Here is a 72089-nt window from a genome sequence, read left to right on the forward strand (position 1 = left end):
TTTTACTTTTACTTTACTTTTTTATTATTGAATCAAATAATAAACCATGTTAACCAGGATTACTGTCAAGGTATTATTTGCAAAAGTAAGGCAAGTCAAGCTTATTTGTACTGCACTTTTCAAATATTAGTCTACTCAAAGTGCTTAAGGCATGAACGACAAAGGATAATGCAGGAATAAATATTCCCAACTTTATTTAAAAAAGAACCAGTTGGAGCTGGCTACCTTTGTAGTGTATTGTAGTGCATTGCAGGAAATGAATGCTGTTTCATCATATTTTCTTCTACTAAATTGTTCAGATCAAGCTCTGACACACAAATATGCAGTGAAGTGATGTGAGTAGTGAAGTAATAAGTAGGGCTGGGTAAAAAAATCGATTTAATCGATTTTGGATCGATTTAATTTCAATTTTGCATTATCGATTCATAGGGCATAAGATCGATTTTTCCCCATGAAATTTTTTTAATAAAACTTTATTGGTTGGCATCATTTACAGAAACAATATGTTTTGAAACAGCAGTAATATGAAAATAGGGAAACAAACAAATATACAACGCCAGGGGTTACTTTAATAAACAATGCCTTAATGCAATTTGTAGTGATGGAATGTTGTAGTTCAAATACACTTTCACTTGCAATTACTTTCTAATTTCAAAATTGCACTTTTGAGACTTGAGACAGTTTTGTTTACAACTCAAGTTTAAACTGTCCAATTTACAAGTTTAAACAACAGGTTTTAAGTTCAATGTGAAGAGAAAAAAAAGTACATTTGTATTTTGTAACACAGTTGAGCCATTTTCATTATTTAAGAGCAGATTGAATTGAATTGAATCGAATCGCGATTAATCGATTCCGAACCTTATGAATCGAAATCGAATCGATTTAGGAAATTGGCCACGATACCATCCATCCATCCATCTTCTTTCCGCTTATCCGGGGTCGGGTCGCGGGGGCAGCAGCCTAAGCAGGGAAACCCAGACTTCCCTCTCCCCAGCCACTTCGTCCAGCTCTTCCCGGGGGATCCCGAGGCGTTCCCAGGCCAGCCGAGAGACATAGTCTCTCAAGCGTGTCCTGGGTCTTCCACGGGGTCTCCTACCGGTGGGACGTGCCCTGAACCTCACCAGGGAGGCGTCCGGGAGGCATCCTAACTAGATGCCCGAGCCACCTCATCTGGCTCCTCTCAACGCGGAGGAGCAGCGGGACTACTCTGAGCTCCTCCCGGATGACCGAGCTTCTCACCCTATCTCTAAGGGAGAGCCCAGCCACCCTACGGAGGAAGCTCATTTCGGCCGCTTGTACCCGCGATCTCGTTCTTTCGGTCACTACCCAAAGCTCATGACCATAGGTGAGGGTAGGAACGAAGATCGACTGGTAAATCGAGACTTTGCCTTTCGGCTCAGCTCCGTCTTCATTACGACAGATCTGTGCAGAGTACGCATTACTGCAGACGCCGCACCGATCCGCCTGTCGATCTTCCGCTCCATCCTTCCCTCACTGGTGAACAAGACTTACTTAACAAAACTTAAACTCCTCCACTTGGGGCAGGATTCCAACCCCCACTGGAAACGAGTCCGACTTACTGCCGGCAATGCGGACCAAGCTCTGACACCGGTCGTACAGGGAATGGACAGCCCATATCAGGGGGTCCGATACCCCATACTCCCCGAGAACCCCCCACGGGACTCCCCGAGGGACACGGTTGAATGCCTTCTCCAAGTCCACAAAACACATGAGGACTGGTTGGGCAAACTCCCATGCACCCTCAAGGATCCTGTAGAGGGTGTAGAGCTGGTCCACAGTTCTACGACCCGGACGAAAAAAACCACATTGCTCCTCCTGAATCCGAGGTTCGACTATCCGACGGACCCTCCTCTTCAGTACCCCCGAATTGACCTTACCAGGGAGGCTGAGGAGTGTGATCCCCCTATAGTTGGAACACACCCTCCGGTCCCCCTTCTTAAAGAGAGGTACCACCACCCCAGTTTGCCAATCCAGAGGCGCTGTCTCGATGTCCACGCGATGTTGCAGAGTCGTGTCAAACATGACAGCCCAACAACATCCAGGGCCTTGAGGAACTCCGGGTCGGATCTCATCCACCCCCGGGGCCCTGCCACCGAGGAGATTTTTGACCACCTCGGCGACCTCACTCGGGTTCAGATCGGGGGGGCCGTTCCTCCCAATCACACCCTTTCAGGTCTCACTGTTGCTGCCAACGTGAGCGATGAAGTCCCCCAAGACGAGGGAATCCCCAGAGGGCCACGATACCCAGCCCTAGTAATAAGGTTTAGTTGATCAGATGTGTTCTTCCACAGTTAAACTTTAGTTTTTATTTTAGATATTTCTAAAATCAAACAGGAAATGTTTTAAAGTGTGTAAGACACAAACACTCTGTCTTTGTGTAGTTTGTACCTGAACCCTCTCAGTGATGTGGGGAAGCAGTCCCTGTATGTCCGAGGCGTTCCTAAGAGCAGTGGCAGCGAGCGGCGGGTCAAGGTCCTGGCTTCAGTTACTGAAGGCTCTGACATCTCTGAGGGCTGGCACCCCATCCTGAGAGTGATACGAGACAATGCTTCATCCTGGGACCGGCAGCGTGTACAACAGCAACTTCAGGTATGCACACAGTGACTTTTAGTTGTGTGAATAAAATCTGATACTATTTTAAAAAGTTGATTTTCTTGCCAAAACATTTTGTAAGAAACTACAATTTAGTTAGATGATTTCACCATGCAGGGATGTAATAATGATGCAAGGACAGCAGCTAACGTCAGGGAATATTATCAGATATTTGGCCAATCTGGGTATAAATTCCTTACCAAGACATTTCTTCACCAATGTGTTTGTAAAGGTGTCTAGTAACACATATTAAAGATTTAAACTCAACTCCTGTGGCAAAATCCGTGACAGCTTCTGAAAATTGGGGTACCCAGAACCTTATTGGTGAAAATTGAAAAAAAATTGAAAATGTTTACCTCTGCCTTTAGTAGTTTTTTGAGGGTTTTTTTGTAAACATAAATATTGCCGGGTGCATGTAAATTAAAAAGTAGCTTTATGGTTTTATTTGTTAATTTATTTGCCATGGTAACTACTTATTGTTTACTGGCAACTGGTGTAGTTGGTTGGCATTTAATATGTATTACTAGACACCTTTACAAACACATTGGTGAAGAAATGTCCTGGTAAGGAATTTATTCCCAAACTATTAGCCTCTGCTGCTGTTAGCTGTCATCATGCTGCTCTCCTCTGAGAGTCTGTTCACGGCAGGAATACTACTACTTTATTCCGCCTCACTGTTCTGTATAAAAGGTCCGGACACTGAATGAAAGGACAGAGTTGCTCGGTCAGTAAGCAGCTACAGAGGTAGCGACTGTAGGACGCTGTTGTGTTAGCTGTTAGCTTCCCCACACACCTCCACTCAACCCTGCAGCTCCACCTCAAACACCTGCGTGCTGTTTAAAAGTACACGACAGCAACGTTATGCTTGTTTTGGTTGGTTCAATGTAAGAAAGCAAAGTCTTTTTTATGGTCCGTTTGAGTTTTTATAATGTTAACTATTTTCTGAAGCCCATAAGGTGTCAGAAGATTTTGTTTTGCTTTAATCCCTGATGATGATGAAATTGTACTATTGTGTCATGCATGGAAACATCCTGCCAGCATGGGCTTACAGTACAAGACATGATCAAAATGAAGAATACCAATCCACGTTTTCCACTTTTCAGAACTCCTTGTCTACAAAGTAAAACAATAAATAAATAATATATTACAAGTAAAACATATTGCCACCCTCTAGAGAAGTCACAGTAGAATTAACAGTCCATCTAGACCTTGTTTTCCACGTAATTGAGACAAACTAAACTTTATCCAGTGAGTATTACATTGAGGGAGTCACAAGAGACAGATTAGAAAAGAATGGTAAAAATGTGTGCAGCAGAAACACAAATGTCCTGACTTTTAGTCCTCAGTATGAATCAATCTCAAAAACACTGGATCCTACACTTTCAAAAATGAATCTTGAAAGTGTTTTCATTCAAACCTCCTATATGTCTTTCCAACTCCACAACCAACAACAGGCCTGTTATAAATGTGCACGTTAGAAGTATATAACTGATACACATATACATAGACACTCTCCATGAGTTGTAAAGTGATCCTTACATTTAAATATCTGTGGCGTGCTCCTTTAAAAACATCATATCAACAACCAGTCCAATTTTTTTCATCTACATTAGAATATTTATTTTTAATCTGCAAATGGTCTAAAAATTGTCACCCACCCCCCTCCCTCCCCTCTGTGCAGGTTTTCCTCAGGGATCTGGAGTGGGGGCGTCAGCAGCAGCAGAGCCTCTTGAAGCGGCTACACTTCCGCAGGGTGGAGAAGGATGTCCGAAAGACACTAAGGATGCTCGAGAAGGACACTCCACCTCCGTCCACAGGATAAAGCAAGTAGTCAGCAAAAGTCAAGAGGTGAAAAGGCAATAGATGTCATCAGCAGTACTACAAGTTTGTATTTGAATGTAACTACATTAGTCTAAGTTGGAGGTATAGCATCTTTTTTTCATCCAGTCAGTAATATTTATAAAGCAGCTTTTATTATATGTCATAACCCAAATGCAGGACTCAGGCAGTATGAGCTGATCAATAACTTCTTTATTTTAGCTCGAATGCAGGCGAAGAAACACACAACTAAACATCACAGAACAAACTGAACAGAACTAAACATCACAGAACAAACTGAACAGAACTAAACATCACAGAACAAACTGAACAGAACTAAACATCACAGAACAAACAGCTGAGCTAGCAGCAGAAAGCTCTCAGGCCTAGCGTCCATGTTTCTGGTAGAGGTGGTGACTTTGATTGACAGGTGACACTTGGTAGGGGGCGGGGCTTCAGCTAACTCGGCGGCCACTCCCACAGCGTTTGGGAGCAGAGACAGAGGCAGACTTTTACACAACTTTGAAGCCTAATTTCATATATTTGGCGATTTTTTTTAATCATTCAAATTTTGCAGGGTGGTTAACAACACACTTTTCTGTGGTATGTCAAACTCAGAACACATTTATTTTTACTTTACACAGAATTTAAATGGTGAGAGATTTAGTGGTTTTCTTCACCTCTGCAAACAGATCCTCTGATTGTTTGTGGTCCCCAAGTCAAGATTACTCAGTTTAGTCCTTTTCTCAGACTTAGTTACACTCCCTCAGATAACATTATAAGACACACACTTGCACAGATGCTTCCTTTAAAAGGTTATGTTAGATCTGGTTCATTATACTCTGACTCACATCTCTTATCACACTTTGCTCTCTCCTCTCTATTTATTGAATTAGTGCAGAGCAGAGGGAAACATTTACACACAGCTTTCAGTTTTAGCCATCTGTCACTTGTTAAAATCAAAAACATCACCTGCGAACTCATTACTTCAATAAATGAGTGAGAAATAGATTCAATGAGTTGATTGGTTACTGGATTTGAATTTGACAAAATGTTATGCTAACCCCCAATTGGTTGAAAAAGTCACTTAAGAAACAAAATGTATATGTGAGTGAGATTTTCATTCATTTTTTTAGATGATAGTGTTTCTGTCTTATTACTGCAGAAGCAGTGTGCACGGGTAAAGACTTGTTATGTGTGAGACGATGTCACTGAAGTGAAACTTCACAACTGATCTAAAAAAATGTAGCTGTAAGCTGTGATAAAGTATCTTACTGTTCAAAGCTGCTACACAGATAGCACACACAGCAGCCCCATCATTTCAGTCACATGTGTGGTCAGCTGCTCATGTGATCACAGCAACAGCTGCATTAAAGTGGAAGAGGGCTAGCGAAGAGGATGTGAAAAGTTGAACTGCTGATGGAAGCAAAAACAGTCTCTGCAGCATGTGTTCAGTTATTAAACATTTCAGTATTTAGACAGCACTTTATGAATAAAAGAGTTAGGGTAAGGTTTAAAAAGATAATACATATCAATTAACCTTTTCATACTATTGTACTTAAAATTTGAATGAATGGTTGTTTACATAAATTGGGAGTTTATATTTAAAGGTGCGCTACAAAGTGTATAAAGTATAAGAGATATGTGGAGACACAGTAAAGCAGGTTAACATTATGAATGTTATTGATATTAGAAATGCAGACATGGTACAATGTGTCAGCTGATTTTAAACATATCATACTGACCATAACTGGTGGATCAGAGCCACATTGTAGAAGTGATCACAGCGCCATTAAGGGGGAGCTAACGTTGCCAGAAACTGATTCCATTTAGTTTTTATAAAAATACATTTTGTCATTTTTTGTTTCATTCTTTTGTTGTTCTGAAACGTGACATGATGTATGAGATAGATTTCATTGGGATTGGTGCATACCTAATGTCTTCCAGTTTTTGGCTGCCATGCTATTTGGAGCCACATGCAGCCACAGCTATGCAAAGTTATATTAATTAATGACATTTAAAAAATATTTTTTATACCATCAAAATATTCCTGTACATCATGGCTCACTCATGCAGGACTAGTTTAACTATGCAGATGAAATATTCTTACTGTGTAATGTGTCTTTGTTGTGGATCCCCACTGTCAACACATGTGTCTTTCTCTGATTCTTCTCAGCTGCCTTATTTCCACAGGACCAGTGGTGCAGTAAATCTGTGTGACTTTGTTTATGTGTGTTAGTTGCAGGGCTGGGTATTAAACTTCAATATTATTTTGTGGTACTGAGGAATTAAATTAGCCAATTACCTAAGGTTTAAATGTTGATTCAGCTTCATAGTCTTGTTTAAGTATTCTTTGATCAATCAATTCCTGATTTTAATCATCATTTTGCTCATTAATGAGTGTTTTATTTAGGTGAAGCTCTGCCACAGCTTCAGTAAACAGCTCCAGCTGTTTGTTGTAGTTAAAGGTGAATATGTCTTGTTGTATTTGCACATGAGAGATCAGCAATGGTGCAGTTCTGCCTTATTCATGCTTCTATTTCCTATCATAAAGTGTCTTCCCAGAGCAGAGTGATGTGTTGCATGTTGTGAACTGTGTTAAAAAAAGAAGCTTTTATGACTTACCAGTGTTGTAATATTGGTGATAGACTGTAATATAAAGGTGTTGCATTAAATGTGTTATTGATGTCATGGTTCTTATATCTATATCATGTCTTACTCATGCCAAAGATGACAATTACCAGACTAATTACATGTTTTAATTCTGTACAGAAAAAGAGAGACTGACTTGCAGAGCTACAGAAGCCAAAACACATACCTGTGTGTCCTGTTATTTTCCATAACCCCAGCTTGCTGGTCACCTCATTCTCCCTTATCATACTCTACTCCCAAAACTTGTCCTTGATCTCCTGCATTCTCACACCAAATTCCTGCTCTTTAGCTGAGTCTCTGCACATACACGTTGCCTCTAACTCTAATCTCTGCAATACCATATAATCCCCTCTCTGGGGGTTATTACATCCACAATTAACCAACCATTGCACATGAGGGTCAAGTCATCATCAATCAGCATTCATCAATATTCCACTTGTTAACTTGTTGGGAAAGCCCCTCACAGACCCCTTTAATTATGACTTCCTCTCTCATTTGGCAAACATTGAGTTCTTGTTGGAAAACATATTTAGAAGATGGATGCTGTGCTACATTCATGCAGAGCAGTATCTGCCCTCAATGATATGAGTAAAAACTTGTCATTAGTTTTGTAGGTATTTAGTCATACACAATCCAATTTTCAAAATAACTGCTCTCAAGGTATTTGTCAGGTGACGCTCTGCAAGAGAAACTATCCAAAGTCAAAAAATGTTTCACACTATGAAAACAGACTCAGAAATCTTATTTGCAAACATGTTCCTGTATAGATGCTCCTTCAGTGTGGACAAACTATACAACATCAGGTATTTACACCTATTTAACATGATCAGTGCAGGTGGTAGGGGAGACTGAGGTAAGTTGAGCCACCCCTTGTTGCTAGGAAACGGTAAAAAACATTGATCATGTGACCAAATATTTAGGAGGAAGGTATCATTTCATGGAGTCTGTGAAGGTAAGAACCACATGGGTAAAGTGGTTAGATCTTTATTTCTATCTATGAGCTACAACAAGAGGTCATAAACCTAGCATAAAAGTGCACCATTTTAGCTGTGGGGACTAATAAAGTCAAAATGCTAGCTCTGGGGTAAGTTGAGCCATTTGGCCAGGGGTAAGTTGAGCCGGTGGGTTGGGGATAGATGGAACGAGAGGAAGATGGAGGGAGGAGTTTAACGAAGATGGATAGAAAAGAGGATAGATAGAGGAAGAAAGACAGGATGAGAGTTTCAGTTCAGATTGTTCAAATGTTTTACTAGTCCATAACTGACCACAGCTGTTAATGTTCTCTTCCGGTCCTGTGAAATGATGCCAACGTGGAAGTAACTTAAAACTGCATTCTATCAAAAGGCCACCAGGGGGCGACCGTTTTGTGTTCAAAAGGACTTCCGTCTCTATACAAGTCAATGGAGAATTCCGCAACTTCTCACTTGATTTCTAACCTCAGTAAACGTTTTCAAAATGTGTTTATGGTCTCAATCGCTAGTTTAAAGCCTTCTTCAATGCAGTATGATGTTCATTTGTGAAATTTTGGCCTCCCTGATTTTATATTTGACGATAAAGCAGGGTATGCATTAGGGCGTGGCTACGTCATGATTGACAGGTTGATTGGTTCACAGGTTCAGGAGCGCGGACAGATAGACTATGAAAATAGCCGTGAACTTGTTTCACAGCAACAGTTTTCTCCAGAGTTTTGTGGTTATAGTTAGTCGTAACAGCTAATTTGGTTAGCATCAGCAGGTTGCCGGTGTAGACTGTGGTAGATCCCCCGCTCCGTCCTCTTGCTCCTCCTGATGCCCATATAAGTAGAATCCGTGTTTTTATTTTTCCCAGCATGCACCGGAAATGTTCAAGATGGCACTGCTCAGATCCGAAACTATTGGATTCCGAACAGCAGTCCACAAACCAATGGGTGACGTCACGGATGTTACGTCCATTTTTCATATACAGTCTGTGTCTCTTCCCAAGCGCACTTTAAGGCATTCTCATGTTAAAATGGTTTTTTTTTACAAAACAGCTGTTTAGCAGTAATATGCAATAAAAAAAATTTAAAAAGGGTATTGTACCTGTTGAATTGTGTATAATAATTAAAAATACACATGAATGTGAAGAAGTGACTGTTATTTAGGGATACGGCTCAAATTACCCCATACACGGGGTTAGTTGTGCCACGAGACCGTGTTTTTTTGGACATGCTATATTATCGAAACAGTTATGTTTACACTCATTCTGTTTGTTTGAAGGGATGCACAACATCCTGAAATATATGCAGATATATTAGTTAGCGACAAAACTATGACTGAGTGTAGTGATCCTAAATATAAAAAATGGCTCATCTTACCCCAGTCTCCCCTACATGTTGACAGATTCTGGGTTTTTCAATGAGGAGGAACTATTTTAACTTGTCAGTTGAAAATTTGTGTAAAAACCAAATCAGATACAAATTATTCAAAAAGTATAATGATATGTCTGTAGGCGTCTTAGAAGTAACTGAAAATACACTATATACACTGTATGCTGTGTACAAGGTGGCAGTTTAGTCAGGACACTTGCACAGTCAGTGCCCTCTACTGGTAATATGTTGTTACATCATACACTGTATGAGGCCAACATGGCAAGTGGAGTAAAAGATTGGACCTGATCACCAAGTTCTTTATTACATTCATACAGAGTCCATGAATTGTGCCATTCAGAACTGGATAATTTGCATCTGAAACAGTGTGTGGACAACCTGCTAATCTCCTGCTCAGTGTGCTGTCTTCAAATAATAGAATACATTTATTTTGACATGTAAAATGCAGTTTTTTCTGTGACAGAGCTGTCTGTATTAGTGAGGCTAATTCATGGAGAACATCACCCTCTCTACCTCAAGACAGTAGTAAGTAAAATAGAAGCAGTAAAAGAACACATTTCTATAGCTGTGTATGTTTGGTTGCTGTTGTTTTAACTGTGTATACTGTCTGAGATCCAGCTTGATTTCAAGTGTTTAAATGAGAACCTTTCATTAGATAGCATTCACAGCATTCACTGAGAAGAGGTCAAAGGTCACTGAGTAGGAGTCAGTGGACAGCTGATGTAGGAGGACATTGACGTCTGACAGCAGAGAGTCTCAAAAGCTTGGAAACAGTAATTGGAGGAGTTTTTGATTTTAAAAATGTGTTTATAGAATTTTAGCCCACGTGGAATACTATCAATTCAACTCAACTCATAGGGCCAAAATCTACTTCATTGTAAGGTCCTATCCACAAAAGAGTTTACGCTAATGATTAAGTTGGTGCAAACAAGTTTTTCAACTGAGTGCAATTTGCCCTTGATTTACATCTGTTTGAGTGTGCAGAGCAGTTTTCAGTGTTTCAAGCTTTTCTCCACATTCCAGCTCACAGATTGGTTCATAATGAAAACTGCAGAGAGCACAAAAGCCTCAAATTGCATGTCTTTAATTAACAGAGGTGCACACACAGAGACATATCACACACACACGGTTCTCCACAGTAACAACCAGCCTTCATGTATTTTGCTGCTTTTGTTTTCTCTAATATTTCGCATCTGTAATATAATCTACTAAAATGTCAAATGTCAGAATTCAGATATTAACATGGCCCAGGCAGGTTTGAGATGTGTAAGATTAACGTCTGAAACTTACAATAATGCTCAGATGTAAGTGAACGTAGCTGGCTGCAGCATCACACTGCAGCTTAAACAATAAGAGCATCTCCAGACTGAGAAAGAGGCTGTACACATTTACGCACAAGGCACAGGAGTGATAAGATTCAGGTTCATATGGTGGAATTGTTTGAAATCGATCAGGCCTTATAGATGATTCCTGAACTTAGAGCTGTCAAGACTTTTTTTTTTTTTTTAGAAGCTGAAAGTCTGAGTTAAGCCTAAACACACCCTTTGATACCCTCTAATAATACAATGAGGACATTATATTACAAAGGTGTTATTGTTCATATGCAACCTTTACATTTAATTTACAATATAACATTCAACAGACAGCATGAAAATACTTAAACTGTGCTGAGTTCAGAGTTATTGGGGATATGATTGACTACAACAGCAGTGTTGTCTCTTCCATCACAACACATCAGAACACATCTTTTCTCTAATGCTGGGTAAATGTTTAACTCAAACGGCGGAGGAGGAAGGAGTCACCATCTCACCTGCTGACGGAGTCTTTTATTGTCCCTCTGTGCTGTGAACCTTGTCCACAGTGTCTCAGAGTGAGCGGATAGACACAGCAGGGATACACTCGGAACTCAATGAGGTCCACCACAGGTAAGCTCCTTTTCCTGCTTTGCACTCTGCTATTCACCAACACATGACTCCTCACTATTTGATTATTCAAATGCTTTGTGTTGACATTACTTGCTCTCATAAATTCATGGTGATGATGGTCAATGGCTTTAGTGTTGAGCTGCATTTGGAGGTAAGCTCTGTGTTTGTTTGTTTGATGCTTGTAGGAACTGTCATATAGCTGTGTGCCTGATCACTTTAGATTTTACACGACATTATTATGACTTAGGTTGTTTTCCTCCAGGTTAAACATTGTCCCTCCACAGTGTTTGTCTGGATACTTATTGTTCTCAACACTGAGGTGTTATACAATTATTAATAGAGAGCTGTGCAGAGTTAATCCTCCACCGAGAGAGCATTCTGTCAGCACAAAGCTTTTCTATTGAACGTGTTGTGTACAGAGCAGGTGAGACATTAAATAGCCTTAAGCTCAGTTATCCTAACTATGATCCTTTACTTCAGTAAGATTTACTTTTACTTATAAGTGAACATATTTTCATTGTTGATTTAATAGCATAAGTATACATCAATGTTAAACTTTGAAGGTAGGACATTTAATGTAATGTGTAATGTAATGTAATGGAGTATTTTCACATTGTGGTATTGCTTTCCATATTAGAAAATAAAGATACATTAATATTTTTTCCATCTTTCGGACCAGTATGTAGTAGTTATATATGTATACGAATGTTCACTAATGTATACTATTATTATTAATACAAACGTAATAATATAAATTATGGAAATGATTTCAGAATTAACACTGAACTGATCAGTGGTGCAACTTCTTATAATTAACTGACCGCATATGATAGGTATTTCTACTGTTGAATAAACGTGTTCATCCAGTGTGAACATGCAGAGGAAAACACTCAAAATGACTTCATGTCATCAGAGTTTCCCTCCAGGTGTGATTCATAGCTCCACAGACTGTTGTTGTAAAAAGAAAGGCTGTGCTCCTGTGCACCGTTCACTTGAGTCTCTGATGTCTGACGCTGCACTGTGCATGTGAATGCACCACTCACTCTGCGTGCACCTGTAGAGCGACAGACAGAGAGACGACGGCAGGATTTCACTTTTTCTCACCACAGCGACGTTAGACGGACATTTTTGTTGTGTGCGTCCATGAATAAGTAAGTTACAAGGTCCTTTAAGTTTGTTAGGTTCTGTGATAGTTTATTTGTCGCCGTGAGTGAAATAAAGGAGTTAATTGGTGTGTAAATATGTAATTGTTAAGAGCTGCTGGATTGTGCTAATTGATGATAGTTAATGAGAGTTATGCAAGCTAGTTAAGTCTGTTATACATTTTATTTTCTAATATGAATATAGCTACACTCTAAACCTGTTGACTGTTATTGAGCATTTATTCAGTGTTGCTTATTTGATCTTTTACGCTAAAGCTTTCAGTCTGATGTTAGCTGTTATATACAGTATGTGTAATTATGTCTTGTATTGACGTTTATGTCAGATTGTAATTATTAATCAATCTGCATTGTTCTCTGTTGTTGCAGAACCACACACACACACACACACACACACACACACACACACACACACACACACACACACACACACACACACACACACACACACACACACACATACGTATTCAAATGACTATACAAACAGTCAAATCTCTACATGGACTCTGCATCCCCCCCCCCACACACACACACATAATCTCGTACCTGAATAATTGCAATATGTGTACACCCTGAAGTGTTTGCTGCCACACCTAGTGATTGGTCACATTCTTCCACACAGTTGTTTTACAGATGGCTTCAGGTCTGCATCTCACTGTGTTTGGAGAAGCAAATACTGAGGGGCAGAGATGCTCCTCTGTTATGTCCAGAGGCCAAAGCAGCAGCTTTATCTCAACCTGATTACTGCTGTGCTATTTGATGTAACACAGAGAAAAAAGATCTAGTCACAAACAGATCTGAGCAAAGCAGCCTGACAGTCTGTCAGGACGCCTGCTGCTTTTCTTTCATATGATCTATGTTTGCAAACAGCCAGATGGTCTCTTCTCACAAATACAGTAAGTGATCAACATTATGTGTTACATCAGCTGTTACTGCAGGGTTCCATACAAATCCCACTAAGACCAGTGATGAGCCAACTATTTATAGTCTCCAAACTACTTTCATCAAAGCAGTGCTGCCATTGCTGCAACTGATGAAGATCCAAATAAAAAAGATGCATCATAATGTCTTAATGTAACAAAAGGCCTCAAGCCACCATCATCAAGAAAGTGAACACACCTTGTTTTAATTACTTTGGTGGCAGCCACATCTTCTCTGTGCTATGCATTGGTGTGTATTATGCACACACAGTGTATGATGTATATGTGTATGATGATGTATACAGTGGATATGTATTTGCCATCCATGTTTAGGTAGAGCGGGACACACTGATTGTGTTCATGCTGGATTAAAATGAACAAGTCTTACCAGAATCTTTGTATTAAAGGCTCCAGATGTGTGATGCTGTTTGGTTTTGTTTCATTGGTTTCATGGAGAAAAGTTATTATATATTCAGTTTGCACTTTGACACAATAAGCCGAAGTGATGATTGTATTTCATTATTTTATAAGAAAACCATGAATGAAGTTGAAGAATGAAATAAACCCCATTGGACCCTTAAGAGAATGCAGCATAACTCTAATGTTAGCTGTGTTGCTGTGTGTACACAGTCTACATGTACTAACGTTACACAGGCAGCTCATATTAGTGATTTGTTGATATTGAGGAAAATCTGCTGTGTTTGTAATCTGACCTCATAACCTTTCATGGAGGTGCAGAGAAAAATGTATTCATGCAAACTATGTTGACTGATATTATGCAGCCTTTTGAAAATGGGAGGTGGCTCCACATGCAACCTGCAGCCTGCAGTGAGAGGTGGTGCTGGTGTAGCTGCAGCTTCTACATCAGGTTGTGATTATTCATTCATTCATTCATGTCAGTGTTTCTCTGTCTCTCACACAGGCTGCCAGGATGAGATGGAATTTCCACGGTAAGTTTCATGTCTTAAAGTTAAAATCTCCCAACAACCAGATATCTTCTGCTTTTATTAAAGTATCATGTCTGTGTTTTAGCCTATTCCCTACAAATCATACTTTACATTAGTGCCATTTTCTGAATGAAAACATTTTAGATGTTCAAATGTTTCTAAACACTAAGTCCATATTCTGCTATAGAAATGTACAATTTACAGCAGCATTTATGTAGTATGTCAACCTCATAGTGCAGTGGTAAGTAAATATATGGAGATGAAACATGTTCAAACCAAATCAGTGTTGATAAACTCACATTACAAAATGTATTTTCTTACTTCACTGCCGTACAGTGGTTTTGGTTTTTACCACTGATCAATGTTTGGATGTATGTCTATTGAGATTTTTGCCTCCACCCAATACAATGATGTGACAGGTTTATTGTTTGCAGTGCATTTACACAAACAGACACAGTATTCATATTAACCTGGATCTCACTGCCACCAGTTTCCAGTAGATCATTTCTTCAATAGACAAAGTGCTGCGTTGACAGTGTGTTCTGTTCATTGCTATGCACTGATAACAGCAATAACACTAAAGCAGATAAAAAGCTGGGCTGTGAGTTTAGATGTGCACAACTCTTATCTGTCCAGATAACTCTGGATACTTTCAGCAGCCTTGACCACAATAATGACATGTTGGCTTCTTAAAGTGATGCTAACACAGGTACAGCTGGCTTGTTTTTGACCACATACGCACTTTATTACTTGTCATTCATTTTATTAATGAATCAATGTTCCAACTGCAGGAATTTCACAACACATAACCCATGTGAGGCTTTGAGGTTCCTCTTTGTATTTGAGCAACACTGTTGCATAGGTGACATGTTCCTTCATCACCATGAACACACACACTGTAGTTTATTGTGACTCAATCTCACACACACCATCCAGCTGCCAAGAATATTCACTAGAGCTCCAAATGTTGATTAATCCGCCACTGAAAATAGTCCCCAACAAATACACTGTTTCCTCTTATTTGAGTAATGTTTGCTAAGAAACTACACTGACCAGCTGTTTGAGGAAATGACTGAGCCTTTTTAAAAACCAAACGATGAGATTTGAAACGATGAGATGAGATTTGTGTCTTCAAACAATAAAAGGCCACCAACTACATGTTTATGTCCAGCATATTTTAAAATGGTTGGCAGTGATGAAGTGTTTATGATTTATAGGAAATGAAGAATAACATGTAGAAACACTGGTATGGTCCTTTAAAAAGGTTATACCACAGTGCTGATAGAAATATGAAGGGCATCATTTTAACTGTATTTAAACCCCATCTATGTTGTCCTCTCTGTAGTTTTACCTTCAATCCAAAGGAAGGGATTGATAATCCAGCTCTAGTCATCGCTGATGATCCTGGTAAGGTTTTATAGACATGCCAATATATACATTTGAACCTATGACCTTTCCAAAATTCTTTTCTATGGTGATCCATCAGCATCCTGTTGTTTAAGGTCTTGTTTGTATAAATGTGTCCAGAGCCGGACCACAGCCCGGCACCCAGATTGTGCCAGCTGAAGCGTCTGGAGGGACAGAGCTTTGGCTTCTACCTGCAGGTAGTGAAGGACGGCCAAGGCTTTGAGATCAGACGTATGGAGCCGTGGAGCCCTGCAGAGCACAGCGGCCTCAGAGAGGGAGACAGACTGCTGGAGGTCAATGATGAATATGTGGGCAACATGGACTTCTACAGGGTTAGTGTTCATAATTCTATATAATAATCCATCAGTTCACCTCCAAGCTTCAGTATGACAGCGTGTAGACTACCAGATACATTTCCATGAAGTCTTCTGTGGATGTTCATGGACTCTACAGGATCACTTATACTGTCTCTGGTGACTAACTTGTCCACAATAAACAATTCAAATCAAAGTACACACTCCTCATAACATTTCAGATGAGTTGCACAGCTTCTCTTCAGTACACCATAATGTTTTATTTTGCTGTATCAGCTTCTATACTTAATCTTAGCTGCTATAAAATGATAAGTGAAATATTTACCATAAATCAACAGTATATAAACTTATAATCATCTTTGTATCTTAACATTAGCAAATGATTCACACTTTTTTGTTGACTGATGTGACATTTAAAACATGTTGTATAAATTTAAGTAAACAAAGACTAATCACTCCCATTAACTGACATGTGTGAATAACATCAACCCAGGCTGTTGTAAGGTGAGGTGCTGGGTTGTATGGTGAAGCTTAAGGAAGACAAACATCACACCAGCAGGATGGTGAGCTGGAAAAATAGGCAGCCTTTTATTTGCAGTCTGGCCTATCAGGTCAGAGCTAAAAACAAATAAACATTAATCCATGTTGCATTAAAAAAAGACATTTCCTAACTTTAAGACCATACGACCACACTGACACAGCTAAATGAAATGCTGACATTATATATGTCATTAGATGCACCTGTGCTTTATAAGTCCAAATGTTTTCTAACCTGGCAGGACAACAGGTTAGTGAAAGCACACTGTGGGGATAATATGTAACAGATATGACTGGATTGTAGTTAGGGATCAGACAGTTCTTACTTGTGTTATTTAAGGTAGCTTCTTCAGCCTCTTGTCAATGCAGTGGTGGAAAGAAACTATGTACATTTATTGAAGTAATACCTTCAAGTACAGTTCTGAGTTTTACATTGTATGCATTTTATTTATACTTCTTCTCCACTGCATGTCAGAGGAAAGATTATTCTTTTCACTTCACCAGATGTATCTAACAGTTGTGGTTACTGAGTACTTTCTGGTCAAGATTTTATAGAGTTTATAAAATGAGTATATTAAGTAGTTAAAATAAGCTACAACTTGACCAACTACAATATTAAAATGCTTACATACATTACTCGTCCTCCTGGAGTCAACAACAACAATAAATGTGCTTCTCTCGCAATGTTTATTTTCTATGTGCTTCTCTCTCTCTCCTATTCTTCCTCTCTCTCCTCTCTACCCCAACCGGTCGAGGCAGATGTTCTCCCACTTTGAGTCTGGTTCTGTCTGAGGTTTCTTCCTGTTAAAAGTGTTTTTCTTGCCACTGTCACCAAGTGCTGCTCATGTGGGAATGTTGGGTCTCTTTAAAATTAAATTAAAGACAGTTTAGACCTGCTCTATGTGTAAAGTGCCTTGAGATGACTTTTGTTGTGATTTGGCGCTATACAAATAAAGCTTGATTGATTGATTGAAAAAGTAAACAACCATTTAAAATCACATGAAAACACAAAAATAAATGAAATAACTCTTCATGTGAAAACGTCATGTGTATAGAACAGTTGTCACCATACAGTTTATCTGTGGACATGTAAGATGACATGTTGTGTGTTATACCTGTGACAGAAACTACCATATATTAGATTTTCAGGTTCAGTGTGTATTATCCCACTTGTCATTTTGCATATGAATAACAGAAGAGCGGAGTTTAATCTAGCCTCCATAGTTGTCATGATAATTATTATTAATACATTTTGTTGCCAATACTTGTGTCTCCATGTCCTGTCAGAACTGTTAGAAGCTGATGTTGGAGAACACATGGACAAGTCAGCAAAGTGCAACTCAAGATAAAATCATCAATCAAAATCAATCACTTTGATCTTGCAAATATTCACTCTCAGAATGTGTCATTTGATCTAGTATCACACTTACAGATTGCAGCATCACTCTCATCAACTGTTTTACACTCATGTATAACACACATCTAAACCATGACATCACATCTTTGTTCAGGTCTGAGTGAGGGGCAATTGGATTGTGACCATACCTTTATAATGCTGCCCCTTTCTTTACAGGAGGTCAATAGGTCAAAGCACACCAAGCCACATTTAATGTGTGATGATGAGACAAAAACACTGGACCTTACAGCATCTTTAAATCCCACTATTCATCCCCTCATGGCTGCTGTACTGTACAGGTTAATAACATGTAGACTGGCAGGACTGAGCTAAAGCGCTGACCCATGTGACCTCCACTAAGTGAAAGAAAAGGCAGATTGCTGGCAGCTGCTTGTCATTTAGGAAGAAATGTATCTGGATAGTTAGGGAACAAAGCCTGACATGTATTAGTGATGAAAATAGAGAAGGGGGGATGCCATTGACATTCATTTATTAGATCATTTTTACTATCATATATATTTTTTATTATCTCTCTGGGTCTAATTTGACTTGATAGGTGGTGAGGAAGATCCAGGCATGTGGCTTACATCTATTTCTCCTGGTGATGAGGCGAGATGAGTATGAGCAGGTATGCATACTTACATGATCTGGTTCACACACAGATATCTGCAGTCATTTTCCTTATTGTGCAGTGTTTATGTCATACAGATGGACTTCAAAATATTATACAAATCAACTTTCATTAGTAATTACAACTGGGAATAACTGACTTCTGTTTTAAACATGATGCATGAGGTTTTTTTTTAGTTTTTAGTTTTTTTTTACCTCCACACATCAACACATTCAAGTTCCTCTCAGGACCACGTGAGCATGAACACACCAGTAACATGATTAACATGTTGCACATGTAGGTTAGGACTGCAGACAGTATGTCTTGTCCTATCAGGATAAGGCACATCTGAAACCAGTAACATTCATTATTGCTCAGTTTCATTCCTTTCTCACACATGTGCACAGTGCAGACACTAATAAAGACTCACAGTTGTAACTGCCAGAGCAGCTGTGTTTCCTCTCTGCAGTCTGTTACATATTCAGCCCTTAGATACTGTTCAGATTCTGACTCCTAATTAGTCTCTACACCAACTCTCATTCATAAATCCCCCATCAGTTATTAATAAATAAATGCTTCATTAATCTTATGGGGGGGGGGAAATACATAAAAAAAACACTATTTTATGGTCCAGGAGAATATTTAATAGAATATGATGAATACAACATGTTTGAATGCTGATTTTTTTATTTTGAAAAAATAAATGTGTACATTTTCATATATAAAGATAGGTATCAGCTGCACAAAAAATTTAAAAAATAGGCTTATTTCCATTTTTGTATATTTGGGGTCACATTAGGAAAAGTCTAAAATAAATGTTTTATGGTGTTTCTACAGCTCTACAGTGTACTTGTTCTTATTCAGTTTCTCTGTCTCTCTATAGGCAGTGTGTATGGGTGTGGACCTGCAGACACTCGCTACAGCCACCAAAGGGGGCCGCTGCTCCAGGCCCAGACTGTGTCACATCAGCAGACACCCAGAGCAAGGTGTGGGGATGAACATCATCTCAGTGGAAGGTACCAACACCCTGCTGTCACTGTTACTCATTAACAGCTTCTCAGAGATCCTGGAGCTTGATGGGTTTTACTTATTACACGAGAAGGGCCAATGAGCACTCACGATGCTGTGATGCTCCGCTGACCATTCATGATTCATTCACTTGCACTTATTCATCTCCGTTCACCATAGGAATACACTGTAAAGATTCATATTGATGTTGACACTGTGCTTAGTTAGAAGCTGGAAGTTTGGATTGCCACAGGATAACATTTTAGTTTCACACAAGTCCTCTTAAAAGGTGGATTTTAGTATCAGTATGTTTTAGTATGTTTTTTTAAATCAGGAGACTACAGATAGAGTGAGAATAAAATGCCCCTGATTTAGATTATTGCTTTGTTGTTGTTGTTTTTTTGGCCATCTATATTTATCCATCAACACCTGACTCCAGAGGTCTGTACTACGAAGCTGGATTTTCTCTTATGGAGGTAACTTCAGGGTTAACTCTGGGTTTTCCGTCCTACGACGCTGGTTCACTTCTTACCGGGGTAAATCACCATGGTTACTTATGCTGAACGACTAACCTGCTCCGGAGAAGGTTATGTTCTGGATAAGAGATCAATGAGTATAAAAGCACCACCTCCTGACCAATCAGTTCTCTTTGAAAATGGCACATTCATAGAAGATCCTGTAGAAAATGGTACACGGATCGTGAGAGGAGCGCTTAGGAGAGAAAGAGTTTTAAGGGATAGATGCAATCCTTTAGATGTCCCCGATGACATCCTATACGAAAGGTACAGATTTTCATCAGATGGACTGAGGTTAATAATAATGGTCACACATGGCATAACTGCAGAAACATGAATTTATGGAATGCACAACTACTCCTGCCGTCACGGTGAGGAATTAATATTCCAACACAAAACGCGCTCACACGGAGGAGCTGAGCCTCAAAAGAACTCAATGGAAAATATAAAGGAAAGGAAGGGCACTGAGGAAGTGCTCTGCCCGAAACGTCTGTGCCGTAATAAAGTGAAATTGAATGATCAGAGTGCTGTCCGTTTATATTGTCCGATGAATTAATATTGTCTCACGAATGTACGCATTAACAGAGTGGGCAATGTTCTGCCAGCATTCCTTCCTGGCTTCTGCTGCAGCAACAGTGTTGCTTTTGGCCTGATGATGTGTTTGAATTCTTCATATTTATGAAGAATAATTGTCTGCTCCTCCATGGTAAAGTACGCTGCTCTGCAGGGTTTCTCCATGTTTGTGATTGGTCAGACGCTGCAAACACCTTTAACCCTTTATGTGAACGCGCACTGATCAAGAGGAAAACCCTGGGTTGAATTACTGAGTTGATAATTATCAGGATTGTGAATGTCTGGGCAAGTCAACCCAGGTAACGGAGAGATATCCAGGGTATGTTAATCCAGCTTCGTAGTACAGGCCTCAGCTCTGTACTAAACACAGACATGGCATAGAAAACAATCTTCTCATCTCACTCTGAGAAGGAAGCAAATATTACCCAAAATATTGACTTCTTTAAACTCATCCTCAGACACCTACTCTACTCTATTCACTCTTTGGTTTCTTCTCCAAACATACACAGTGACACAGAGCACAGCCACACTCCTCCTCCTCCTCTAGCATATGTACTTATACATGCTCATAAATCCTGCACCCTCATAAAAGTGCAAGCTCCAACATTCATGCATGACCAGGTGCAGTAATTGTCATCGGCAGGAGGCTGTGCATTATTTTCTGATAAATGCACGGCTCTATAACAACACCCTCTAATGAACACTCACAGCTGGAGCCTGTTGGTTTAAATGTCAGTGGGCAACAGCCTCTCCTGCTGGTTGAGGAAAATCTCTTTTAAGTTTAAGACACATACACACACACATGCAAGCATGCGCTCACACACACACACACACACACACACACACACACACACACACACACACACACACACACACACACACACACACACACACACACACACACACATACACACAGAAACACAAATTAAAGACATGTGGTCATGGTATAAGCAGGGTAGTCCACTCCAGCATGTGTTTTAAAACCACAACACTCTCAAACCTCCCCTCCAGTCTGCTCTGAGCGTTACTGATATCACTTATTTTTAAATAACTGGGGGGGTTTTCCCAAATGTCATTAATAAACAGATTTCCGTTTGTCTAGCGGTTCCAAATTGTGCAGATAGTTTGGGGTTTTTTTGTTCAGCAACATCTTATTTCAGAATCAGATTTCCTTTACATGTTACTGTCAACAGATTTCATTGGAACTATATCTCACAGTGAGGTGTGCAGACACACTGACTCAACAGTTAAAATGTTTTAAAATACTGTGAGCAGCACAAACTAAAGTCCTTTACTGGTGTGTTCATAGGCAGGTATTTTAAAACCTGGACTAATATGTACATTTTCAATACAAATTGAACAGAGCCATTAGTAATATATCAATATAGTACATTTGTCATTGTGCAGACAGTAGTGTCTGACAATATCCCTTACATTTTCTCACATTGATGTGTTGATTCAACTCAAAACTAAAATCACATCAGTAAGCAGACTGATTATTTGCTAACAGCAGATAATTACGTCGTCTGTAAACTTATCTTGTTAGAAACCGTAACAACAGTTTTATACAAGCCTATGCTGATAGAGATGATTATGATTATAGTATCAGATGTGTCACCAGGTCAGAAAAGCCAGTACATCGTGAGCACAGTGACTGATGGTCCAGCAGAGAGAGCTGGTGTCTGCAGTGGAGACAGACTGATCTGGATCAACGGCGTCATGACGACCACACTCTCACTCTCCTCTCTCAACAGAATTGTATGGATTGAGTTTTCCTTTAAATCTAATGAACTGACAGTCACTTGTGTGGTTTGTTCAGCTGTATGTAACTCCTGCATGTATTTGGTTCTCAGCTGAAGAAGAGCTCAAACTCAGTGACAGTGCTGGTCATTGACAGTGAGAGCGAGTGTTGCTACATAAGGAGGAAGATGCCCATCCTGCCTGTGCTGGCAGAATTCTGCAGCCTCCCTCACACAGTCAAGACCTTGCATCTGGTTAAAGGAAGTGACGGGTACGGCTTCCTGCTGAGGCAAGAGAAGCTGAAGGTCACACGACGGATAGGTGAGAGATACACTGATGGAAACATGACAAGATGATCACATCCATCTCCTCGTACAGCCCTGACATCATTTATACAGTCATGTGTCAGCTGCAGTGTAAACCTGATATGGTGTTCACATTACACACAGTAAGAAGCTGGGAGAACATACACTAACAAACCTTTGTAGACATGTCCACGTTCATCATTCAGGTATTATAAAGTCTTAAAAAGCTTCAATGTAAGTTTCTTTGTATGTGTTTGCTGTTGGGAAGATGTTCAGCATCTATAAACTACAGTGAGACTGGTGCCACTTTTTGTGGAGTTTTATGGGATTCAATTTGAGTCATAATAATTGAAAAAAAACATTGAATTGAAAGTGAATAAAAATAAATTGAAATAAGGTAAAACCTATAATTTTTCAGTTTTGTGGCTGAATTTCTCAGTTTGAGTTCTGAATCTTAGTAGACTTAATTCACATGTCCACTTTACTGAGAAGTCTTAAAAAACCTTGAATTCAGTTTCCAAAAAGAAAAAAAAAACAGCATTGGAAGGTATTAAAAGGTCTTGAATATTTCTCATTTCCTGCTGTAGAAAGTAATATTAGCTATGGTCAACAGCGACAACAACAACAACAACAACAACAAAAAATTAAATATATATATATATACACACATATATACATACATATATATATATATATCTAGGGAGATTTTGTTCCATTATTATGACACATTAAATCCCAGTTTCAGTTCAGCACCATCAGACCTGCAGCAAGCAAAAACTTTATTTTGTAATTGGTTAATCATCCCTCACATTTCTGCCACTTATCACGGTTTAGCTTAATAGATTACTTATATAAATAGGAATTATTGTTTTACAACTGACATGAACATGATGTAAGTAATAAATGTCAGTAAATTCATGTAGTTTATATATAATTGTTATATACCAATGGTTAATATTTAATTGTTTATCTTATAAAGTCCATCCATCCATCCATTTTCTTTCCGCTTATCCGGGGTCGGGTAGCAGGGGCAGCAGCCTAAGCAGGGAAACCCAGACTTCCCTCTCCCCAGCCACTTCGTCCAGCTCTTCCCGGGGTATCCCGAGGCGTTCCCAGGCCAGCCGAGAGACATAGTCTCTCCAGCGTGTCCTGGGTCTTCCCCGGGGTCTCCTACCGGTGGGAGGTGCCCTGAACCTCACCAGGGAGGCGTCCGGGAGGCATCCTTACTAGATGCCCGAGCCACCTCATCTGGCTCTTCTCAACGCGGAGGAGCAGCGGGTCTACTCCGAGCTCCTCCCGGATGACCGAGCTTCTCACCCTATCTCTAAGGGAGAGCCCAGCCACCCTACGGAGGAAGCTAATTTCGGCCGCTTGTACCCGCGATCTCGTTCTTTCGGTCACTACCCAAAGCTCATGACCATAGGTGAGGGTAGGAACGAAGATCGACTGGTAAATCGAAAGCTTCGCCTTTCGGCTCAGCTCCCTCTTCACCATGACGGATCTGTGCAGAGTCCACATTACTGCAGACGCCGCACCGATCCGCCTGTCGATCTCCCGCTCCATCCTTCCCTCACTCGTGAACAAGACCCCAAGGTACTTGAACTCCTCCACTTGGGGCAGGATCTCATCCCTGACCCGGAGAGTGCACTCCACCCATTTACGGTTGAGGACCATGGACTCAGATTTAGAGGTGCTGATTCTCATCCCGGCCGCTTCACACTCGGCGGCGAACCGATCCAGTGAGAGTATGAGGTCACGGTCTGATGAAGCCAACAGGACCACATCATCTGCAAGAAGCAGTGACCCAATCCTGAGGATCTTATAAAGTCTTACATTTGATTTGTTCAACTCTGCAGACATCCTGCTCAGACTCCCTTTAAAATACACAGTCACTAAACATTTTGACCATGTATGAGTGTTATCTGAGAATGTTTTGAACATTGTCTGAAAGTTGTCTGAAAGTTGTCAAAAAAACCCCAATCAAAGTTAAACTGATATCCCGAATGTGATCAGACCAGCTGGACATCTTCCCTGAATGTTCCATCACTTTCTGATGTTGTTACCATCATGCAGAGGGTTATGTATTCATTACACATGCTGCAGCACGACTGTAGCTACACCAAAACATTCCATCAATAGTAATACATTTTATGTTGTGGACAGTAGAGCATTGTTGTATTGTAGGGAGAAAGGTCAAAATATAGTTCATAGAGGTCAAGAGTGAAGTTTGAAGCTCTGTATAGTAACTAGAGGACCTGTGTTAGTCTTAAATACTCTACTCAAAGGCACTTTGAAATCTATCTCTCAATTGCATCTGAACTTGTGTTGATTTCTGTCCTGGTCCCAGTTCATGTGCTGCGGGAGGTGGATGTGGGGAGTCCAGCTGAGGAGGTAGGGATGGAGGATGGAGACCTGCTGCTGGGAGTCAATGGGGAACCTGTGGAGTCCATGGAGCATGAGGACATTGTGAAAAGGATCAAACAGAGTGGTGATGAAGTCAGCCTCTTCTCTATATCAATACCAGGAAGAGACTTTTACAGAGGGGTCAGTACTCTCATACAGTTGAGATAATTTCATCACACAGATAGTGTATCATGATGTGCCTTTAACTGCTCCATGTGTTTCCTCTGCAGTTAGACATTTCTCCACTGTTGTTCCATGAAGAATTTACAGTCCAGGATGAGAAGAAGCAGGCTGTGTCCTGCTGCAATAAGAGCCAGAGTGGAACTTCACTAAGACGTGGAGGTGGAAGCCTGTCTCCTGCCACAGTCTGTGTTCAGGACAGAGAGACAGGCTCTGCTTTCCACTCACACTATGTCGCCATTCAGACAGGAAACTTCACCACACAGGTACCATTCATTACATGGTCTACATACTCTACCCAGTACCAGTACCAGTACAAGTACCAGTACCAGTACCAGAGTGACTGTTGTACTGATGCAGTTAGTGTTGTGGACATGTACATTATATTGCATTTATACTGAAAAAGAGCTGAGTTTGCAATAAATGACAACAGGCCGTTTAGAAAATAGGCTTCTTACTAAAATATGATCAAATATATGAAAACTTTGTCCTGTTCTGTGTTTTTCAGCTGTCACAGAGATCAAGTGATGTTTTCTTGTGATGGAAGTCTGCAGAGAAGCTGAACACAAATAACCAAATCCATCAGCTGACAAAGGACAGCGAGGACCTCAGGGTGAAAAACACTAATGATGTCATTGCAGACTCACGCAGTCAAATGCATGAGATTATTATTCATATTTAATGTTTTTGTGACATAATTAGAGATTATTTCTCAACATATAAATGTTTGTACAGCTGTGTGTGTGGCAAGAGCTATATATATATATATATACAACCCCAATTCCAAAAAAGTTGGGACGCTGTGTAGAATGTAATGATTTACAAATGATTTACAAATCTCATAAAACCATATTTGAATCACAATAGAACATAGAAAACATATCAAATGTTGAAAGTGAGAAATGATACTGTTTCGTGAAAAATATTAGCTCTTTTTGAATTTGATGGCAGCAACATGTCTCAAAAAAGTTGGGACGGGGGCAACAAAAGGCTGGAAAAGTAAGTGTTACTAAAAAGAAACAGCTGGAAGAACATTTTGCAACTAAAGCAGCATCTCAGAAGTAAAGATGGTCAGAGGTTCACCAATCTGCAAAAAACTAGAACAACTTGAACAATTTCAGAAAAACATTCCTCATTGTAAAATTGCAGAAACGTTGAATATCTCATCATCTAAAGTAAATAATATCATCAAAAGATTCTGAGAATCTGGAGAAATCTCTGTGTGCAAGGGACATGGCCGAAAATCTATATTGTATGCCCCTGATCTTCGGGCTCTCAGTCAGCACTGGATTAAAAACAGGCATGATTCTGTAATGGAAATCACTGCATGGGCTCAGTAACACTTCCAGAAATCATTGTCTGTGAACATAGTTCACTGTGCCATCCACTAATGCAGGTTAAAGCTCTATGATGCAAAGCAGAAGATATATGTGAACATGTTTCAGAAACGCCACAGTCTTCTCTGGGCCAAAGCTCATTTAAAATGGACTGAGGCAAAGTGGAACACTGTTCTTTGGTCAGATGAATTGAAATTTGAAATTGTTTTTGGAAATCATGGATGTTGAGTCCTCCAGACTAAAGAGGAGAGGGACCATCCGACTTGTTATCAATGCTCAGTCAAAAAGTTTACATCTCTGATGGTCTGGGGGTGCATTAGTGCCCATGGTATGGGCAGCTTGCACATCTGGAAAGGCACCATCAATGCTGAAAGGTATACACAGATTTTAGAGCATTTTTAGAACATATGCTCCCATGCAGGTGACATCTTTTTCAGGGAAGGCCTTGTGTATGTCAGCAAGACAAAGCTAAACTGAATACTGCATCTATGACATCAGCGTGGCTTTATGGAAGAAGAGACGGGGTGCTGACCTGCCTGCAGTCCAGACCTTTCACCAATCGAAAACATTTGGTGCATCATGAAATGAAAAATACGACAAAGGAGACCGGGGACTGTTGAGCAGCTTGAATCCTATATCAGATAAGAATGGGACAACATTCCACTCCAGAAACTCCAGCTGGTCTGCTCAGTTCCCACCCAGATGTTTACAGACTGTTGTTAAAAGAAGAGGGGATGCTACACAGTGGTAAACATGGCCCTGTCCCAGCTTTTTTGAGACGTGTTGCTGCCATCAAATTCAAAATTGCCTTAATTTTTTCTTAAAATGATACAATTTGTCACTTTCAACGTTTGATATGTTTTTTATGTTCTATTGTGAATATAATATGAGTTTATGAGATTTGTAAATCATTGCATTCTGTTTTTATTTACATTTAACACATTGTCCCAACTTTTTTGGAAATGGGGTTGTATATATATATATATATATATATATATATATGGTGTGTGTGTTCATTTTTAGTTGATCCATAGTGTGTCTCACATCAGCTGCTGGTGTCAATGGCTGTATGTGACATTTTATTAAAATACAAAGTTTAGATTGTGTATCTTAGAGTTTAAATATGAGTAGTTCAGATACCCTGATGTCCCTTAAATGTATTTCTATTGTAATATTGTGCACACAACATAATAAACTGATGATGATAACATGAGCACAGCATATTGTCTTCAGATGATCAGACAACAAGGTTTGGCATTCTTTAAATGTCACATTTAATCTTTTCACCATTATTTTCCAGATTGTTCCTTTTGCTTTCACACGCTCCCAAACAACAACTGTCAGCCGGTGACCTAATCATTTACTCTGATGTACAGTGCTTGGGAGCAGAGTTTAATAGATACATCTATGTACTGTATATACTGCAAGTTTTATTCAAATTACAATGCATCTGATTAAAACATCAAATATACAAACATTGTTTAGGACAGCAAATTATATGAATCCAAATAGTCAAGTAGTTGCTGAGTTGTGGTTAGTCTCTCACACAAAGTTTGTCAGTTAATTACTCTACAATTTTTTCAAAATGAGCATCATTTGATTCAAGTACTTCATTCCAACACAAAATAAAACATATAGGAAACTACTTTATCTACACAGAGTTCATACAGGCGATGGGGAGGGAGAGTGACAACTTGTACCGCTGCTAGCTGTGCTCATTCCTGAGAAAAGTCCCATTCAGTTTCCAATAGACACTCACAGCATGTCTCAGTTCAATTTATCAGCCTTCTTCACACAGTTCTTGTTGAATGGGTACGAGATGATCCATTGTAACACATAATGCACAGTATTGAGGGTGGTTACTGTGTGGTTATTATTCATTCAAATATGGCCACGTGATGGTAAAGTATGAACGTTGTCAGGGTAACAAGAGCAAAGTCGGTTAGAGAGCAACATATGGACTCATAGCAGTTATCTTATAGATGACTTCATATTCCTGTGCAGTACAACTCAATGCACTGCAGGTTAACAAACACAAGTGTTCTGCTAAATGCTTTGCTGCATTTCTACACTTGCTTGTTTTAGTTCACTTTTTATGTCACACATTTGTTGTCATACTGAAAATCAGTTTCTTTATTTGTGGTTTTGTATCTACGTGTCAGAGTGGTCACAATACTAGGATGTGTTTTCTTAAAGGAACTAAAGGACATTTTGGGAAATATACTCTTTTGCTTTCTTTCAGAGAGTTAAAAGAGAAGATCAATGCTACTCTCGTGTGTGTCTGGTAAATATACAGCCAGCAGTCTGTTAGTCTAGTTAGTATACAGACAGAAACAGCTAGCCTGGCTCTGTCCAACGATAAGATCCAAAATCCAGCATCTCTGAAGCTCACTGATTTACACATTCAATCTTGTTTGTTTCATCTGTACAAAAACTGAAGTGTAAAAGCTGAAAGTTGCAGGTATACAGGGGATCATGCATGCAAGATCAAACTTGTTCATATTCTTTAGTTGTGCTGGTAAGCAAAGTTTACATTTGGACTTAGCCAGGCTAGATGTTTCCAGTCTTTTTGCTAAACTAGCCGGCTGCTAGCTAGCATAGTGGCAGCTAACTCCAACTAAAATATTTACCAAAATGTGAAGTTATTCCTTTAGGCTACAGTGCACTGAGCTCTCTCTGCCTCCAGACAGTGTGCAGTTATCTAAGAATAACCACCTCCAGCCAATGGGAATAGACTTTTCTTCATGGCCATACTACTATGGATGGGTTCTTGGGTTCTGATAGAAAATGACCTAGATGCACTAATACATCTCTTAAAACTGATTCCAGGTCTACACTGAATCACTGCATTTAGTTTAGTTGTAATTGTGTGAAGCTAAACCGAGATAAATTCAATGAAGGCTTTGAAAGGATTCAGGTTTCAGATTGGATAGAATGCTTTTGAACCAACCTTACATGTATATAGTACAGCCCTCAAATCATAATCAAACACAGGTCTAATTCTCTGCAGCATGACAGTAAATATGAGTCAACACAACAGGATTGTTTGTAAAGTGAAATTTGAAATTGAGTGTTCTCTGAAATATCCAACAGAGCTTTGAACACAGTCGCTGTGGAGTAAATGGTGACTTTCCCTCCCCATGAGGTCTGATCCTATCAAAGAGAGAAAATTGACTAACAGTCAGGTAACCCTTGGCTATTGGTAGGGCTTTGAGATACAAACATCTGATGATTAAAAATTTCAGGTGAACGCTTTGCACTTGGAGAGTGCAAGAAAGGTGTGCAGGGGGAGCGGGGGGGTGGGGCAGTATATTTTATCATTTCAGTATAAAAGCTTGAATGGACATTCAAGTGTTTTCGATTCTTCCCCACATGAAATCATAAAGGTGTGGAGGTAAACAAAGCCAAGTTATTGAGCTCAAGAGGTAGAGACCAACACGGTGAATCCTTTATATACATATTCACACAGTGTTGCTGTGATGAAATAATTAACAACAATAACAAAAAAAGGCTTCTCCTTAGATATATCTACAACTCTGCTGTACACACAAGATACAGTTAACATGACTGTGTATTCTGTGAGTCGTTACAGGATAGTTTGTCCTCTACATATCCTAGTTGCAGGGTAAAAATCAAGAAAATATATACATTTGTATGCAAGTTTTAAAAATAAAATTAACTTCACAGCCTTAGAAATGTGCAGGCTAATACAATTTCTATACAGTGGTATTGGGTTTTTTTTTTAGGTTGATGTGTAGATTTGCTTCTCTATTTAACATATATACATAATCATACTTTGAGGTGTTAGAAGAATGCATGCCTTAGGACACAAGAACAGGAATAGAAAACAATTCTAAAAATATATTAAATAATTTACTTCAAAGCTCTTTTTCTGGATACAGTGTACACGTATGAGGAGGAGCGGGGGCTGACTTTAGCATCGTGTTACCACTTAGAAAAATCCAAATAGATTAGACCATGTCATCATTTCTATGTCATTCATATGCTACTTGTTTCCTTTCTATGGTGAGTTCCTTGAATGCAATCCATGAATAAAAAGTTGGTTAATAGTACATGGTGATATATATTCAAGTACACAGAAGAAAGAATGAACACCCTTAAAGAATGATATTGCTGGTTAACTGGTTTCTGTCTTGGTACATTTCATTTTGTTTTGTTCATATGTGATGACATGACAGTTCCTCATTAGTCCGTACAGTGCTGAGAGGAACAAGCAGAGCACACCTGACTGCTGTAAGCTTCAACACCAGGACTCTCCTTTCTCTGCTTCTTTTACTTTCAGTGATGTTTGGTTTGTTTTTGTTTTGTTTTAACAATCTGGGTTTTACTCTCACAGTGTTGACCATCATCCCAGTAATGAGAACATGTCCCTCACCAGTTTAAGATCTGAGGACACAAAACAATTATTTTCATTATAGATTAATCTGTAATTTTATATTAATCGATTAGTTTTTAGGTCAATAAAATGACGGAAAATGGTGAAACATGGTCGATCCCTGTTTCCCAAAACCCAGGATTATATTCTCTAATGTCTGGTTCTGTCCAAACCAACAGCCCATAACCAGTTTACTGTCATAGAAGACTTAAGAAACCAGGACATATTCATATTTGATAAGCTGGAAACAGAGAATTTAGACATTTTCCCTTAAAAAAATGGCTCAAAACAATGACTAAGATGAATCACTCAATTGACTAATGGTGCTGTGGAAGACACCAACATGATGGTCAGAAGAGACAGAACACTGACTGGGCTCATTTCAATACGTTTTGAAGAGTCCAAACTATTCCACAAAGGTTCATGTGGCTGCAGATTTTCATTCCACCAATCAGGAGCACATCAGGCTTTACTCATTTAATCAGCTGATCTCACTCTTCAGACAGCTGATTGGTTGAATCATGTGTGCTCCTGATTGGTTGGAAACAGCCCTTTATGGAATAGTTTGGACATGCCTGGTGTAGATGGAAGGTGTCCCACAATGTAACTGTTGAGTAACATGTTTCCATGGGAACATAAAGAATGAGAAAACTGACAATAAGAAAAGACCCAGATTGTGAAAACCAGACTTTTTGTGTAACAGGTTGCAGAGGGCTCGTTAAACTAAGCTCATGAAGGAACAGTGGCAAGCTGACATATTTCATTTCCTCAATTTAAAACAGTTTAAACTTTTTGTCTTTAAAGATGTTTCTCTTCGTACTCTTTGGGGTGATAATTTGCTCAGTTTGGCCGGGAGTGAAATTAGGAGGCACACAAGTAGAGAGCACACATATAGTTTGGCTGACAGTGCTGTTCAGCCACATACTCTTATTTCTCTGAATATTAGCAGGAAGTGTTATGGCTGGTCAGAGGTGGGGGATGTGGGGGGGTGGGGGATGGGGGGAGGGGGGTCAGGAGTAGCATCCCTTGCTGCTCTTTTCCTCTTCAATACAGTAAATGACTTTTCTTTTCTTGGCTTTTTTTTTTTCCAAGTGAGATGAGCTGTTAGAAATAATATGCAGATCTCTTAGAGTCCCTTTTCTGAACGTACTTCATGTTCACACAAAGTGTCAGTTGTTGTTCATGTAGCATGCATGTGAACATTTCATACCTTCACCTTTTAGACCAAGTTATCGCAACGACAAAAAAAATCCTACTCATGTAACAACCCTACCAAGCAGATTTCATTGTAATTCATCATAACAGTAAACTAATCTACTGAACACTGGGAACATTAGCTTTCATGATTCCAAACACAAATAAACATTTTTCTGAACTGCTGCACCTCTGCTGTTGGTGTTTTCAGGGGCCGCCTGACCCCAACCGCTGACTGACAGGTTCAACTTAGTTACAAATACTTTGGGGGCCTCACGTATAAATGTGTGCATACATTCATCACTACAATCATGTGCAAAATAGCAGATCCATGCATACATTTACTTGCACATTTGTGAAACTTCACATATATCTAAACATTCATTACATTCCTGTATGCACATCACAAACGTGTATTCTCTCATGTTTGACACTAACTACAAATAGTAGAGTTTAGTTCATGTGTGTTCTATTTTGCTCTGACACAGACAGAAGTGTCATGTTGTGGGTAGAAGGGAAAATGATAAATGATGAAATGACAGGTAAGCTCTTGCATGCTAAATGTTGATATAGTGTTGATATAGTCATGCTGACTTCAAATGATACAATCAAGCAGGGCTGGGCGATTATTGCAAAAGTCTAAATCACGATTAATTGAACTTTTAACCTCGATTACGATTAATGAACAATCATCTCCACCCCTGATGAACAATTACGTATTTGCAGTTTCTTTAGTTTTGTATTTTACACTGCTGCCCTCACACATGAGGATCTTTAGGGAGGTAAAATAATGATGTTTTAAGGTGTGACGCTGTGGTTAATGTCTAGTTTACTTGATTAGAGCTATGTAAAGATCATGGTTTGGGTTTAAATGATCACTGGAGACAAGTTTTCTAATTCCTTAAAGATATGCAACCTTACTGTCATGGCAACAGTGAACACCACCATTAATTGACATGAGCAAGATTAAGTCGATTAGAGTTTCTAAATGTCGGTTTGGATTATTTTTCCATTAATTGCCAAGCACTACAATCAAGTCAAAAGCAGTCATGCACATTTAGCATGAAATCAAACTATTCTTCATTCAATCATTGCTGCTTTTGTTTCAAGCTGAGTCAATCCATTTGTGGCCACTAGGGGGCAAAAGAACTCCAAAACAAGCTGACACATGCAGGCCTGACATATTAACATCTGTTTAAGTCTTAAGTGCTTCAAATAAAGTGACTGTCAGATCATGTGACTGTCTGAGCCTCCTCCCACACCTTTCTGACCATTTTTATAACTTTACATTAAAACAAAGATATGTTGTTGGAGAGGGAGAAGTAAGATATGATGGCAACGTTTTCATGCCAGTATCCAGTGAGACCTTTTCAACAGGTAAACAACACTTTTGTCTCTTAAAGTGTTTAGACAACTACTCGTATGAATGTCTTTGTTGAGTTTGGCCTGACGTGTCTGTCCATCTGACACTGAGTGTAATGTTGAAAATGTGAAGAGAGATAATATTTTGTTGATTTGCACACAGTCTGAATGCTGATGCGTCATTTATACATGAGGCTCCAGATCTTTGGCAAATTAATAGTTACATACAAGTAAAAACGTGTCCGGGGAGGGGTGGGGGGGGGGGGCATGCCTGAATAAATCATTTTTGATCATTTAAAATATCCATGTGCTTGAGAGCATGTTCATTAAAATATGGGGGGCTTTCAATTGCAAAAAAAAAGCCTTCCAATGAGATTACAATCGATTGTCTGAATTAGAAGCAAAGTTGGATTAAACAATGATTTGGCAATTTACCAGTGCTACACAGATGATAGAAAACGTCGAGACGCTTTTCTTGTTCCCAGTCTAGCAGCTTGTCGGTTGGGAAAAGGTGACGACACACAGCGACAGCAGCTATTCCCACACCAGCGGAGATGGAGGCATTTCAGAGGGCTGAGCCACTGTGGAACTGTGGAAAGGGAGGCCAAGGAGTGTGTGAGGTTCATATTAGCATGCATGTGTGTGTTCATGAGTGTATTAACTAAACAGGGTATCTGCACAATTCTCAACTTCAAATTGAATGACTTTTAACACTCAATACAAATCGTAACAACATTGACTTTTCTTCATTACTATTTATGTTGTCTGCACTACAAATATTTCCTCATGACTCCCTTTTTTATTAGATATGAGTTTACTTCATTTAATGCATTATTCTTATAAAGAGCTTTTCTTTGTAATGTATTAATAATAATTAAGATAATAAAACTATAAATCTAAAAAAAACTCCACAATCAAACTTGCGACTCAAACAAGCAAAGTTCAGCTTATGTGAAAAGATGATGTCAAAGTAAGACTAACCTAAGCCTGGCCTGAGATAATACAACAGGTGTTGGATGATGAACATAAGAGTGGGTCACATCCTCTTTACAAAGGCCTGCTTGTGTAACTTAACTAATAACTAACTACTATAAAATCACTGTTGTTGTTTCCCATCAAACCACAGAGCGCTGCATCTCATTTACAGTCAGCAGAAATATCTGACATTAAACCTGCATTGAGTTACATACACATGTCTGCCTTGTCTGCAGCTCATAAGTAGAATAACACATATAGACATGATGATAGATAGAATGGATATACTGTAGGTGCAGGTTTGTTATTGTTCCTCTGTGAGCAGACTTGCCTCATCAAACTACTCTTTGGACTCTCTCATCTCCTCTTGATAACCGACTATGTTATTTTCATTTATACAGTATGATGTATTATATTTCTATATGTTATTTGAAACCCTAGAGTGTCAAATGTAACAATCATCAACCTTGTTGAAATCTCCAACTGTGACATTGGTACATTATGTTTGGTTTATTGTTTATACTTTAAGAATAAAATGCATTAAATGAGTTAAAACACAGTTATAATCTCTAACTATTTATAACTATTATTTTATTATCCTCATTGTTTTTATATAGATCAAACTGTAATGACCCTACTCCTAAATTAAGACATTTTTTGACAAGATATTTTTAGATCTTGAATTACCAAAAGATATTTGAAGATGTTAGAAGACTTTTTAAGGATCCACAGGGATCTGAAGCTAAATGTGTCAAACTAAGCTTCTCACATAATGACTGAGACTCATGAACAAATAAAAGCTGGACACTATTAAAGGCTGTGTACAAACCACTGCAAGAGCTGAGATTAGCAGCAGTGTAAAGGCTCACTGAATGTATCCAGACAGCAGAGTTCTAACAGTCTACACTTAGAATAGTAGATAGTAGATAAGACCTTAGGTTCTCCACTAGGGGATCAGTACAGGTATTCTTTAGAGTCTGGAAGCCTTTCCCTCTCTTATTTTGAACAAAACTTTTCATCCAAACATTAAGCATCAAGTCTGGATTCCCTGAACCCCCCCCCCCCCCCAACCCCACAGTGTCTGGCCACCAACAAAAAAAACCAAAACAATACCTATTGCAATACAAGTTGATCATTATGTTGGTTTCTATATTTTCCTGTGAGTATTTACTACACACAGGTAGCACAGCACACCTGTAGAGCTTCACACTGTTTAGTGAAGTCATTACTGGTTTAAACACTTGTCTCATATGATTCTATAGTTCAGCTGGATCATACATCTGTAGCTATCTTCACACTTTGTTTAGCAGTGGTGAATCATAACGTTGCCCCTCTGGATGCTTAGGTGGTGATGGGGATTTTCTGGCCTTTTTGTAAAGTTTAAGATGTTTCTACTGATCTGCTGGTGAGGGTGAGGGTGACTATCATCTTCATCTTTGAATCTGGCTCCACACAACACACTGTAACCCTTTATTACAGTACAAGCTGGGGGTGGATACATCACTTTGTCCTTCCTCACAATCACCAGGTTTCCTCCACTATTATAGTACACCTACTCCTCAGTCTCTGACACACATTAGATGTATTAACACACAGTGTGTTGATGCAGCACTGCATCCCCTCTCTAATATAAAGAGTCACCTACAGTCAGACTGCACACTGGCCTGAATCCACACAGTGATCTTATTTGGTAAACCATGCAACTCTAACTCAGACACACATAACAGTGATATCAGTTGGATGTATATAAGAGCACTATTTATCCTAACTTAGCATAAAGACTAGAATCATGGCAGCTGCTATTCAAGCTCCATCAAAAATACAGAAATACCCGTTCCTGTTGTGTCCAATCTTTAGTGTGTATGTGATGTAGAAAGTGTGGCTGTGCATTAAAGAGCCTCCTACCTGATAAAGCTTTTGAAAGCAGCTGATTGAGGGTTAATGCAGAGTGGCACTCGACTACCCTTCTGCTGTTCCAAAATGAACTGATGGATTATCTCTGTGGAGGGAGAAGCAGACAGAGCAGCACACACAGATTAGCACACAAGCTTTTTTCCTCATGTCATACTCATTTTAAAACAAAGTCACAACTAATCTTAAAACCTGTTTTAATGTATTTGTCACATGTATGTGAAGCCTGTCATTGTTACTGTTTTTCAGATTGAGATCCCTGCTGCAAGTTTTATCAAATAATAATGAAACTCTTATTAAATGTGTGATGAGTCTGACTTGAGTCTGCTCTGTCACAGTGAATATTGTCTGAATGATCTTTACTACCACAGTCAGCAGGTCTTTGTGTCCACTGACCTCCAGCTGATCAGTGTAATGAGCTTTAACAAGGATCCTGTGGAGGCTGTGACCACTATATACTATACTATACTATACTATACTATACTATACTATACTATACTATACTACTAGTAGCAATGTGGAGGAATGTTTAACAAACTGATCCCTGTTTTGTTTGTATCCATATTTAAAAGCATTGTTGTTATGAATGAAGAACTGAATCTCATTTTATCTCATTCATTTAATCCAATTGAACATTGTGGGTTTTTTTCTACACGAGACAAAATTTAACCCCACACAGAAAATCTTTGTGTGTTTCACCTTTAACATGTCAGGATCTGCTATGTCCTGCATCAGTAGAGATGTTGAAGCAACAGTTTCATCATATTCTCTCCACAGACTGAAACATCCTGACTGATCGTCAACATCGTCTCATCATTCATTCATCATTCATTCTGATGGACTGAATGTTGGCTTTACTATTAGTTTCCTCACTCTTGTTTCACTTCACTGTGATTTGAATGTACTCTTTTAGATGAGTTTGTTTTCATCACCAAGACTTAGGCGTTGCTGTTGTTTGTGCCATATTTGTCCAGACACACAGTAAACATCTGTAGGTGTTAGTATCACTACTCTTTCTGACCTGTTTTCAATGAACAGTTGTAAAATGTGATATTACATTTGCTAAAGACATCTGTACACTCTAAAAACATACTGTGGTAAGTTATTCAGCTTGATAAAGAGGCTAAATCAGACTTCCAATAATAAGCAGCTCAAAGTTTTTTATTACTGAAACAATCATGACATTTAATCAGACTGACAACTGTTCTTTCTTAAACCTTTTCTTATCAATAGCAATAGCAACCACAGCTTAGATAAACTCACCTTTGACCTGTCTCACAGAGCTCAGGTTCTTCTCAAAGCCATCATCAAACTTGGGGTTAGTGACAGGCTCAAAGTCACTGGTGTAAACACGACCAGAGGATGTGGTGTAGCAGCATTTGCACATGCATGTGTGGTAGCGGAGTCGACCCTCGTCCAGGTAAGGGTGAGCCAGCGCATCCTTTGCTGAGATCCGCTTTGACTGGAGACCACAAAGAGAAGTCAACAGCTTTAATCTCAGGCCCAGAATACATGTATAGTATTACAGCTACTAATAATTGAGTTGGACAGAGGGGCTGACCCTTATATGTTCCTCCTCAGTGTTTTTGGTCTATACCCAAGATTCAACATATAATCTGACAGCTGCAATAAACAGCTGCTAATAAATAAACAGGTATTATTGCCCTGAATGAGTAAATGGTAAATGGACTGTACTCCTAAGTGAACTGCACACATGTATTTGGCAGCTCTGTGGATACCGAGGAGCCTCAGCACTGTCATGTATTCACGTTCCAAATTATAAAAGAAATATCAATTAGATGACAATGGTATCATAGCTCATGCAGGTACATGGTCCATTGTGATATTTATTACCCATCATAAAAGCAATGATAGGCATTAAACAGCAGGTGGAGAATAAGAAGTGAATCTCCGTCTGGCAGTACTGACATCAGCCATGGACTGTAGACTGTCATGTTTCATTTAACTACTTGGCAAATGTAGTGAGCTAAGCTACCAGTTACTCTACATTAAATGAAGCTTCATTACACTGAAGCTTCCCACTAGAGAAATGTAGCAAGCTAAGCTACAATAAAATGACAAAAGTATCTTAACTACATCAAACTTATTTTTTTTAAACATCGAACCGACTTCATTCCTAGTCATTGCTATTTACTGATCAATAAAACTGTAAGACAAACAAAATGTTCAGTTCAATAGTTTATAACATAAACTGTTCTATCTGCTTTTACTGCTACAAAACCATGGCAACAAAAAACATAGTCACATAATGACAACAAACAGGTGGTGTGTATATGCTATTGTGGGGGAAGTACACCTGTGTTTGCATGTATGCTTCATTTAAGGCACATTTGGAGGACAAATTGTAAATAACTCAATAACTTGGTTCAAACCACAGGAGCAAAATAAGAAAGGCGTGGTCCAAACAGTGACAGCCTGGCAAAAAATGACAAGTGACGTCAAACATGAATTTAAGGAAACACATTCAGGTATTTCCCAAAGCTAACGAAAACAACAGAAACATAAACTTGTCCAGATACGGCCATGGTGATTCACGAGATGAACTCTTTTCTCCCCCCTCCTCTGTCATTGTCCCCTGCTGCGTGCTTCCCAGCCCTACGCCCCGCTGCAGCAGAAGGATAGGTACGTGACGTCACATGGAAGAGCATCTGTCACCTAGGTTACTGCTTCAGACCGCAGCAAAAACTCAGTTGCATTTAAGGTTTAGAAATGCCTGGGGAAATGTAGCTTCTGTGGACGCTACTGCATTATTTGATCATTAAAATAGCTTCACTACTGAAAAGCTATTTGATGTAGAAAACAGCAACGTTACGACCACACTACTGAGAAATGTAGTTCAACTAGTAACACCACTACTTGTAACGCTGCTACTGCCCAACACTGGTAATGTTCCCCTCTACAGATGTTGAAAATAGAAATGCTGTGATGGAGTAAGTAAAGCAGTAAAGTCAGACTATACACTGTGTTGGAACTTCAGTAACTCACTGAACGGGTTTCTTTCATTAACAGAACATAATGCTGAACTATATATAATGGAATGACTCACCGGATCAAACACCAGCATCCTGCAGAGGAGGTGGACAGCTTCATGGGTTGCTTGGCTAGACAGTGTGTACAGAACAGGAAGGGATGGCTGCAGACAAAACACACACACACACACACACACACACACACACACACACACACACACACACACACACACACACACACACACACACACACACACACACACACACACACACACACAGACACACACATCAACCATCTTCCTCTGTCTCTTTCAGCTTATCAGACACTTTATATACCTTTATATATTTAGTGTAGACATGTCTACTCAACATGTTCCATTCAAACATCTATCAGGTGTTCCTCCACAGTGTGATACTCAGTGATGTAATCCCATCTACTGGCTGCTGTATATCAGTGGATCCAAATCCATTTCAGCATGAATGAATCCAACAATAATAATAATAATAATAATAATAATACTACAAATAATCAATAAGTATTTTATCTAGACAGTTCTTTCTGAATAATGTAAGGAAAATTATACCGAAAAAGAAAAGGGTGATCTTTGTACACTCACATGAAAATCTTGGTAAGTCACATTTGATGGTAAACTGGATATGTGTTCCAGGCTGTCACTAACACAAGCAAGCACCCAAATAATCCTGTCCTCAGTGCTGTGTCCAAACCATTTGAAGGCTTGAGAGGGCTTAAGTCCCGCCTGACTTTCAGAATAGTTCATGATTCACTGTTTTCCTGTTTGCCTTCACTACTCATTCTGAAACAAACTAGAGCTGCATTATTGTGTTATCTTTGTTTAAATGACGAGAATTTGGAGCGCCCCTCGTAGCTGAGTGGTTACAGCGCGTGTCATATACCCGCAATGTCCCTGGTTCCGGTCTGGCAGGGGACCTTGGTTGCATGTCATACACCTTTTTCTCTCTCCCCTTGTTTACTGACAACGGGAGAGAGAGAAATAAAGGCACAAAAAAGCCCCAAAAAAGAATATAACAGAAAAGCATGGGGTCACTTCAGCTCTGTGGCAAAAACAAACTGCTCACCTGTTTATGAGGTCCTCTGACAATGTGTGCACGAGCGCCTTCACACGCTGTCCTCATCGCCTCCATAGAGGGAGTCCCCAACAGGTCAGTGATTAAATCCAGCTACAATCCAACAAGGCAAACAAACACACACACACACACACACACACACACACACACACACACACACACACACACACACACACACACACACACACACACACACACCACAGACTTGGTAGTAAAGTTTGTTCCTGCATGTCAGGTGTCAGATCACATTTGTGTTGAAGAACAGAGAAACTGACCTCATCTCTGTCAGTGATGCTCGTATAAAACACTGTAACTAGGCAATGGCTTCATAATTGTACAAATAGCTATTGATAAGAAAATGCAGGAGACATAACCACTTGATAAAAGTCAAATATTCAGTGACACAGAGATTCAGGTATAGCTCTAGAAATGAACAATAAAGGCCTCATTTCAGTTTGAAATAAAAGTCTGCTTCTCTCTGCAGGTCAGCTACTTGATAGAAACTTTATATGCTCATACTAAGTGAAGATAAATATTGTTTTATCATATATACAGTACCAGTCAAAAGTCTGGACACATCTTCTCATTCCCTTGAATGAGTTTTGAGTGGTATTATATATGGTTTATTTAGACTAACTTCAGGATGAATACGGTTCTATCTTGTCTCATGTACCTGCTGAATGGGACTCTGGGCTTGGAAGAGAATGCGTCGGCCCAGCAGCTCAGCAAAAATGCAGCCCACAGACCAGATATCGATGGAGTTGGAGTAGTGGCGACTGCCCATCAGGATCTCTGGGGCTCTGTAGTACTGTGTCACCACTTCCTGAGTCATGTGCCGTGACTCGTCCGTTTCCTCCACCCGCGCCAGCCCAAAGTCACAGATCTGGAAGACAGTCATTCAGAGGTTACTGCAACTGTTCTGAACTTGTGTTACCATAAGAAGAAGAAGAACATGATTTAGAGAACCAGAAGGCTGCTGCTGCTGCTGCTGCTGCATCATGCAGCACAGTTTGATTGTGTTTCATTATTAGATTCAATCGGCTTCTCTCAAAATGTGAATGAACCCACTCACTGTTATAACCACACCCTCCACCTCTGTTACTGGACTGTATGCTATTAGACAACCATGTTCTTACTAGATGTCTGTCTGATGGTGTTGTTACTAAATTTAAAGATATAATTAAATCAGTACTGAACTCAATATCATGTCTCAATACAATTACTATTCACCTTATATATGCTTCTGTTAGGAAACATTATTCGGACCGTAATTAATTTTCATTGTTATGCAGACGACACTCAATTATATCTCTCTACTTTTAAAAGTAGGCTTAAAACTTTCCTTTTTGATAAAGCTTATAGTTAGCCAGCTCCTAGTTTATGCTGCTATAGGCTTAGACTGCCGGGGGACTCCTACCTCCATGATGCACTGAGCTCCTCTCTCCTCCTCCTCTCTCTCTCTATCCATCCATCTATATCCATTAACATTCATGTACTATTAATACATTCAATAACCTAAACTTCTTCCTCAGAGTTGTCTGTGCTTTCTCGTCTCACAGGTAATCTGGGCCTGTAGACGTCCGGATGACAGATTCCAGTCCCGGACCTTCTAGTTTCAATGTTGATTGTTTTTTCAACGTGCTTCTCTCTCTTATCCCCCCGCCTTCTAGCCACTGTTGCCACAGTGCTGCTCATTTGGGAATGTTGTTTAAAATTAAACCGGACTTTGTTGTGATTTGGTGCTATATAAATGAAGATTGATTGATTGATTGTTTCCCACACATAGACTACACCTGTATGTACACCCATGTACATTAACGGCTTGTTAAGGAGTTTGCTCCAAGAACCCTGAATCTGTCCTGAAGAACAGCGCGCACACACACACACACACACACACACACACACACACACACACACACACACACACACACACACACACACACACACACACACACACACACACACACACACACACACACACACACACACACACACACACACACACACACACAGCTTATAAAAATGACACCCACCTTAACTAACACTTTACTTTCTCTGACATATGAAGTTGACATGAGCCACAGAGCCTGTTCCACCCACCTTGAGCACACAGTTGCTGTTTACCAGGAGGTTGCCAGGTTTGATGTCTCGGTGTAGAATGCCAGCAGAATGAAGGTACTTAAGTCCTGGTGGTGGTGATGGTTGAGGGTGGAGAGAGACGACAGGATAGAATATTACAGAAGATGTCAGATAGTAACTAATACAGTACTTTGCATATCAAACTGGTGTCTGCTAGCATACACACAGATAAAACCAGTCGTTTGTTTTTAATGTTAATGAACAAGATGATGATGTGAATAAAAGAGACGCTACCTCGTAGAATCTGATAGAGGAAAACTTTGGCGTGGTCTGAGCTCAGAGGCTGTGGTGATACGATGATCTTATGGAGGTCACTTTGCATAAGTTCAGTCACCACATAGCTGACCAATGAGAGGTTAAGGCAAAAATAAAAACATATCCATGAGCACAAAGATCACATTTCTCTGAGTAGACAGTGCTGAAATGAAGACCTGACTCTGTGCATTTCCCTTCTCTCATTAGCTTTTCTTTGTCACCCTGCCTGCAGAGGGACCTGCTGCAGCTGGAACACCACATGTTTATTAGCAGCTTCTCACAGGAACACAAAGCATCATGGGAGCATGCTCTGATCATGGCGGTGTGCACATGCATCCAGTCAGAACATGACATTCATACTTTTGTTCATCTTTGGCTACACCTGGTTAACACCATGTGATGTATATAGCTTTTAGCTTTTAGCTGCTGTCATCACCATATTTCCACCTTTGGTAGGAGAAGTACCACCACTGCTGCTTTTATACCATAACATAAGAACATTACTGTAGATTTATAGCATGCAGTTCTTGGAATCATTTATTTCAAATATCTTTGTCTTCTTGATCTTTCAGTTGGATGTTTGAGCTTCACTGTGCAGAATGATGGAAGTGCTCAGTTTACATTCAGCTCCTGAAGGTGGAATGTTTCTCTGTGCTCATTGAACATCTCAGTGTAAGAGCTGTGACATCACAACTCATTCACTCACAACTGCAGTCCAGCATGCAGGTTACACAAGTGCACATACACTGAGAATGGAAAGATATGATGAGGACATAATATGAAGCAGCTCCATTATTTTATTTAGAGCCCAACCGATATATCGGTCAACCGATATTATCAGCTGATATTGGCCTATCACAGATATATATCGATATCAGTGTTTGTGTACCATTCGATATGTGCTGATATATTTTTAAATATATATAGGGCGCATTTTATGTATATTTAATCCTTTTTCCTAATTAAAGTTTAATATATAAGAATTTGTCTCCAAATGAATCCCCCAGCCCACATTGTCCCATGCATCCTGGTTCTGCTCTTTATTGACTGAATTCTGGGGTAAGATGTGTGACTGGTGTTCTAAAAGCCTACAAGAGAACTTTTCAACCGGAGGCAGAGCTTGCCATCTTCGGTTGCTCTCAGGCTACAGCGGGCCTGCCTGCGGCTGTGCGACGGTCTTTGACGCTGGGAATGACTTATCCTGATGTACTGGAAGTCCACTTCTTCCCCCTCCTTTAAGACACGGCTGGCCGATATGACCTCAGTCATAAAGATGGAAAGGCTCAGGTTTACAAGGATTGATTCGGTGGGAAGGTTCTTGGCCACTTGGGATCCATTTCTCACCTACTTGGATGTGATCAGGGCAGGGTGAAAGCCTGGCCTGGTCACTCAACTCCATGACCTGTTGGGACCTGTTGGGACCTGTTGAGAGCCCTGGTTAGCACCCTGTATTATGTACGTCTGGTAGCTTTATTCAATCTTTCGTCTCATATACTGTGTATTCCATTTAAGCTGGTCATTTCTCCTTCTTTTTTTTTAGGATATATGTTGTTGTTTTTTTCATACATGTCTGAGCCTGGTTATTATTGTTGGGTTTGTATGTATGGTTTTTTTCTAAAATCTGAAAACATAAATAAAATATATATATAAAAAATAAAAAAAAGTTGAATATATAAATATTAAACTCCCAGTGAAGTGTACTGTTCAGTGCACTGATGTTATTTCATAAAATGATATTGGTAAAATATCATGCCTTTGTCAGCTATAAAGACATTTAGAAGCAGCAGCCCACTATTCAAACTTCTAGACTTGATCAACCGGCTGTTTTTGGACAACTATGCAGCTGTTCATCAAAAACTGTTCAACAGCAGTTTAAATATCACTATTATTTCTGAAGATGATTGACTGGCAATATCATGTAGAGTTTAATGTCAAATTTGAGCTTAACTAGTCATTTCTGCTTAGCTGGAAGTTGTTCTTTCTCCAAATGACTAGTTTGAAAACACAATAACAAGCAGCACACTGTGTGTAAAGATGGGTTTGATTACATGTGGTACAAACATGTCATGTTTTATACTGTACAGACAAACAACATAAGCCTGGAGTTTCTTTCATAAAAAAATGATGAGCCATTTAAACTGCGATCACAATACTCCTCAAATGGTGAAATTCACTCATAGCTCCTGCTGTTTGAAGTCCCTGAATCCAAAGACTGTAAGAGTTGTGGTAGTGTTCCTGAGAAAGCTGCAGGGACCAACACAGCTTGTTGTGTTCTGTTGTGATTCAGGGCCACAGGGGTCTGGCAGCTGTTCAGTCTATTCATTAGAGTAATAGAGAAGGCTGTAAAAACCTAAACTTTGCTTCAGCTGAAAGACTTGAAGTCTCTGTAAATCAACAAGCACAAACCAGGGCTGTTTCATGTCCTGTCTGCAGTTGATTTATTTGGGACACGAGTGTGAGTGCACTACTGAAGAGCTCATCTCTGACTGTAAAGCTTTCACCTGCACATACTACACATGATCCTTGTACAACAGTGGTGCACCAGGGTGCTTCAGTCACTGTGTGAATAATATAGCAAGCCCAATAAAACTAATTGGAGGACAATATTTCAAAAGGGCCCTAATGGCCTGAGAGTCCAGAGTCAGCTTTAAGTAGAAACCACCATGCAAAGGCTTCCTGACAGGAGCTAAGAAATGTGTCCTCATCATCCTCACTGACTAGCAGAGCTCTAAACACTGGAAAACTGACAATATTAATATCTACTAAATATTTCAGACTGATGACCTGATGAATAATGTAAATATCAGGATCACCATGAGTCCTGCACTACTAGTAGATCTCATGTCTGTGATCTATTGGAATCTCATTTTGGTTTGATTAGTACACTTTTATAGAAACTGACATTTCTGCCTGTATCAAATACAATAAAAGGTCAATGAAATGTAGTCTGTGATGTTCACAACTTTGAAGAATGATATTTAAAAAAACTTCACAGCAGAAAATAGTGTAGTTCCAGCAGTAAATGTAGAAGGGAAGCATGTTAACAGCATTAACAGGGATGTTTAAACATTCAACAGCAACATATTTTCCTAGAAAACAGTGGAAACATCCTCTGGGGCTAACCCTAACCCTCAAAGCCTTAGCAGGTACAAAACCTAACAACTCTCTGCACATATAAACACCAGGAGTGGAAAGTGAAAGTGTTTGACACAGTTCAGTTAAGCCTTCTGCATCTTTCAAGCTCACAAGTTGCATGTAAGCAGAAGCAGAGGTGCTTTAAAGTAAGCAGTTATGAGCCTTTAGAGTGTGATCTGTATCTCATTTTAGATATGTGTTCATGAATGTTAGTAACTTTGGTATTAACTTAGGAGAAAGTCTTTCCTGTGTGTAGTTCTATGTGTGCCTGTCAGCTGTGTGTGTGTGTGTGTGTGTGTGTGTGTGTGTGTGTGTGTGTGTGTGTGTGTGTGTGTGTGTGTGTGTGTGTGTGTGTGTGTGTGTGTGTGTGTGTGTGTGTGTGTGTGTGTGTGTGTGTGTGTGTGTGTGTGTGTGGTTGGACCAAGCTCAAAAGCTCAACTCCTAAAGGAGGATCTCATCAGGAGAAGAAGGATTTTACACAAATCACTTTCAGTTGGCAGGCTGTGTGGTAGACTGTGGTCTTTTTATAGTCCTGCATCAAAATGACCAAAAAAAATATTCAAATGAATATTCAAAAGATTTCAGTGAAACTAAAACCCTTCTTTTTATAGCAGTTCACTGGCTCTATCTAACACTGTAGTTGGAGGGAGTCATATCTACTTCTTTACATCACTGATATGTTACATTTCAGAACAATTAAATAAGTCATGAACACAAAAAACACTCAGTTCAGATGTGCCAACTGTAGCTGAGAAGGATACATTTCTTCAAAGTAGTCGATGTGTGGAGGTTGTAGTATGTCCAGAGCAGAGAGCACCTGAGCAGAGAGGTAAAGCACAGTTGACAGAAGCCTCACATGGTATCAAAGACAAACTGTGGTATTTTTCACCCTATTTTCCCATCGTTTTGTGTCTAAGTGACTAATGAAGACAACAATTTTAAAAAATGAGTCCATTACTGAGTGAGAGTGCTGCTGCCAGCAGCCATGAAACAGACTGTAAAGTAATCCTTTGGTGCAATTCCACCTGGTCAATGTACGTCCACTAACAGTGTCACATTGTTATTCTAAGTGTCTGATAATATTATAAAGAATCACACAGAGAAATCAAATGTTCTTCTTTACTTTTCACTTCATTCTGTGTCTTTAGACACAAAACGATGGGAAAATAGGGTCCAGAGTGAAAAATACAGAAGCTTCCCTTTAACATGGGATCAGTATCTATATGCTGTCTGAATGATGGTGTCTGATCCTGGGGGCTTTGCTGTTACATCTGCTATTAATAAGCAATCTTCATTTCTCCATTTTCCCCCAACTGTGATCCAATCTCTGGAAAACTTGTAAGCTAACACTGACTGCGTCAACAAACACAGGCTGTGTTCAGAATCACTGCCTCCAGTCTACACACAGTCACACACTGACAATGAATGTTACAGTGAAGGAGACATCTCTAAACTCCATATTGGCATACAGAGACTTTGGCATTCGAATGAGTAGACAACATTTTAGAGAGTAGAGTCATTTTATACACCTTTAAATAAGTGTGGAATAAAAGGATGGAGGGTAGATGTAGTGCATCAGGTAACAAACTGGAAGTGATTCTGACACTCTCCACAGAAGGCTATCACATGCAAGGAGAGGGTCATGTGACTAAAGCAGACAGCTGTAGTAGGCCTACTGATGCTAACTAGGCTAACATTACTCCAAGAAGATATTCATAGCTTGCTAACACTGGTAACAGGCAGCTTGAGATAGAGTCAGGTGACCTTTCAACCTGTGTAGACTGTCCAGCTGTCATTTACACCTGGCTGAGATCCAGACTCTGTACAGACCCGCTCTGACTCATCCGATCACAATACAGCCTGCATGATGACACATATCAGTGTTACTGTGCACTTACATTCTCATGTTTGAAGAAGCAGAGCATCTTCAGCTCTCTGAACACTCTCTTACAGGAAACAAGGTTTTGGAAGACATTGGGCATCTTTTTGAGGGCAACCCGCTTTCCATCTCTTGGGTCTGTCACTGACCTGAGGGAAGAGGACAAACACAACGTGTTTAAAACTCAACATCTAACTATGTTAATTCAGTGCAGTGCAGGGACCCATGTTCTGGTCAGGATGATCACAGTCCCACAACATCTGAACTCTTTCAAACAGATGATGAGACTTCATGTGTGGAAGTGGAATAGTTTAGTCAGAAATGAGAGAGTGATGATTATTCTCCTTGGAGCAGCTTCTGACTGATTAAGCGCAGTGAGGCAGAGATCAGAGTCTCATGAGGTGAAGGTAAGAGCATTCCAACTCTACACACTGCAGCAACCTTCAGTAAACCTTCTCAAATAGGATCAATCAAGACAAACAGATGGCAGAGGACTAAGAGCTGAGGCTTCACCAACACTGTGCTTCACTTTAACTGAGTAACAACCACAGTGCCACACAATGAAAACACTGCTTTAAAATGACTGGAAACTCTCAAATAATGTCCAAGCCCCTTTTTTTCACCTTAACTGGACAGAAAAGCAACTATTAGACTCTTTGCTGCTGATGTTTGACAGGTATATCTCATGTTAGTACATCAGTGAGAGGCATCCCTGCATTTCAATCTGATGTTATTTGCTGTGAATGCAAACTCAGCACATTCCTCCATGTGTGCATGTTGTCTTGATTCATTTAGACTAATGTTCATGTCACACTCAGCCCTCACCACCACATATATACTGGTTTTATTCACTGTGTCTGTTTCACTTCCACTGTGCTGTCTTTTGGAATGACTCGTCAGCTACTTTCAGTGAAATCAAACATGTCCTACTCATGTACTTCAAGTGGCTCAGAGGTTATAATCCATCCTGCTCCTGAAAGGCTTTTAATGTGAAATAGCAACAGGAAATGTAGGAAATGGTGTTTAACTATTAAAACTAGAAAAGGTACAAGAGATTGGAAGTAATAGATGACTTAGAGCAGCAGAGTGGTGTGTATCACCTGGTCCAGTGTTTGTGAGCAGTCGGTTAGTGACTGCTGCTGAGAGCTGATATATAGAAACACTTTGGCCCTCTATTGTTTCAAGTCAGATTCAGCAGATTATGAATGCCACCTGTAGGAGCGTGTTAGTGAGATTTGATCATTAGCATTTCAACACCCCCAAAGTGCCACACAAGGTGTATCAATCCCCCTCTATTAGTGTAAGTTTAACTCACTTTAAATGTCATGTACGAGTTGAAAGAAGAACTTGTCCTGCTGTCAGATACAGTAGCAGCAGACTACTTTATTAGTGTCAGTTGTGGTATAACAGGAGCCAAAGAACTGAGAAAGTACAAGTCCAGCTGTCAACAGTGTGTCCTGTGTGACAGAAATATACAACAGGGAGTGGTTTGACATGAAGTTACAGTCGAAGCCAAAATTGCTAAAATTGCAGGTAAGTTGCAGTAAAACATTCCATGATTAGATGTAGGTGACAGTCCTGGAGATGGATGACAGAATACATTCTACTACAGCTCATGTTACACTGTCAGGTGCAACTGAGGATTTTGTCCTGGACACAGAACTGCACAAACACCGGTTTTCAGTTAGTGGACTGTATAGGTTGTCATGGTGCATATCACACCGAGCATGATGTCCAGTGATAGTGTATTACTGTCACAACTCATCTTTGTGGCTGATAAAGTTTTCTGGGCTTCCCTCGGATGCTGAGAGCTTGAACAGAAATACTGACAGATGCCTGTGATAACTAGTTTATACAAAAGAGGACAAATGTATCTGTACTGAAAGGATGAACTTGTCCTTACATGAGAAGATATGTCTGATGATGATCCATAGGTTTATTATTGTCAACAAATCCCATGTGCACCTGAACTGAAGGAAAACATACATAGTTTCATTGTGTTAGCTGCTCAGTAACTTCTTGAAACAGCTGCTCACTGTAGCTTATATCAAACAGGACTAAATAGTGTATTTGTTTGGGACCATTTTCAGCAGTGGATTAAACGTCATTTGGTGCTCTAATGAGTTTCTCTGGCAGCAGGACTGTGTGTGTGTGTGTGTGTGTGTGTGTGTGATTGAGTTATAATAAACTACAGTGTGTGTGTGTTCATGGTAATGAAGGAACATGTCACCCACTGTAGTGGTGTGGCTGATTCATGTGTTTTAATAACTTTTGGACAGCAATGGAGGTCTGCAGCACAGGGGAATTAGGAATAATAATATATCAGGCAGTGACACACACACACACACACACACACACACACACACACACACACACACACACACACACACACACACACACACACACACACACACACACACACACACACACACACACACACACACACACACACACACACACACACACACACACACACACACACTTAGTAGATCAATTCATTGTTGATTTGAGTCTACACATGGAATTTGTTGATAGGAAGAAAATAATTAATAATTATAATTATTAATTTCAAACTAAAACAACATGTGAACAGTACTCTTCCCTATTAATATCTACTTGCCATTTAAACATTTATGTAACTGACTGCTAGTCTAAAAAAAGAGCAAGATAAACACAGAAAAAAAGAGTGAGTAAAAGAGAGAGAGAGAGAGCGAGAAAGAGAGAAAGAAAGTAGGTGGGTAAGTCAAAGCAAGCAGCATGTGAGACAGAAAATAACAGAAACTTTACCTGCTCTTATTTGATGTAAAATGTAAAAAGGTAAATGTATTTATACCAGTAGATTTCTCAGGTTTATCTGTGAGGTGAACAATGACAAACAGACATGCATGTTTCAACTGATGCTGTAATTGTGATATTAGAAGGATCATTTTTACATTATTATTCTCATCTTCACTGAAAAACCTGAAATGATGAAGGTGTGATTTTGACAGGAAGCTATAACAAACACAGATGTTTTCTTCAGTCTGTAGAATGTGATGTATAGGCCAGGACATCTCTGCAGCACCACAATATTTGACATAAAATGGTATTTAACAAATATTACACCTCCTGCGATTTGAGACTGCAGTAGGTCAGTAGTAGATTCCAATAAAATGAACAATAACTGTTGAGCCCTAACGACAACCAGTGATTAACCTGTGACACTAGCCTCATGTAAATGAGTCAAAAACAGGTACACTGCATGGTGCACAAGTAAAAAAACATGTACTGTGCACATGTACAGTAGGTGCTGTGTTGAGTTTTGACCATCATTTATACTACTACACAGTACCTGCCACTGGTCTACAGGCTGGAACACACTCACAAAAGGCAGTGAAGAAGACAACTGGAGGCTGGTAAACATGGATGTAAATAATGCAGGACTCAAACTACTCACTAAATCTGATTTGCTAAGGTTTTATGAAGAAGGTAATGCATTGGGTTTGTTAGACATAAAACATACACACAGTGGCTTTACATGAGAACAGTGAATAGAAACAGAAACTGCTGCAATGGCCCTTTAAGATCCACTCACGTGCACGAGCCTGTGGATGACATGATGAACATTCATGCACTGATCCACATCATTGGTGGCAGTATCATGCAATGAAACAGCACAGTGCCAACAAAAGGCAGAGAAGGGAGCCTGCTAGCCAGTAAATATGGATGTAAAACATTCATGTATTTTTAAGAACTGTGACACCATAAAAAGCTGCTCACTCAGCACATGCATACTTATTATACCTTGTTTGCAGTTTAAAGTTTAAAGATGTCTCTTTATAATGGTGCTCTATGGGGAAAATACCTCCAGGGCTGTAATGGACTTTGGGTGCAGTACCACATCTGACCACAGGGGCAAACTGGTATACCCAGTCTGACTTAATGTAAATCACATATATTATTATATATAGTGTTTTGATGAATAACAGTAAATGTCATCTGTTCACAGTAAAACTCCACAGCCTCTTCATTCCTTTCCTCTCTATTATTTCCATCATTGTTTACTTCACTTCATGCCTTCTTTCTTTGTTTCCCTCCTTTTTTCTTTTGTATTATTTTCCTAATCTTTCTGCCAAATGTCCCTGATTTCCTTGGCAACATGGGTGCTCCTTGCAGCAATATTCACCCACATGATGCCTACAATACATGCACAGCTTCTTTATATAAAAGACACCATGTTATTGTGATAGACACGGTCTAAATCATCTGGAACTCATTACACATCTGCTGCTCAATAACTACTGCTCATATTGTGAGTTGCCATACTGTAGATACATTATGACAACAGCCATTCAGAGGATCACATTAAAATGTGTCAACAGCATGAGTGCTGACCAATCAGCTCACTGGAAACAGAGTCATCGTTCTACAGGCTACTGACAGGGACAAAAGCAGCACACTGTGTGTTTAAGTGAAGTAATAAAGAGCAGCGTCTGACACTTCAGACAATCACTGGGTCAGTCATGGTAGCTACTGTAAAAAACGGTGTATAAGAAGTGGGGTGGGTCTTATACACCAGTGTGTCATATTCACAAGAAAAATACAGAGAAAGGTTGGATCTGGATATGATCACATAACTATAACTTTAAACATAATGATGTGAGAGGCTACATTTATGAACTATAACATCCTATAAACAAAGGTGTCAAGCACGCAACTAAAGTTACTGTGTTCTTTTAAAAGGTTTAATTGAAACTCAGCCTAACCTGAACACAGTCTGAGTTAATATACTGGTCCAGTTCAGTTAAACAAATCATTACCTGATGTTGGGCCTCAGGCGTCAGCATCATTGCTCTTTTGCCCCCCTGTTTTCCTCCCCCCAGGGGGAAAAATCAACCCAAATCCTAACCCAGGTAACCCCTTTGGATTCTCGTCCCTCATTGGCTGAGAGACACAATCTTCACTCTGGCGCAGGCAGGGCACAACTTTGTCCTCCCGAACCGCCAATGGCCAAGAGAAGACGACAACGCATGTGTGCTTTTCTTTTTTCCCCCCTTTCTTTTAGAAGCTTCTTCCAGCTCGCTGGCCGAGAGGGAAAATTCTGCGTTGCCCCTAAACACATCATTTAAACCAGGGGTTCTCAAACTTAATGGGGTCGGGGACCCCTAATGGCGCAAAATATTTTGCAAGGACCCCCTCTTAATCACAACACAAATTTAGGCTTACAACTTACATCATATAGGCTTAATATCTGTTCCGGCAAATACATTGGAACATTTTATTACCAGAACATGTTATGTTGATACCTCAATAGTTTCAAACAGAATCATTTCATTGCATTTTGGCCTAACTTGACCTGTAGCAAACTGTTTCAAAGACCCCCTGGCAATGGCCTGGGGACCCCCGGGGGTCCCCGGACCCGACTTTGAGAACCACTGATTTAAACAGACCCGAGGGCTGTGATCACAGACGCAGCTTTCAACTGACCTGCAGACGGAAGAGATAAGTTACAAAACCAAGTGACAACATCTCTCCATGTCGTGGACCGCCGGATAACTTCTAAGCCCCGGCCATCCACCTTTTCGTCGACGGCTGATCTTTCTGCCATAGAGCCCGAAATCAGCACCGCTTCAGCCGAGGATCAGGACAGCATCGGACCTTTTCCGTAACTGCTTTGAACGCCACACAGCTCACATCAAATCTACGTTGGTAGATCAACGAGTAGTAAGAGGTTATCCGTCTGGGCAGAGCTAAATTGTGTGTTGTAATGCTAGTTAGCATTTTATATCACTGCTGCATAAACTTGTGTTCTGAGCCCGTCATGTGCCTGTTTGACTCTGAAGAGTCTTATGTTTGTACCAACGTGTCTCACATGTGATGTTAGACTTGTTTACACACAGCTGTTTACTGTTTGTTAGTATAGTGGTAGAACAATGTATAACTATACATTGATTAACTTGTTAATTGAGTTAATTAATAAATAGTTTAAGTGTTTTGTGATCATTGTGTATGTGTTATTATGATAAGTGGCTGAGTTTGAACTCTACTCCTTCACTTTTCTCACTTTTCTGGTAGATTGAAGCTAATTTAACTGTTTAACTGGTTATTGTTCCCAGTTTCCGGGTGGTGCCCCAAATTAATAATTAGTATTGATTCATATTTCATTTCTTATTAATAATTAATTATGATAATTATTAGTCATTATTAATAAGCAAACTCCCTTCTACCCAACATTTTTTTGAGGGTGTCCCATAGTGAGGCTAACCCTACAGACCATTAACCATTAACCTGACACACTGTTTGATTGTGTTTCAAATAAAAGTTAATTGAGAAAGTTTTGGAGTATAAACATATGTGTTTATAAATGAATAACTACTGGTGCATTCAAATACACCAGTCTTTAATAGAAAAGTGTTTTTCCCCCAAAATAGACTGTGTCTTATACAGCGACATTTACAGTACATCCTTATGTCAACACTGGTGTTTTAAACAGTGTCTAACAGGCTGGTGAATGCTGATCACTAGATCGGTTCAGTAGAGATACTTCTACACTCTGACTCCTTCACTGCAGCCCAGGATAACAGGAGCTAACATGAGTGTAAATTATGATAATAATAATTTGATTAAAAAGAAGAAAAAAATCAACACTGTGAATAAGCTGAGTGAATTATAAATGCAACATGTCATCACACAGACCTCATCACACTGTCTGCTCCTCTGTTCTGACAGCAGAGGAAGCTGTCAATGTTTCTATAACCTTTACTATGTTCATTCATCAGTAGAATATTAATACACCAAATCATTACTTTACAACACACTAAGGGTGGGGGAAAAAATCCATGCTTATGGCTTGATCCCACTGGATGAGAGTTTGGCAGCCACCAGAGCTGATCACTGCCACTCTAGTCAGCGATGTGATCCCATGTGTGTTTCACAAGCGTTTCAGCGGCTCTCCGCTCTGCTCTGCTGCGCTAAACATACGCGCCAAGTCTATTTTCAACAGAAGTTGCGTCAAGCTCCACAGAGCAGATCGAGCTGGACAGGAAGTCGGACACAGAAACAGGATAGAGCAACGACATAGCCTACTGACCCATAGTACACGCTCAAAAAATCAAGCAAAATGACCAGATAAAGTAAATCTGAGCAAGTCAACAAAAAAGGGCCTTTTACTTAGTAATGCAGTAATTATGCTAGCCTAAAGACACACACACACACACACACACACACACACACACACACACACACACACACACACACACACACACACACACACACACACACACACTTAACTTGTGTTTAACACAATTAACCAAGTCTGTCTCACCTCAACAACCCTGCACCTGCTCATGTTGGACAGTGATGACTTTCCTCAGAGCCAGCAGCAGACAGACATGATGTTAATAACAACACAGTGGAGCAGTCCACTCTCCCTCAGTTTGTTGTTTATTTGTATGTTAGATGTTTTCTAAACTAAAATGTGTTATTCAAGATCCTTTAAGGAATAGATGCAGCAACCACTTACAGTACTTTTAAATCACAATGTAACAATGGTAGAGGCTTAGCGGTCAATGACTATCTGCTGATGGTATCAGCCCAACCTTAACGCAATACCATTTTTTCCTTCCTGATACCTGAACTTACATCAGCCAATACCAAGCACTGATACCACTTCAAAAATGAATAAATAAATAAATAAAATGACATCTTTATACTACTAATCCAGTATGATTGTAATATGATTGGCAGTTTTTGCGTGATGTCTTCAAATGCTTTACATGATAGCTGGAGCTGAAGCTGGCAACACTACTGTCACCCCTCCAAACTAAAGCATTGCATACTGTACACGTTGCATTTTTACTGGTGGGACTTCCCAGTGTCAAATATTACCAAAACACTAACATGTTGCTAACAGGTAACATTACACAGTTTACCGGAGATCAAGTCTTCTTCACAGCTGTGTAGGCTTTGGAGCAGTGAAGAAGAACTGATTTACGGGAAAAGTGGCATTTTATCCAGGTGTGAAACTACTCAGTTTATTCATTAATGACATGGTATTGGATCAGTGCATGAAGTTGCATACTCAACACTACCCAATCCAGCATTTTAAGTAGTATCTCAGCTGTTTCTGATACTGGTATTAGTGTTGAAAAAAACTCTAATGTCAGGCTCAGTGAGGCCTGGTAGCACAAAGAGAGCCGGTTCAACTAAGTTCAACTTTCTTCATGATCCAGATCCAGATCCACACACACACACACAGTTAAATGTTAACAAGATACAAAGCCACATTATTTTGGTGTATATTGTAAAGAGAGGTCGCTACACTACATAGCATTAATCTGTTCTACTGGGTTATGCATGCAGTAACTTCAAAGCAGTGTTTCTGGATGTTTGATCCCGTTTACTTCATGTACATTAGATTACAGTCGACCATGGTCAACAGCATGCTGTAGTGTCAGTACAATGCTAGCTGCATATTTAGGTTGTTGGTCATGTTTTGTATGGGTTTCCATTCAAGCTGCTAAAGTATTCAAATTAAAAGTCAGAGTAAACATCACGAGAGCTTGTTGTCAACTGATCTACTCTGAGCAGTAACAACAATAATGTACAATAACAAAGACTGTGGTCACTTTTAAAAGTTGAGTTTCATATATTATTAATAAAACTATTGAATGTTTTGGAGGTAGGCATAACACATTTAAAAGCCAGTGACATGTAAGATACGAGAACATCAAACTTCCAGTAAAGCGGGTCAACAAGCGGAGAGCGGACCACTTACCAGACAACACCAAACGCTCCATAGCCGATGGGCCTGTCAGGCTCAATGTCCAGCTGCTGTGGTAGGTGGTGCGTGTGTTGCTGCTGATGCTGCTGCTGCTGCTGGTGGTGGTGGTGGTGGTGGTGGTGAGCTTTGACAGCAGCAGCTTGAACCTGGGCTGGAGCCGCAGCCGCCGCCGGCCCGGGGGCCTGTCCGGGGGCAGGAGAGGGGAAATAGGGCTGCTGCTGGCCGGGGTTGAGCATCACAGCCGCAGCTGCAGCAGTGGAGGTGTGTTGCTGCACAGAGTGCACGGCGGCGGCGGAGCCCGGGTGCTGCAAGTGATGCTGGCCCGCGTGGTGGTGGTGGTGCATGTGGGGAGGAGGAAGGTGCTGGAGCTGGTGGTGGTGATGCGGATGATGGGCAGCCACTGCCGAGGAGCCACCGTTATAAGCAGCCATCATTTTTGTAGCATTTGAAGCCGTTGTGCCACAAAGAGCCATTCAACGGTGCTAAAATGCCTCCTTTCAGAACCTTCTTCTAAAAGTGATAATGGCTACCAGGCTGCAACACTGCGAGTAATGAAACTTATAGAAAACATAGAGAAAACAGATTTGGGGTTTAAATGATCCAACATCTGTTACTGCAAATCTATGGGGAGAGAAAGCATTCTGGCTTGCCTCTTGTCATAATGCCAACAAGGATCTGACCCACTTCCTCTAAATTAATTTTCTTGCTTGCACACCATTAGGTTACTGTAGCCCGGGGCTGATAACGGAAATCATATCATGAGCATGTACAGCAATGACTGCCCAAGTCTAACAATCTGTGCAGCCCTAACAGTGCCACTACTAACAATGACAAATCAAAATATAGAACAGAAAATAACCCGCACCCCCCTCAATAAATTAAAAAGTCGGTGGCCCTAAATGTCCCTCATGATAGAGGTGCGCCCCCCCCCTCCCTCCTGGTGAAACTCAGCTTCCCCGTCTTGATAGAACAGCGTGATCTAAAGCATGTCACATGGGAAGCAGAGCATTCATCTTTTAAAAGTGTCCAAGTTTTCCACACGTTCCTGTCCAGCGCCGATGCTGTTCCCACCACCGGGGCTCCACACGGCTTGGAAATCGCATTTATTATTCCAAACTGAATCCTCCTTCAGAGGTGCACGCAGGCCAAGTCGCTACTCCGTAAACAGGGGTAATCTCCGAGCCGTAATTAACGCTGCTGATCCGGTGCAGAGGAGGTGTATCCTAGCCCAGGCCACAATACAACAGCGGGCCCAGGCCTCGGCCGTCCACTTCAATCACATATTACACAGATCCAAGCAGCGGCGCCTGCACACACACCACCATCAGTTTGACAGCGAGACGAAGCTTCGACCATGACTCAAAAAATGAGAAGAGAAATTCTCGCAGAAGGCTGGCAGCCAACTTCTTTCACCCATCGACAGCCTTTGCCTTCAGTATGTTTCACAGTGTCCTCCTGCGGTTCATAAGTACACATCCAGGACAACTAGTAACAATGCAGAGAGAAAAGTTCAATCCTTTAAATGCGGGTTGAATTGTCCTGGAAGAAGACAGTAGAAATTGAACCTGACAGCTTGGAGCTAGCTAATGGGTGTCCATGTCTCCCAATCAAAACAATGGTCGTTCCTTGCTGCCGTGTCCGCCTCGGTGAGCCCCGCTGTCCGCTCAGGAAGAGGAAGCCACCCGGGTGCACCTCTTCACTTCGGGCCCACGACGCTTCGTTGCCACTGGCTTGATAAAACTATTGGTCACAAGGCAACTGAGATGAGCAGTTGATCCAACATGGTGAACAAAACCTGAGCTACTCGGCGGTGAGATTATGCATAGCAGCCAACCAATCGCCAAGCGCCCCGCAATGACGTACATGTAATCTCCTTGATTGGCACCACGTACAGCCAATGGCTGGTGCTGCTGCGCTTAAGGCCCAATACTGAAAACCAGTGAATAACAAACTGTTTAAATCAATTTAATAAAATACCTGGCGTCAAATTCCAACATAAACTACAGATTAAAGAGCAAAACAACTACAGCGATTTAAGTATATCAAAGCAAGGAAACACGGATAGTGAGTTCATTAATGATAATGACTTTTAACTGGGGAATAGTGTATGATAATGTCAGAACTGTGTTTTATATGTTTCTATGCGTGAGTAAGGGCAATGGTGGAATGTAAAGTACGTTTGTATATACCGTATACTTAAATACAATTTTGAGATACTTTTACTGTATTGGAGTAGGCCTTCCACATAAACCTTCAGAGGCAAATATATTGTACTTTTAAGTCATTTACATTTTCTGACAGCAGCAATTACTTTTTGTATTAAGGTTTTACATAAAAACACATATGATAAGATTATAAAATACATTAATCAAGACTAAATAAGCATTTCTCAACCTTTTTGTCTTGCGAGCTTTTCTATATAATCAGTGTGTAAGTGTGATGCTTTGTCACATTTCAGATGTCTATGAGTTATTGTCAGGTTCACCAAAGAGACATCTCCCCTCTCAACTTCCCATGATTTCATCTCAATAACTGAAGTTGAAATGATGTGATATTTCAGCAAAAATCAAAGCCTAGAGAAAAGTCCAAAAACTGAAAACAGACTTGTGTATCAGAACTTATGTGTGTCTTTCCTCTCCCATTAATCATATTAAGACCCCTCACATTTATCTGCTAGCCCTTTGGAGGGGCCCTGCCCCTAGGTTGGTAATTGTAAACATAATGGATTATTTTTACAGTGTGATATCGTACTTTTACCTAAGTAAAGGATCTGAGTATTTTTTTCCACCACTGAGTAAAGGTGTGCTTGTGTTATAAACTCTGGCAGATGAGTCATGACCAAGTAAATATGTGGATACATGAGGAAAGGTATTTGTATAACAATAACAAACAAGCAATAGTAGAAAAAATAACAACAATATTAATAATAAATAAGAAAATAAATATAACAACGAAAATGAGAGATGATTTTTTTTAAATAAGTATGTAATAATAATGATGTCATAATGCCATGAATTTTCAAGATAAATGAATTGAGGTTAAATCTAAAAAATCGGCCCATATTAGTTTTATTTGATCAATAAGGACTCTCACTTGAGATCAACAATTACACTATATACATTTGAATGTGTTTAATATTATGCATCTCACACTTACTTTTGAAATATTGTTGTTAAATTACCCTGGCCAAGATTAATCATGGGTTTAGATTAACAGATTAAACCCAGACCAGGAGGGTGCTGGCCTGTCATGTTAGTAATAGTAGATAACTACCACTTCCTGTGTTCACAATGTGGCTCTATACAACACCTAATACTATAACAATGGGTCAACAAGAGGTCATGGTACACCAGAAGGGGCTCAACAAGAGGGCTTATGCTGAGCACTGACTTAACAGGCTGCTACAAATGACCTGATATTGGTCTCCATTACATGACAAACAGTGTTGTTTAAGGAGGGCCAGGTTGTTGGTGGAACCTGGGTGATAGGTGAACCAATAAGGTGTCCTCACTGAAGGGACAGGGGTCTACATCATTTTTCTGGTTAGCAGGACAGGCATAGGTCCAGGATGGAATGATGGACAAGAAGCCTTTACCTTTTTCTATATGGCCCTAGAGACAGTTACCATTATCCAAGACTGAAGAAGGATAGTCTCTGGAGTTTCAGTACTGTCTTCAGCATACATGTGGCAGTAAAGGGCAGCTGGCTTCATGTTTTTGGCACCTATGCTGTAGGACAGTGTTAAACTAAAGTGGCCAAAAAAACACCTTGACTGCCAGAATGTCTTGTTGGGTTTTGTGGTGTTTCTGAACTAAACATAGCTATTCCCGCCCCTTTAGTTTACCTCCTCCAAAGCTAATTTCACAGCCAGCATTTCTCCATTGCCAATTGTGTTCTGTGGGAGACAGCTTGTAGGAAATAGACACAAGGGTGAACACTGAATCAGAACAGCTCTCAACACCAGAGGCAACAACCTGCATGATTACCTGTCAGGAAAGATCATGTTGAACCAGGATCTACTGGTGTAAACTGATCTATGACATTTTGGCATGTCTTTTTACATTCTATATATTTTGACATTCTATATTTTTCTTATAGTCTATAAAACTCATGGTCAGTCCCAAACCAGTAATGGCTTCTTACAAGTACTGTGTGTGTATCTTATGTCTTATCTCTGATCTCCATTATGATCCTAAAATAATTAAATGAGCCACAGCGCTGTAATGGGTGACATGTTCCTTCATCACCATGAACACACACACACACACACACACTGTAGTTTATTCTGACTCAATCCCACATAAACCGTCCTGCTGCCACTAGAGCACCAAATGCGGATTAAACCAGCATTAAAAATGGTCCATAACAAATGCATAGTTCCTCATGTGTTAATTACGAACAGCTGTGACCAGCTGTTTTAGGAAGGAGTCTATATGTGTGTGTGTGTGTGTGTGTGTGTGTGTGTGTGTGTGTGTGTGTGTGTGTGTGTGTGTGTGTGTGTGTGTGTGTGTGTGTGTGTGTGTGTGTGTGTGTGTGTGTGTGTAGTGGTGTGGCTGATTCATGTGTTTTTAATAACTTTTGGACAGCAATGGAGGTCTGCAGCACAGGGGAATTAGGAATAATAATATATCAGGCAGTGTCACACACACACACACACACACACACACACACACACACACACACACAATTTCAGTAGTTCATTGTTGATTTGAGTCTACACATGGAATTTGTTGATAGGAGGAAAATAATTAATAATTAATAATTATAATTATTAATTTCAAACTAAAACAACATGTGAACAGTACTCTTCCCTCTTAATATCTACTTGCCGTTTAAACATTTATGTAACTGACTGCTAGTCTATGTATGTATATGTGTATGTATGTGTATACTGTATGTGTGTGTATATATATATATATATATATATATATATATATATATATATATATATATGTGTGTGTGTGTGTGTGTGTGTGTGTGTGTGTGTGTGTGTGTGTGTGTGTGTGTGTGTGTGTGTGTATCTTGTTCTTTAATAGATCAAATACAGCTTCGTAGTCGTCTAGAAACTATTAAAAACACAGCAGTGAGCCACACTGCTGCTAGTTTTATTGAGGCAGAGCTTCATGTAGTGTTTTATGTTGGAGGAAGTGACCGGAAGTGTGTGTGTTTTGATCATGTCAGGCTGGCTGCTGGGACTGTAGGAGCTGCTCACTGACTGCCACGTCAAGTTCCGTAAGGATCAGAGCCGCAGGGTTGTAACTTGTACAGTACTGTAGGATACTGTGTGCTGTAACAAAGCTTACACCGGAGACTAACAGTGGAAGAGCGGGCTAAAGCTTTCAGCGTGGAACTGTTCACAACTCTGACTCCACTTGTAAGACGATAACTCTTCTTACTAAAACTCATTCAACTAATAGTCAGCAGTATTGTATCAATGCGGTAGCTAACATGTACTAAAGTTACTCTAAGCTAACTAGCATGAGGAGCGGGGTTCAGGACCGATATGTTCACAACTTCCTGAACAGCAGATAAGGCTTGAGAGAGAAAGTGTGAAGCTATGAGGCTAAAAGTGACTAACATAGAGTTTAGCTAGCTAACCCTGCAACCTAACAAGTCACTTCACTGCTGCTCATGTTACAGTGTGTTACATGTGTGTAATGTTAGCTTCATTACTGCTGGGCCGCAGTCAGCTGCTCGACTACACACTTTATTATTAAAATAACATTTATCTTGGTTTTTGTGTTTGTTTTTTAAAATATTTATTAGACTAAATAAAAGGTTGTTTGAGCTGTCAGAACAGTAATAAGTGAATGAAGTAGGTGTCACTAGTGTTATTACATGTTGTCATATATAGAATAGGAATGTTTTGATGCAGCATGCTGTTTGCTGGAGTTGAAGCTGGGGATTCTCATTTTCTTCTCCACTGTTAAATGAACAAACACTAGTAGTTCATTCATGTTTATGAGATAAAACTATTACATTAAATAAGATGTGTAATTACTATGTAGTAATCATGCAGTCACATGTGTATTAATGGATATGTCTACACTGTATGCCTCTATAGGCATTCAGTCCTTCATGTTTGCAACTAGGCTTAAGATATAGTCACTTAAGTTGTATATTGAACAACACTGCACCACACTCAGGCCTGAAAAAAGATGTGATGTCACAGTTTAAATGATTGTAATAAGGTAAAGGTAAGGTAAAGGTAAACTTTATTGATCCCCCCCCCAAGGGGGAAATTCAGAATTGACACAACAGTATTCTTGTAATAAGTGATTAAAAAAACAAGTTAAAATAAAAATACTATGTGCAAATAAACAGTCTCTAAAAACTATATTTAATAAACAATCAATAAAAACTATATATAATAAACAATCAATAAATACTATATACTATATCTCTTTTTGGGCCCGTTGCCAATACCGATATTAGGGAGAGTTTTTGGCCAATAATCTTAAATAGACAGAATATATACATAAACACACATTTATTGCAATGATCCCTTAAATTTGGTGATTAAACCGTTTCGACAAAGATATGTAATGGAGCCTGTGATATTTTACAGTTTAAGAACTGAACTGAAACAGTAAACTTGTAAACTGTTTTTTGTTCTTTTTTAACAATTTCTTTAGTTGTAAACCACTTTGAGCTGCATTTATTGTATGAAAGGTGCTATACAAATAAAGTGATTATAATAATAATAATTATTATTATTATCATTGAATTAAGAAAAAGAGTCAGAGTCAGTCATAAACACCAATACTGATTATAGATTGTATACATATAGATATATGTATATACACCGATAGATAGGTCAATATTGGCCCATAATATCAGTTGACCTATATATCGGTCAGGCTCTAGTAATAATAAATAAATACTGAGCAGGGTAACCACAAACAGTGTAGAAGAACTATGCAGCAGTTTAGAGTTATTACACATGTTACAATGACTTGTGCATTCCCAAACTCTCTGCTTCAGTGTTTGCAAGGAAAAACTGAAGAATCATAAAGTGTGAGCTGGAGATGGCATCAACACAGAGCATAATATTATTGAATGTATCTGTTGTCTACACTTCATTAGAAGCGAGTAGAAGATGTGGTGAATATTGACAGGATGCTAATGTAACTGTGCCTTAATGTCATACACATGATTTCTGGAGACTAACTGATACTGAATTTTAAGGTCAGTACCAGTGTCAATGTTTGAGAGTTAAAGAATAGAGCTGCAACATAAACAGAGCACTGATGAAGATTTTTGGTTTGTTACATATGAACTAAGCAGGAAAAAAAGAAGACAGATAATATAGATAATATAGCCTTCAAGATTGTTTTAAAACAGACATTTGATCAAGTAGACTGAACTATAATAACCAGTATATGGAGTAGTGTTTAATACAAGAAACTAAACTGAATAAACTGTGAATGACGTTTTTTCACAGATTAAGTTGATAGTGAGGGCAGACTATACAGTCATTGTATGCAAAATATATATTCTTTTATTTTTTAATATATGTATTATATTGATTGATTGATGTTTTTATTATGGTGTGATGCATATGAATAAGCCCAGGCCACATGGATTTACAAGACACCACAAATTCATACATACCAGGGTTAAAGTACAGTGTACACCTTTTCAAACAACAAGATTCAATAAGAAAAATGAAATGGAAGCTTCCTTCATAATCACATCAACATTATCCAGCATGCAAATAATCAATAGAGAATAGCAGAAAAATAATGATAATGCAGCTTAAATACATCAAAGTTAAAATAGACATTCAATTTGTTTGCTCATCAGAATGCCAACATATTATAAATGTATTGATGTGGTCATAATTCAGTTGATATATTCTGCTGAAGCAAACACTGACACTTTAATATTTAAAGCCCTCTGGACTCCATTGAAACCTTGATAGTAAATGTAATGCTTGATCTATTTAAAGCAGAAACATCTACCAGTGACAGTAAGTGATTCAAATGGGTACTGCAGTCCAGATGTAAAATATTGGAGAGAGTTGTCTGTCCTGCTTTTGTGCCCCAGACTCAACGCTCACACAGGTCTTAGTTGAGATAGATTTTAAGAGTTAGTACAGTATATTTTCCATAATTCATTTTTCAACCAGATAGATTACTAAAGCTATTCAGCACACCATTAACACATAGCTCATGGGGTTGAAGCAGTGTTCAGCTACTGAGTGTTCCAGATCATATTCAGCAAACTCTCTTTAACTGCACTAACTTGTTGTAAATAACTTTTTTCAGTCTGAATGAATGTCACCTGTTAATGAGTATAGCTGTGAGTTAATGAGATCTGATCATCAGCAGAATAAATGACCCTAAAATTGACATATAAACCTATAAATGCTCCATGCTGTGTCTGTGGGCAAGTTTCATTCTCAGAAATTTTACCAAAGTGTAAAAATGTCCTACTGACAGAAACGCTAAAAAAACATCTTTGTACAGCAAAGCACTGTGATGAGAGGAGGTGAAGGCATCAAGCCATGATGATGATAATATAATACAACTTTCATTTTGCATTCATTTTGTTTTTAGTCATATATCTTATTTTAATTGATTTTGTTCTATTTAAACTTCAAATTCATTCAGATTTAGACATAATGAAGTCAAATAAGCATTTTGAAGAAAGTTTGACTGTGTGGGGGTGGTCTGATAGGGTCATACCTAAATATGCACACTGGAGTACTTTATGTTAGTATAGCATGTTATTGTTTACAAATAAATCTTTGCTGGAATGTGTCTGTGTCTCATGTGATGTGTCTTTTATGTGTGTCGATCAGGTCTCTGTGAGAACAGTGAGGACATCGAGCAGGCGGTCGAGGAGACATCATGAGGCAGCTCAAAGGAAAAGCCAAGAAAGAGACATCCAAGGACAAGAAGGAGCGGAAGCAGGCCATGCAGGAAGCCCGGCAGCAGGTGGCCACTGTAGTACTGCCTACACTGGCTGTAGTGGTGCTGATCATCATTGTCTTTGTCTATGTGGCCACCAGGCCTGACGCTATTGAGTAAGACATCAAGACTCTGCTTTAAAAGACATGAACTCCCAAACTGACTGGGGTTGGACAAACTGACAATGGCTGTACCCAAAGGATTACCTGACCACCCCCCTGCAGGCCAGCCGCTGGCCTGGTCTGTCTCCCAACATATCTACCGTTTGTCTTAATGAAAGCCTCCTCCAAAGTGTGTTTCTTTGCTTTAAGTGGGATTCAAGCTGCAAAAAAAAAAAGAAGAAATCAAAGTGAAAGTAGAATCAGTTGCTCCTCAGTGCCTTCAGGTGGATGAAGATGATGTTTGACTTCATTTTACTGTGTTGATTTTAGAGCAGCAGATGGATGTGTGTTGTTTCTAATGATGTCTTACACAATGATGCAATATCATGCATACCAAAGGACTTGTGCACAGATTGCCAAATTTGACCAGAGGTGTTCCAAAATGTTTAAACAGATGAAAGTGTTTTCCTGTTGTGACTCAGTGCTGTTAATATTTAAAGTAAATGCAACATGAGCCTGGTCTCACACATTACCACTGTATGAATGGAAAGAGTTGGAGGGAGAAGGAACAGTGTGAACAGCTGAGTGCAGCTCTAAAGTATTGAATTGAATGTAAATGTAGAATGTGTAGGAATGTTATACTGAGTCCCATGGCTTTAAACACACCACAAGATCTTTAATGTGAATGCTCCCCCGATTGTTCTCATTGTGTTATTGACAACCATAGCTCTGAGTCACTCGTGACATCTGTGCGGATGTAATAATGTGCCTTAACATATTTGCAACTGTTTTATTTCAGTTCAATAAATGATTTTTTGAAATAGTTTTGTTTGTGCATGAAGATAATACCATTCCTGAAATGCTGAATGTATCTCCATGAGATATGGCCTGAACAGGTGGTACAGGATACTACTTTGTTATGAAGGTAGATTTGTGTCTTTATCATTCAATCAAAACAAAGGTTGCTTCAGAGAGACCCCCCCCCCCAAAAAAAAAAAATCATTTGAACACTTTTTTTCTTTGATTAAATCTTTTTTCCGATTGAATTGTTATTTTTTGGATTGAAATTTTTTTTTCGATTTGAAGTGCCTGCTCACTTGCAGGGCCATAGCCAGGGTTTTAGATATGCTGAGGTCAGGAGTCTAAACTCCCCTATATTCCCCCTATAATCATTTTCACACTTTATTCAACTGTGATTTCTGTACAGTTTATCTCCTTACATGATGCATGGTAGAAGAAGAACTCACATCCTTTACAATGCAATCTGAAGTATCATCAGCTTTATGTACTTAAACTCACTGTGGAGGCAGACTGGTCTCTGTTAATACCGTCATATTCTGATATTTGATTATTACTGATAGATTATCATGTAAACAGCACTTCCATGTTGTGACTGGTTGAACGGCTTTATACACTGATAGGCAGTTTTATGTGAAGCAATACATCATATTAATGTTGGAGCTGACAACATTATTTAATCTATATACAATTGATTGTAATTTTTTGATAATTCATTTTAAAACATAAATATCAATTGGCAGATGTGAAGATTGGCCAGATTAAATATATTCAATAGAAAGTCTGTGTTCCAAACACTGAGTTCAAAAGACCTGTGCATTTACTAGACAGCAGGGGTCTAACAAAAACATGCTATTGGGTGCATTATGGGAAGTGTAGGATTAAGTGTTTCTGGAGCTAAATCCAATAGGAGGGACTAAAAATCAGGATATCTCTTGACTGTTCCACTAATTTGTAGAGGGCCTAAGTGCAATATTGATAAATGATTATCAGCATTAATCAATGAGCAAAAATATGTTAGTTGCAGCCCTACAATCATCTTAATCTGTAAAACTCAGTTTAACACAGCACTACCTGTACACTGTACACTACCTTTACACTGTGCACACTACCTGTTCACTACCTGTACACTGTACACTACCTTTACACTGTGCACACTACCTGTTCACTACCTGTACACTGTGCACTACCTTTACACTGTGCACACTACCTGTACACTGTGCACTACCTTTACACTGTGCACACTACCTGTACACTGTGCACTACCTGTACACTGTGCACTACCTTTACACTGTGCACACTACCTGTACACTGTGCACTACCTTTACACTGTGCACACTACCTGTACACTGTGCACACTACCTGTACACTGTGCACTACCTGTACACTGTGCACTACCTTTACACTGTGCACACTACCTGTACACTACCTGTACACTGTGCACTACCTGTACACTGTGCACTACCTGTACACTGTGCACTACCTTTACACTGTGCACACTACCTGTACACTGTGCACTACCTTTACACTGTGCACACTACCTGTACACTGTGCACTACCTGTACACTGTGCACTACCTTTACACTGTGCACACTACCTGTACACTACCTGTACACTGTGCACTACCTGTACACTGTGCACTACCTGTACACTGTGCACTACCTGTACACTGTGCACTACCTTTACACTGTGCACACTACCTGTACACTACCTGTACACTGTGCACTACCTGTACACTGTGCACCACCTGTACACTGTACACTACCTTTACACTGTACACTACCTGTACACTGTGCACTACCTGTACACTGTACACTACCTGCCCAACACAGCACACAAACCGTTAGAGATGAGCAAAAGGCGCAGTGGAGCATATTTTTTCCCTGTAGTGGAGCTGAATGAATATTGGACTTTTGCTGCCACCAAGTGGACAATAATATTGAGTCTAAAAAAACATCCCAATCAGTCGACATCATTCCCTGCCTTTTATTACCTCTTACATTTATTTATTGTCTGCCATTTTATTTGAATGCTGAAATCCTCAGTGTAAATGTTATGCTCTTTATAGTGCCTGTAAAAATTCCCACAATGCAACAAAAAAAGTAATAGCATGGCAGAAACCCCACAGTGCAATGCTTTGCATTTGATGAAGGTGAAAACTACACTCCAATTCTTGGTGATGATGCAAAAAGATGATGATTCATAAATGCACGAATGTTCAATATACTGCTCACCATACATTTAACTACCGAGTGTTTGTCAAACAGTGAATGGCGAGGCAGTGATTTCACAAACATTTAATGTGTAATATGGGTAAAAGTCTCTCCCCAGTTGTTCAAACCCCAAAACTCACAGAAACCACACAGAGGATGTGATCAGTACCCTCAGTGATAACTGCAGCCCTGTCCTCCAGATGACTTTTTATTGATTACTGATTTTCATTAAACTGATTGACATGTTTTACAATCAGGTCCAACTACACCTGTCTGTCTAACTTTCCTGTCTAAGCCTTTTTATACTGGAGAAAACCCAACTTTAGACTTCCCAACTTTCTGTAGAAGTAGTGTTGGTTGTCCTTAAAAAATGAGATGTAACTGTGACCCGTCTATTGGCTACCTACCAACCTCAGGAGACTGAAGAGACCACTCAATAACCTTTCTCTCTGGGTTCACAGCAAGTTTATTGGTCAGTGTAGCACACTGTTGAATAATAAAAAACACATCAACGTGGCCGGTGGTGACTATCTGCTGTACAGCTCCTTGCCCACATCTGCGGTCGTCAACGGCAACAGGGGAAAACTGACGCTGTTGCCGTTAGTAAACACTTCAAAATGTGATCGTATAGTTTCTTAAATGATTACAGTACAATAAAACACTTTTACACATGCGTACTATTTACAAATGACCATGAACCCATTTTTTAGTTCTTAATAAAATAACAATAACAATTAAATAACAATAATAATACAACAATATTGCACATGGGCCTTGTGGTCGGTGGTGACAATCATCTGTACAGCTCCTTGCCCTAAACATTAAAAATGAATAAAATAAACACACTGTAACAGTCACCATATTAGTCCATGGGCCAAAGGCCAAAACTTCACTTGTCGGTACGACTCAAGGTGGCAAAGGTTACTTATCATTTTTGAAAGGATCCATGTGTGTAGATAATATTTTGGTATGATAACCCTTCCTGAGTCACAGCTGTATCACAGTTATCAGCTGTTGAAGTTAACCTCCAACTTAGAAAAAATGCATTTTGGACGCTGGTGCATATCTTGGTTTAGACTTATGTTCAGGATATTTGTCAATATTAAATAATGTTTGGTATCATTTTAAAGGGACATTTTTAGGTTTTCATTAGAGCCCTTTTGTGAATCTTTATGACAAATACAGTGGTCACTGGAGCTCTTCAAACCTTTAATCACACATATTTTTCCACAATTTTCGCCTAAATAATTTTCTTTCTTTTAGTCCTGTGACATCAAGGAACATCACAGACACAAAACACAAAAATGGGAATACTCACAGGACTGCAACGATTCAGGAAATGTACAATATACATATATTATTTTACTTTGAGACATGAATGCAGGCCTGAAGGTTGAAGAATGTCTTTGTCAGAAATCTCTCAGAAATAATCGTCATACAGTCCTCAGGCCAGACCATATATTATCCTCCTGGGACCCAAGGGAAAAAAATCTTACAATTTCAGTTTTTTTGTGATTTCCTAGCTATTTAGGACTAAAAAAAATCTCACAATTAAGACTTTTTAAGTTTTGATTTGAATTTTTAATTGTATAGCACATCCACTGTAGTGGACAACAGAACCATCTTAATATGAAAAGACAGCAACATTTGAAAGATAAAAAATTAATCAGATTATGATTGTGTGATATGATATTAATCCAAGAATACATTCAATTTGATTACAAAGCATAATTATTTATCATACTGGATTGTTTCACTAGCTTGTTGGTTGCCAGGAATAAAGTATATTTTCTATTAAAACTGAACGCATTGCCAAATCTCAGAAAACTTTACTAAATTTATAGGGAAAAGGAATGAATTGGGCTCCAGTTTGCATGGTTATAGGGTCATTTTGACACCCAGAGAGCACAGGTAGCACGGATGTGAATCTAATATCATGGAAAATCACCAATAAATGAAATGTATTAACATTAAATGTCATTAAATCTCATAAATGAAACCTCACATCAATTATTTTGGATTCAATGCAGTCCAGTAATAGTGCATCAATGGGACAGTTCCAGTGTTGTGGATGTGACATGGTCTCCTGTTCACCATGCTTATTAGCATACATTTTGCATTCTTGAGGCAGTTTGCACATATTTGATGACACCATTTGAAAATCTGAAATTATTTATTTGGAAATTTGCTATGTCCCAGTGATACATATTGTTATATATGACTGATACATAGAAATATGTCTGCGTTATTGGTGTCACGTTACATGGAATTACCCAATTAGTATACAAATATAATTCATAGTGTTTTGCTACCATGAATATCAATAGTAACTAATTACTGGACCTGAATAAAAACAGAGGACATTGCTTTTCCTGCTCGGCCCTGTCTGTCTCTGTGCCTGTACTGTACTGTATCTGTCTGCTAATCTGAGCCTCCTGAATCTTCTTCCTCTTCTTCTTTAACATCTTCTATCACATGTTCAAACTCTTCCTCATCTCTCTCCATCATCTATCAGCTCCAAAACTGAATCTCTGGTAAAGAATCCTCTCTGCAGTTCTGTCTCATATAACAATGTTGAGCCATTAAGTACATTGAAACAGTCCCAGCGTCCACTATAATGGACATTCATAAAAGGGCTATTATTTCAAAACACCTATAATTGAATGCTTTCAAAACTTCATATGTCATTCCTGAAATGTTAATTAACAAGATCATATGTGATTATCATGGTAAGAAGCTATGAAATCCATTTTGGATTAAAAGAAAGAGGACGTTCTCAACATCCCAGCCTATTATTTGACATATCACTGGAAAGCCCAGGATGTCCTCTTTACAGCACAGCAGGAATTGATAGAACAACTCCAAAGAGTAAAAGAGGATGCATGTGAACAAAATGTCCACTACAGAGGACAAAGTCAATGGGCTGGGTCTCAGGAGGACCAGAACATAAGTATCAAAAGTCAAGTATATAACTGACACATGCTTGTTTGCTCATGATCATTTACTTGCAGTTAACGTAAGTACTAGTGTTTCTGTATTTCTGCTCAAGATATCTGAAGTGCAAACTTTACCCTCAATAATAATAACACAAATCATCTTAAACTTTATTTCTATAGCACCTTTCAAAACTTAAGTTACAAGGTACTTCACACAATGCAATATTAAGAGAATAATACACAAAAACACAATTAAACAATAATCAAGCATAAACAGATGAAACATTAAACAATAAATAAAACTATAAAGATTAA

General features: G+C 39.5%; 3 protein-coding genes across 3 annotated transcripts in view; 2 read left to right on the forward strand and 1 right to left on the reverse strand.

Moving 5' to 3' along the window:
- The window catches only part of nlrx1 (NLR family member X1), a 21217-nt gene extending 16469 nt beyond the window's left edge, over positions 1-4748 (forward strand). Inside the window, exons 11-12 of the mRNA XM_062419569.1 lie at positions 2403-2610; positions 4295-4748. Coding sequence (XP_062275553.1) covers positions 2403-2610; positions 4295-4435 — 349 coding nt within the window. The 3' untranslated portion in view covers positions 4436-4748. The remainder of the gene's footprint in view (positions 1-2402; positions 2611-4294) is intronic.
- A 9549-nt stretch (positions 4749-14297) lies between these two features.
- On the forward strand, positions 14298-25898 carry LOC133980503 (Na(+)/H(+) exchange regulatory cofactor NHE-RF4-like). The gene is made up of 10 exons (XM_062419252.1): positions 14298-14385; positions 15728-15789; positions 15910-16121; positions 18593-18664; positions 19530-19662; positions 22364-22500; positions 22596-22803; positions 25135-25331; positions 25421-25718; positions 25879-25898. Exons 1-10 carry the CDS (start codon positions 14372-14374, stop codon positions 25896-25898), a joined length of 1353 nt encoding a protein of 450 aa, XP_062275236.1. The 5' UTR covers positions 14298-14371.
- Positions 25899-34103: 8205 nt separating this feature from the next.
- On the reverse strand, positions 34104-58497 carry nlk2 (nemo-like kinase, type 2). The gene is made up of 11 exons (XM_062418465.1): positions 56806-58497; positions 48070-48199; positions 46933-46988; positions 43016-43122; positions 42743-42828; positions 41316-41525; positions 40634-40735; positions 39613-39699; positions 37809-38007; positions 36540-36633; positions 34104-34248 (listed from the first exon to the last, which is right to left on the reverse strand). The coding sequence occupies exons 1-11, from the start codon at positions 57282-57284 to the stop codon at positions 34194-34196; spliced, it is 1605 nt and encodes a 534-aa protein (XP_062274449.1). The 5' UTR covers positions 57285-58497; the 3' UTR covers positions 34104-34193.
- Between the last annotated feature and the right edge of the window lie 13592 nt (positions 58498-72089).

This window comes from Scomber scombrus, chromosome 5, assembly GCF_963691925.1.
Source record: "Scomber scombrus chromosome 5, fScoSco1.1, whole genome shotgun sequence".
In the NCBI taxonomy this organism is placed as follows: Eukaryota; Metazoa; Chordata; class Actinopteri; order Scombriformes; family Scombridae; genus Scomber; species Scomber scombrus.

Coding starts and splice junctions, on each gene's coding strand:
- nlk2 (XM_062418465.1), bottom strand. CDS start 57,284: ATGGCTCTTTGTGGCACAACGGCTTCAAATGCTACAAAAATGATGGCT. Junction 48,200..56,805: donor GGAGCGTTTGGTGTTGTCTG/GTAAGTGGTCCG, acceptor CTCTTCCCTCAG/GTCAGTGACAGACCCAAGAG. Junction 39,700..40,633: donor TCAGAGGACCTCATAAACAG/GTGAGCAGTTTG, acceptor TTTTGTCTGCAG/CCATCCCTTCCTGTTCTGTA.
- LOC133980503 (XM_062419252.1), top strand. Junction 16,122..18,592: donor GCAACATGGACTTCTACAGG/GTTAGTGTTCAT, acceptor TTGACTTGATAG/GTGGTGAGGAAGATCCAGGC. Junction 22,501..22,595: donor TCTCCTCTCTCAACAGAATT/GTATGGATTGAG, acceptor TTTGGTTCTCAG/CTGAAGAAGAGCTCAAACTC.